We start from the raw sequence: 72,089 nt of genomic DNA on the forward strand, positions 1-72,089 counted from the left end.
ATGCATGCTCTCAGTGAGGGAGCACAAACGAGTACCCCTTCAAAGGCCCCCTGAGATTCTCAGCACTGGCTTTGCAGTGTTTTGAGAGCTGAAAGATTGTAGGGGTGGCAATTAAGCCCCTTCCTGCTTTGGCCTCTAATCTGGGTGTGGCGTCAATGGTGCATTACTGAACGTGCTTTTAACATCAGCAGTTAACCTAAAAGCAGTGTTGGTAAGAGATGTATGCTGTTCTAGGGGAAGGACCATTTGGCCTCCCACCCCTTTGCTGTGGGGTCATAGTTCCAAATGGGCGCTTCTGTTTTGTTTCCAGATGCGACCAGGAAGAGGAAGACACAGAAGGAGCAGGAGACAAGCAGGTAAGTAAAGGGGTTTATTTACATAATCCTGCTGCCAAAAGGGGAGCCGCACCTTCTTCGATTCTCCGGCAACCGTCTCTCAGGTCCCCATGCAGCACATCCCACAGGAGCATTCAAAGGAAGCTCCTGCGTGACCCGTCCAACCGGTACACAACAGGCAGCCACGAGCCCACAGAAGGTCAGGCTCGTTGCTAAAGATCCCACTACACATCTGCCCCCTTGATGAAACAAACTCAATACATGGGGCCTCATTATGACTGTGGCTCTCCGGAAAAAAGCGTGCGGGTAAGCTTACCAGCACCCTTGTTTCCGGACCGCCACACTACGAGTCTGCCTGCAGGGGCCGCTACTCCCGACGGGTCTGACCCTGCCGGATGCAGCTGCCCTAGTAGGCAGACTCATCACAGAAGCACCGGCACCGTTAGTGCCTGTGCTTCTGTGAACCCATTCCCGTGGAGTTTTATATGACACCGCGGGAATGGGTACTAACATTTTGCGGCACTTAGCTACCCGGTCCGCTGGGACTTGTAATGTCCCGGTGGCACCGGGAAGCTAGGTGCCAGTGAAATGCTACAAGTCTGGCGGCAACCCGCCAGAAGCACCAGCAGGGTTACCACCGCACTCGTAATGTAGTCTTTGAATTTGACAGGTGGTCGTTGCACACATGCACAACGTACACAATCTTCCTGTTTGGCTTGCAGCCCACCACTCTTCTGCAGGCTGATCTGAAGCCTATGCCTCGGCAATTCCATCTTCAGAGCTGCTCGCCTCTTCCCCCTCCACGCCATCTACACCTTGAACTGAAACATCACTACCATGCTCACTTCGAACTGGGGGTCACCACTCTCCACACCCAAAACAAGCGGCTTCTCACATCCTTCCTGAGACCCCAGAGATACAGTTCTACCTACACCACCCCAGTCACCATCACTGGGCAAGTACCTTTTGGTGCACAAATTCACTACCATCCCGCACACTGTTCTCCATCTCATGACATTTCACCAACTGGCTTAAACAACACATTGTGCCATCATTCAACACAACAACAGTACCCAGTACCTTGCAAATGTTCCTGGGAGCAGACAAATATGGAGTACCTGTACCTCTCACTCTTGGGTTTCTCACTCTGATGAAACCACAAATCTCGATTGGCTCTGTATTTACACACCTCCGACTATCATACAACTGATTGTACCTTTACTGGCATTTCTCTTCCCTACTGATAAGCTCTTCTCTGTTCACTTTAGCTCGACCAGAGGTCCCCAGCCATTCCAGAGCCAGCTCATCGACCGGTGTTCTGCCCCTCAATGGCACAAAGGGTGTAACTACTGTAGTGGAATGGGTGTGAGGTCCTGTATGCCTACAGCATATCTCAAATCAAACTTACAACATCTAAATTGGATATTTTAGCAAGCAGAAGCGCCCCTTTCACCACCCTGCTGAAATGCTCCACCATTCTATTTCGGAGCAGAAAATATTAGGCCATAGTCTCATGATGACCAGCTGCCCCTATCTGGTCTGGATGTAATAAAATTTGATGGTAAGCACTAGATAAATTAATCGTGGAAACATACTTGGCACCATGCAGGAGAGTGATCATTTCCTGTACAAGGGGTGTCGATTTACCCAAATATTATTGTCTGCGGTCTACGCACATCCTTATATTGACGTCCACCTTTTATGCAATAATAACCACAGGGCATAACCACTCAGCAACTTCAATAGGTGCAATGACATCATTCATACACAACTTGTCAAGCTCAGATTTGAGATTTCCTTCAGTAACGGGAACAGGATGAACCTTATGCACCACAGGCCTTGCTTCCCTTTTCAAAATTATTTTGTGGCAGAACCCGTTCAGACTACTGAGACGGTTGGCAAACACATTGTGATACTGAGCACACAAATAATTTCCCACTAACATAACGGGCTGCGGAGCATTCGGATTTAGAACAATGCACAGCCCCTTCTGATGCTTCCATCTTAGTGAAGGCACACCTTTGTCAGCCACATACAAAACAGCTTTTATAGCTCTGTCCTTAAACACGATCTCAATAGACTTTGGCCCCAATATCTTGATTGGCAAGCCCCCCTATCCCTTGGGACATATGTCGGGGGATCCAAATCGCTCCCTTCAAAATCTAGTGTTTTCAAGGCATCCACTCCCACAACTGTGTATCTGGGTCCCAAATCAGACATCATTCACAGGTTATGCCCATCAACTTTCAGTTCACACCAAGGCAGATCAGCATCCTCACCATCCACACTGGCAAAGAGCAGATCACTCACACCCTCTTGAAACAGATTATCCTCCTCCTCGATGCATCTCACTTCTCTGCTCCTGCACGCTCTCGCCATGTGCCTCTCCTATTGCATTTCTTGTATATAGCATTCTTAGCAGGGCAACTCACACTGGTCGAAATGTTGTCCACCTCTCCACAACCATTGCACATAACATTGACTCTGGAGGCTTGTGTCGGGGGCCATTGAAACAAACCAGACCCAGCTTTGCTGTGTGGAGGAGGGTGTGGCTTAGAAATCTTAGGGGGCGTATTTCCCACATTGTTCAGATCCCCACTGGAAGTATTCAAGGCCATGGCAATAGCCAGGTCGAAAGAAAGGTGTCTCACCATTGCATTGCAGTTTCTTGTCCACAGTACATCTCACTAGCTGGTCAAGTGCCAGACTGTCAACGAGCATTCCTAAACTTAAAAATGTTTGTCACGCCCGAAGAGCAGCCGAAACCATGCTCACTTTTTATCCTGGCTGTTGTGAGAGTGAAAAGAAAAGATGGTGTTCTATAACAACATTCATACAGGGACCAAACTGGGCAAGCATGGCACGCCCAGTAGCTTGATAAACATCTTGAGCGTCACCATGTCCCTCTCTAATCGCAATCACAGGCAGAGTTTCAAAGATTCTTCACCCTTCTACTCCTGAGCAGTTGAGAAGAATAGCTTGTTTCCTTTTTGGGTCAAATCCTTTCCCTCCAATCGCAATGAGATAGATATCAAAAATGGTCTTCCTTTGAATTCATGTAATGGAGGGTTCAGCAAGTGTAGGCTGAAATGCAGGTGGTGCCTGTATGGTTGCTTCCATTCGCACACATCACTTGGTGCGGCTCCTTTTTTTACGAATTCCCTGTAATCCACAACACAAAAGTGACACTCATTGTGATTTGCAGCCAGTGAAGTGATGCTCCCTGTATTCCCAGTAATATACTTGAAATGACTCAGCCCACAAAAGCAAGTTGATCCTTTTCTTACTGTAGCTATCTGCTGTAGTTGTACCAGCAGCCACTAGATGGCATGGAACCCAGGGAAAACTGCTGCCAAGACTAACAGCTACATCACTAGCAGGGGGTGTGAGCAAGATCCTCTCCTCTCCAGTATGTTGTGTTTCCAGATGCGACCAGGAATCAGAAGACAAGGAAGCAGCAGGAGACAAGAGGTAACTAAAGGGGGTTATTTACATAAGCCTGCTCCCAATATGAGAGCTGCACCTTCTTCAATGCTCCAGCAACCATCTCTCAAGTCCCCCGTGCATCGCATCACACAGGAGCATTCAAAGGATGGTCCTGCACGACCCGCTGCACGGGGAATGCGACAGGCAGCCACAAGTTCACAGAAGGACAGACCTGTGGCTGAAGATCCACTACAGCTTCCTTGTGTCCACCTGCTGGTGGCACCAGGTGGCTGCCTAGAATTGTCTTGCTGTAGAAATGACCCTGCCTAGAGAGCATTTGTGGTGTCTATTTTTTATTTATTTATTTGTATTAGTTGAATTAAATCAACCTTTCAAATACAAAATACATAAAATGTATACATAGAAATATAAAAGCATACTATTTACATTTACAGTACATTCCACTGAGCCACAATGAATCACACAAAATAAGCATTATCATATAATTTTTTTATTTTTTTATTTGTATTTAATCAAAAAAGATTTTTACAAAAATGCATTTTATCATAGATGCACATGCAGCAGCAGGTCTCACTAAAAATGTGCCCTCGTTCTATGTCCGTGGCAGATTTATTGCTTCCAATATTTTGTATGTGGCTATTTGCCATTTCATCTTATCTCCTCCCATTAAGCGAGCCCAACAAGTTTCTTCATCTGCAATGACGAAGTCCGAGAAGATCGGTCTTAAATAACGGTCTCTTACTTGTTGGTTAGCGGCACATTTTAGCAGTAGGTGACGAATCGATTCTATTTCTTGTGTATTACAGAATCGGCAAAAGTTAGATGCAGTTTTACCTCTTATTGCCAAGATCTGATTTGTGGGCAAAAGATTGAGGCGAGCACGTAACAGCATGTCTCTCCCCTTCCTACAAGGGAATTTTTTGATGTATTCTTGGAGTTCATTTACTCTTTTGACGTTTGGTGGTAAGTGTCTGGTTAATTTATTTTTTTCTGCAGTTTCTAAAGTCAATATCCAGTCGTACTCTCTGAGTTTTACGAGGATTTTTTTTGGATTGATAATTAACGTTTCTTCATCCTCCTGTATTTGTTCGAGCACTCTGATGTTCTCTTCTTTCCACTTTATCAAACTTCTAGTGCTCGATTGTTCAATTTCCTGGTTTATTAGACTGTAAATTGAAGGTGGCGCTGCCATCCTGCACTTCCTGTACAACATCAGTTTCGCCTGCTCCACAGAGCTTTTGAGAGACGGTAGACTTAGCTCTTTACGAATTAAAGCGCCTGATGTTGAGTTTGGCAGCATAAGAACTTTCCTCCAGAACTTTGCCTCCATTTTGGTCCAGATGTCGAGTGGCAAATTTATCCTAGCATTTCCTCCATATGATAGTGTCGGCATTACCTTTTTCTTGTAAAATTCGCGCACTGGGGTCAGCGAGTATCTGCCAAACTTTCTATCTATGGCCCTGGCTTGACATGCCATTTTATTTACTTTCGCTGTTAGTGATGCTTGCATGGCTTTGTCCTGTTTTGTGCTGTCTAGTGTGACTCCTAGATATTGGAAGTCAAGTACTGTTTCGATCTGCACTCCCTTGAGGTTTAAGCGTGGGTTTTTTCTTTTTCTAGTCGATGTCTCAAATGTCAACAGTTTAGTTTTTTTTACATTTATTTCCAACTTGTTTTCTTGCATGTAAATCTGTAAACTTGCCATTTCCCTCTGTAGTCCGATGGGGGTATAATCCAAAAGGACCAAATCATCCACGTAGAGAAGCCTCGTTACAGGCGTGTTGCCCAATTTAGGGGGGAAAGAACATGTTTCTGTGTCTAAGCTGTTTATGTCTCCAATAAATGCCAGGAACAAGGCCGGGGCCAATGGGCTCCCCTGTTTCACACCTCTTGCTGTTTTAATCGAGGTTGATAGTAGGCCATTTTCGTCCAACCGAATCCGCATGTTGGTATCTGTATACAGAGCCTTGATTGGGTTCAGCAAGGAAGCTGGGCAATCCCACGCTTCCAGTTTTGACCAGAGCCTGGCCCTGTCTATGCGGTCGAAGGGCTGAGTGAGATCGATGAATGCAACATAAATATTTGGACCCCCTTCCAGGACTTTATTTTTCAGCACATTTAGGAGTAGAATATTAGCCGTCGTCCCCATGTTTTTCTTAAATCCTGTTTGAAACGGGTCTTCACATGGGGCCTTTGCTGCCCAGGTTTTGAAGTGGTCTAACAACATTGAACCAAACACTTTCCCTATTACGTCTAACAACGCGATTGGTCTATAGTTCGCTGGGTCCTTTTTATCTCCTTTTTTGAAAATAGGAACCACTGTTGCCGATTTCCATGACGGCGGTATGGTCCTCAAATCCGTGCATTTCCCAAGGATTTTACTCAATAAACTTGCCCACTCATCAGGATTTGTTTTTATGTCCACGTTGTTGACCCCGTCCGGCCCAGGGGCTCTTGAGTTCTTCAGCCTTAAGATCTTCAGTCGGATCTCCTCTCAATCATCCACTTTACCCATTCGCCAGGCTTACAACCCGGGTTTTGAATAGTTGGTGTCGTTGGGGCCACATACATTGCTTCAAAGTGTTTTACCCACATGGCTTCACCAACCTCACTTATTATAGATTTTTCTTGTACATCAAGAGTCGCTCTCAGGGTACTCTAAAATTCCCTTGTATTTCTCTTGCTTATGATTTTTAAGATGTTTTCTGAGTCTTGTTGGTAGAGTTTTAACATATGTCCTCTTACCCAGGATTTATAATGTTTTGCTGCTGCCACTGCTTCTTCCTTTGCCGCCGGTGTATCTTTTGTTTTTGCTCTACGTTGGATTTGTCGAAGGGTGCGACGTTTGTCAACCAGCAGTTTGTCAAACACATGCTTTGGGGGATTTCCACCAAACTTTTTTTCAAGTGTCGTTTTTTTGTACTTCGTTAAGAGAGGAATATAGTTGGTTTTGTTTGCACCCTCTATCTCCGTCATAGAGCTAAATCTGTTGTCTATTTCCACAATGGACTCCTTTGTTAATTTTAATCGATTTCCCTGTCCATTGGTAACAATGTTAGCTTCCATGTAGTCATTCAGCAGGCCAATTGACTCCCAGATGGTCAAAAGAGGATTATGGTCACTAGCACTTGTTCTTGTTATTTCAAAAACTTTCGTTATGGCCAGAATTGGTTCTGTGACGAAAATATGGTCTATTGTTGCTTTAGTGTTGTTTCTTTCCCATGAGGGCGGACGTTTTGGGTCTGGGAAAGCTTCATGCAAGTTATGTACGTTTCTTGATTCCATCAAGCGGGACCATAACTCTCCACGTTGATCTCCCGGTGATCTCTTTGCTTGTTTATTTCCAATTCTTGGAGTTACAGAGCAGGTAGCATTTAGGTCCCCACAGATCAAGAAGTATTTTGTTAAGTGGCCAGCCAAGGCCTCGTCAATTGCTTCCTCGATTTTTTCCAGGAAGGTGGTTGTTTCTATAGCCGCTGGATTCCAATAGACATTTGCTATTATTAAAGTTATTTTTTCATAGCCTTCCTTGTTGTTTGTCTTGCGGCTCCATGAGGCTTTCACCATTAATATCTCTTGGTTACTGACCAGTGTCTCTTCTAATCTAATCCCACATCTGTTTTTGCAGGCGATCAGTAACCCCGATGAGGGTCTTCCTAAACGGCCCTGTTTGGCTGGTGCCAAAATTAAGTCGTAACCCCTCATAGAGGGTGGTTCACACAACCAGGTCTCCTGTAGGCATACCACATCATATGCCCCCAGATTCATGTCGCTCGTAGATAGAAGATGGAGGTGCCCTCTTGTATTCCACGAGCACATTTTTATCACCTGTTTCTGGTGGGTTGTGTTGACTCTTTCCCGTAGAATGTGCTCGGCTCCGATGAACTGCTATTTTTGCTTTTTTTCTGTTAGCGCTCTTGGGAGCCATGACCATATTCCTTTCATCGGTGCGCATTTTAGAAGCCGGTTACTCTCTGTTTTTTTTTGTTGTTGTTCTTGGTTTTGTTCCTTTTGGGAGTTTGTTGTTCTAACTCTGTCAGACTTTCTTTTGTCTTCTTCCTCAGTTGTTCTTCTATGGTAATTAGTTTTTTTGGGGCTCAGCGGCTTTTGCCCTGCTCGTGTTTGAGTTTCCCGTGTCTTTTCTTTTACCACAGGACTTTTGTGACTTTTCTTTATGTGGGAATTGAGGTTTTGGTGTTTACTCAGCTTTGTGTCTGGAATATCTTGCCTCTTCCCATCTTCATTTGCTTGTTTCTGTCCTGTGTGGGTCACCGGATAGACTCTTAGGTCATATCCCATGTTTTCTAGTTCACTTTTATTTTCAATAATGGTATTTTTTAACGTTGTTGACGCAATGTGTAGATAAGTTCTGGCCTTAGTATCTCTGTGGCTAGGCTCTACCACAAGTAACTCTTCTGATTTGATGTGTTTTAAGTTTCGAATGTATTTGAACAGTTTTAGCACCGAATTTCTGTTTAGTGTGATCTTATCATTATTTTCTTCCACTTGCGTCAATTTAATCTGCCATTTCGCTTCCTCCCATTTCCTTGGTTTCTGGCTGTACAATTTAGTCGTAGCTCTACACTGGGGACCCATTTCCCTCAGATCCCTCGATGGGTACGAAGAAATCTTTTCATTTTCTTTATATTTGTCATATTTTGGTTTTGTGTAGAGGCGAGGTTGCATTTGCCGACTAGAGTTTTTTCTTTTGTTCTCCTGCTCCCCTTGGAGGTGCTGGGAGTGAACTCGCTGATACCACTTGACTTGTTCATCCTCACGGGCCCCTTGCCTTGTGCGGGAGTAGTGGTGTATCTTCTCCGAGTGTCTACGGCTCCGTTTTTCCGGTGTTCTTGATCTCGCCCTTTCTCTCTCCTTTTTGGTGTCTTCCATCATTTGTTTTAAAATTTTCTGTCTCGAGGTTTCAGTTGGCCGAGTATTTTTTTTGTTTTGGCTGACGATGTTAGCCTCTATTCGGTTTTGACAATTTTCGCTCCTGTGTGAGTTCACCTCTGTGTTGGGTCAGCTTTGCTAGTTTTCCTAGTTTGTGAGCTCGCTATTTTAAAAGCTTTCTTTGGGCTCATATCTGATGCAGAGTCTTCCGATACATATTGACTCAAATTCATCAATTCCTCATTTGCATGGAAGTCATTTGTCGTCGTAGGTGGTGGTGTCTCGTTTATCTCCAAGCTTTCTTGTCTTTTATTCTTCTCTGTACATGTGCCTACTCGATCTCCCGGACCTGTTTTGTCTTTATGACTTACTGGCCACGTAAAAAACTGGAAGATGGCTTTTGCTGATTGAGAACCCGGCTTAGCCGGACTTGGCGACAAAGGCTTTTTTCCAGTTTTTTGGCTAACTTTTCGATTTTGGGGTTGTCCTCCTGTTACTTCAATTATGATTTCTGGTTTGTTTGGATTCAGAGTTGTGTACGGTAGGCCAGGTTTACAATTCGTCATCCCTGGTTTAATTGGCTTTTCTTTCGATATTTTACTTGCTGTTAGATCGATCATAGTGATTGTTTGGGTTCCTACTGCTTTTCCCACTGTTGTCTGGTCTTCACCTTTCCGACCTACTTGTTTCAGGGTTAATACTGAATCCTGGTTTGCTTCCAGATTGTTAGTTTTTCTTACTTCTAACGCCATAATGTATGCTTCTAAAAATATAACTTTGCTATACATCATTGCTTGAATGCTGGTGTGATCTTTCAAGGAATCTGCGATGTCTTCATAAAGTTTCATAAATGGAGAGAGTGCTATATTTACCGATGACATAATCGAGAGTAGATCGATCTTCTTATTTAAGTGCTCCGCTGGACTTGATGAATGTTGAGGCGTTGAGGAGCGCTTTGTTGGAGAGTCGGTTTGGACAATTTTCAGGTTCCCCCCCCTGACTTTTAGTCGATTTGGCTGTGTCCAATGAGCACCCGCGATTCCCGATCTTGTCTACTCGTGGGCTAGGGTTTTCATTTCCCCCCGAATTTTGATGGTGATTTTGCAAATGTTTCTTTGTTTGAGCCTGAACCATTTTGGTCAAATTTGACGGGCTTAGTAGATCTACTAAATTTGTATTTTTTTCCGCCTTGCTAGAAGACCAATCCCGTCTGGGCCATTCTATTATTTTGGGGTCTGACTCCTGGAATGACTTTGTGGATGTCACGCCATCTAAATCTGACCCATCTTCTTTGCCGATCAGTGGAGATGATGATGCAGGTTCGCCTTTCTGGGGTGTTTTCTTTAATCTTTCCATCTCTATTGGAGTACCACTAGCTGCCTCCACTTCATCTTCAGTGACCGACTTACCCTGTGGATTTTCATTTTCTAGGTGGATTGGAGGATGATCCTGCCCCATTAGGGTCGGGTTAGCCGGTTTTCCCCGCTCTTCTCTTGTATCAAGGTTAGATTGTAGACTCAAATCACAGTTTAGGTTCGCAACTTCTTGTAACGGCGCTGGCAGGGAAGACGGAATTGGTTTCTCCTGCTCTTCCCTTGCTCCTTTTTCGAGATGGTTTGTTGACCCCTCTTTCTCCTCCAGGGTTGAAATATCCCTGGTACTTTGTTTTCCAGTGTTTTCACAGTCCAGTCTTCGTAATTTCACAGGCGGTAAGCATTCATTCAGAGCGTCAAGCATCTCCATATCTGATAGTTCCATATGATGTTGTCTGTTTGTCACTTTTGTACTTACTCGAGTCGTAAAGTAATTTGTCACAAAAAATTTTGCCGACCCTCCGTCTCGTTTGTTGCCATGTTTTTCATTTAGCTCTTCCTGTAATAGTGTAGCTGTAATAGGGGCTGAAGATATTGAATTAGCTAAATGTACTGATTTACTCTTCCAAGCAGGTTTTTTTCTGTTTGCTGTTTGCCCCTTTCTATTAAGATGTTTGCCACCATTTTTGCTTTTAGTGGTAATTGTTATAGTTTGTCTTTGTCTTGTTTTGTAGTTGAGTGTTTTAATGGCCATAAAATCTGGATCCGTGCCTGTTTGTTTAGCCTTGTTCTCGGCGCTTCCCTCCTCCTCCGCATGAATGAACGCCCTCGCCACAACACATGCTGGCGCTGGCGGCAGAGGCGGAGACAGGAGCGGGGCGGGTTTGTTACAGCTTCCTTCGTCCGATTTATGCTTGCGGGAGCCAGCTCCTCTGCGCCCGAAATGGACGCCGTCTCACCCCTCGGACAGTTTCCGGCTCCCCCCCCCCAGCGTCCTGCGCGGACGGGGGCCCTCCTCCGAGAGACCCCACCGTGCGGCACAGCACCCCCTGCTGGTCCGCGCCGGGAGAGGGTCGGCTCAACTCACCACCTGGTCCATGCTGCAAGGATCCCGGAACCTCCTCGCCTTCCCGATCACTCCTCGCTCCATAAGCCATCTGAGTCTGGGCCGAAGGAGCCACGCGCGGGTCGCCCAGGATCGGCTCCTTAACAGGATCGGCAGGATCGGCATCGAAGACAGGCTCAGGTAATGGTAATAGAAACGGTGACTGAAGTTGTTGTTTTTCCTTTCCATTTAGCGTAGGCGCCACTGATGGAAGCTTTGTCAATGTAATAAGATCTAATTGTTCAATTGGCGGGGCCAAAGTTTGGTGTAAAATCCGTTGGTCACCCACCTCAGGCGCATTCGAATCCCTTAGTCTGCCTTTTTCGTTTTCCTTAGGACTATGTATCAAAGTTCCCTCTTGTCCCTTAAGGGTAGTGCCCTGATGTTTTTGTGACAATTTGGCACTTCTCAAGCACCAACCTTCCTCTTCTTCACGGGAGGGTTCATTTATATTGGTTTTCTTGTTCGCTCTGGCAGCCCTGCCAGCCATGACTGCAGGGCTGCCACTCATTGCCACTCCGCTGCCTTTCTTGCCGCAAAACGCGCAAAGCAGCAAACAGCCAACAGCCGGGTAGATAATCACTCGCCCTTAACTAACTCGGGCTTCACGCCACAAGGGCTGCTGGACTCCACTTTTATCCTGCACGTCCTGGAAAAGGGGCGGGGCTTAGCGCCACGTCGCTCGCGGGACTCCAATGCAGTCTTTCCACAGCAGGACAGACGATACAGCCAACAGCCGGGTAGATAATCACTCGCCCTTAACTAACTCGGGCTTATCATATAATCAATAAATGATGAATCAAACAAACTCGTTGTAAACGTTTTTCCAATTGTGGCTTCATAGTTGTTGAAATTTGCCATCTAAACATAAAAATGCAATCATGAAAAGATTAATATAACAAGTGTTGGGTTATAGTTTAAACAACACTGATAACTTTAGGTTTTTGTGGCATCTAAGTTTAAACATGATAGAAAATGTTCAGTTGCAATTTGTAAGGGTAAATAACCAGAACCCAAAATTAATGACCAACACAAACGCTGGTCTGTTAAACACAAGTATTTGCAGTGCCTTGCATAGTGTGTTTCACGTGAGGGCCGTAAAGCACAACACTCTGTAATGAGATGTTCTAATGTTTCTATTCTAGATAGTAAAGCTGTTTGCACAGTGATTGGGGACATAAGAAGGAGTTACACCGTTCCCTCTATGTACTTATGATTGTGGAAATCACTCATACAGGTGAAGTTGGCTTACCAATCATTTTTCCTTAGTTAGTGTTTAAATGCTGATTTAATAGATTTGTAATGACCACAACAATTACGTTCAGTATTCCATTCCATACACCAATGTCTCAATCCATTTAGAATTAAAATGCACCGCCTTTTTACCCAACATTTGTTTATCAATCAGATGCACACATTTTATGTCTGCAATCAATCTAAATTTCAATTTGGGCATCTTTGAAAGTATAACCAATAACCTAGACCGATTCAATGGTACTCCCGTCTCTTTGTTGCGTACTGACTGCAATCAAAGGTCTGGGGTTACCATATGCACCGATTCTACTCTGTTTTTGTGAACCCCTTCATTCTGGTATTACAATGGGTGTTCGTTGTTTTTTCCGGACACCCATACTGATGTTATCGCGCACTTTCAAAGCCTCATTCTGTACTCTTTCTCCACACCTACAAACTCTTTGTATACCTGGTCCTCCCGGTCTGCCCTTGGGCAGACTGTTCCCTTGCAGGTCATGCTGCTTGCCTCTGACTACCACGATGATGCAGCCCGGGGCTAAACTTTGTCGACTCACCCAGTCTGGCTCCTGGTTGAGCCGTAACCTCCACAGGCCGAGCCTCGGTTCTGAGTGCTGATCACCACACAAGCTGGCCCCCGGACAGGGGTTCTCACTTCACCTTTGCTGCTCCCCTCATGCTGCTGTTGGCATATGCAGTCCGGCCAGCTAACTCCTTGACACCCTAGGTGGTTGCTCAAGACCCCCCCCAGGGAATGCTAATCTTCCTCCATCTCTACATCTCTTTGTCTATTGTCCTCTGTTTTTCCCTTCTTTCAACTGTAACTTCCAACTGTCTTTTTCTTCTTTATAATTCCCTTTTAGAGCCCTTTACAGTCCAGTCTATTCTTATTGGCAGGGAAGACCTGTCCATTGTTGTGAGTCTTAGAGTGCTATGTGTACCCCATCGTGAGGACACATGGTACAGTCAAGTAAGTCATTACAGTCAAGCACATACACATTTATATTTAATAAACTATTGAAAACCCTGCTTGTGTCTGTGTCATTTGTTTTTCCTTTTATTAATTCCTGTACTATTCCCCTTACTTATAACCCCCCACTTCTGACCATCATACCTCTTCTTCATGATCGCTTTCTTTCTCGACACCCTTTCTCTCAAAGCACACTGGTCCCATTCCACAAATTTGGACCTCCCCAGCTAAGCTGGACCCATTGCAGTGAAAGATTTTCTTCTCCTCAGTACCTCAAACGGCACTAACCCGGTTGTAGCATGCAGAGCAAATCTGTAGGCGTACATTCTTTTCTCAACCTCTTCCTCCCAAACTCTGCCCTCACTCACTGCCATGCGTACACCCTGCACAATTGTACTGTTCAATCTTTCAAACATCCCATTGTTCTTGGGATGGAAGAGAGATGATTTGTGATGAATTATGACTATGCTAGTCAGAAATTACTTCATTATACGGGTTGTAAACTGCACACCATTATCAGACAGTTGGCCTCATTACGAGTCTGGCGGTAACCGCAGCGGTAAAACCGCCTGGTTACCGCCGGACTCGTATTACCATTCCACCTCCGTGATTCCCGGAATTACCGGGGCATTACAACCCCGGTTTTCCGGGAATCACGGAGGCCGTATGGTGTTAATCCCCATTCCCATCGAGTCCTACGGGACTCGATGGGAATGGGGATCATGGAAACACCGGCAGCATCTCATAATGCTGCCGGTGTTTCCTCGTCCGCCTGCAGGCGGTCGGTGTTAAACCCGCCAGGTCAGACCTGGCGGGAACATCACCTCCCGCCTGCAGGAGTCGGGATGAGGCAGTCCGGGAACAACGGTGGCGGCGGGTTTACCGCCACTGTTATTTCCGGACCGCCTGAGTTATAATGAGGCCCAGTATCTTGCTGGGCAAGCTCCCAATCTGGAATACTTGATCCAGAAATTACAGCACTGCACTAGAGACAGCTCCCTGAACAACACATGTCTCGATCCATTTGGGGTACACATCCATAAAAACAATAAGATATTTCCTCACCCCTTGAACTCCTGTAATGTGTCCTAGAATATCAATGGCTACAAATTCCCAAGGCATTTTGGGAAACTCTACTGACCTCAAAGGCTGAACGTAACATCTCAGCATCTTGTCAGACTCTCCACAAGAGGTACAATCTCTCCCCAATAGTTCCACTTGACTGTCCAGATCCAGGCACCAATAGTCAGCTCCCAAACGCTCTTTGGTCTTAGACATTCGAAGACGGCTTCATGGCCAATTTCCGACAGCTGGTCCATGCCACCCTGCAGAGTAATTCATGGGGCCACATCTCAGTGGAAATCCCCCTTCAACACTGAGCTAATCTTTAACTCTGTGAAAAGCACTAAGGCCATCCTCACTTATCCAGTCAGACCAGTTATTTTGAACAAAGGTCTTCACTTTGCTTAACAGCTCATCCTTTTTCTCAGTATCCTTCCATTCAGATTCCAAAATAGAAGGCCCAGATGCCCAAAATATATCTCCCTCAATATCTTCTTCGACAGTATCTTCATCCTCTACACAGCAACATGTATTCCTGGACAATAATTCTGCAATTACATTGTCCTTGCCAGAGATATGCTCTACTACAAATTGATACCCATCTAATGCTGTAACCCACCTAAGGATCATTTGTGATACTCAATCCAAACCCTTAGCTTTAAATATGCTCACCAGCAGTTTGTGATTGGTAAAAATAGTACATTTTCTGCCCCACAAAAATGCTTTACATTTCTTAATGGACCAAGCGAAAAAACAAGGCTTCTTCTCTTTGACAGAGTATCTCTCCTCTGCCCCTTTCAGGCATCTGGAGGCAAATACTATAATTTTCTCACCTCCATTCTGCTTTTAGAGCAAATCAGCACCAAGACCTGCATTGCTGGCATCAGTCCTCACAAAAGTCTCGCAAGCAGTATCTAAATTGCTCAATATAGGTGCATTTACAATACTCCTTTTTATGTATACAAATTCCTTTTGACATTCTACAGACCATTTAAATGAAACTTCCTTCTTACATCTTCCTCCTATGTGCCTGAATCTGTCTGCAAACACTTTCACAAATTTGGCATAATACTCAACAAACCGCAAGAATGACAAAACCCCTTGTTTGTCCACAGGTCCCTGCATTCCTACAATGGCAGACACTAGCCTATGCTTGGGTGCAACACCTTGTGCATTGAGCTTATGTCCTAGGTCATCAATCTCATCAGACCTGAATCTACACTTGCTTATTTGTAAAGTCAACCCAACGTTGCTCAATCTTTCTGGAACACTCATTAGTCTTTGATTATGTTCTTTCTCAGGACTGCCTGTAAACGAGATATCATCTTTGAAAAACCAAACAGCATTAATGTCCTTAAATAGTTTATGCATCATGCGTTGAAAGAATGCTGCAGCCAATGCTAGACCGAAAGGCATCCGGCTGTATCTGAAAGTACCTTCTTGCGTAATGAATGTGGTCAAGTCCCTGGAAGATGGATGAAAACATATCTGATGGTAGGCCAAGGCAAGATGTAACGTACTAACATACTAAAACATTTGGCACCAGCCATCATTCCTACCATTTTCCCAATATTTGTAGGGGAAATGTGTCCACTACCACACACTTATTCAGAGCTATCAAATCAACAAAAATCCTAACGCCTTACATACCAGGACAACTGGGGAAACCCACTCTGAAGCTTCTACCTCCACTATGATGCCCTAAAACAATAATTTCTTTATCTCCTTGGAAACTTATTCTCTCAATGCAATGGGCACACAGTGATCTTTGGAGGCTACAGGAACAGCATCTTTTTTCAGTGTAATCTTGTGGGAAAACCTCTTTGGACAGCTAATCCTAGATTCAAACACACTTTCAAATATATCTTCTGACTTGACTCAAAGTTCTGAAACAGCAGCTATGAGACCAGGGACCTTGGGGTCTATTACAATTCCTAAATGTGACTGTTCGAACCATCCCAGAAGACTGCCCCCTCTCTTAGACACATACACATCAGCTGCCGTACTTCACCCAAGACAGCTAATATTGGCTTTGAAGTAACCCAAAAACGTAATGCGTGTATCACCATATGCACTTGCTTTTGCCCTTGGAAGCTCTCCTTCCATACATTATAATCCAGAATAGTGTAATAGTGTAATCTGAGCCAGAATAAACCAGCATATTCACAGATTTACCGTTAATGAGAATGGGGTTTTCTCCTTTTCTTATTCTTTCCACCCGCTTCACTGACAGACCAGACAACTTCTTCATCACGGACGTCATCACACTTTTCACCACTGTCACCATCTGGATCAGTCGAAATCTCCTTAACTACACCTTTCACAAACTGTTTGCAACATCTAGCAAAATTACCTTTCTTATTGCATTTCAGACATACCACAAACAATACCGGTCAGGTAAGCTTTTAAAAATACACCTAGCCTCAAATCCAATAACTGTGCATTAGCAGGGCGCTGCACCTCTTTATACTGAGGTTGGGGCCATGTACAGCCATGACATAATCTAAATAATCCTCTTTCCTAACTTCCCATTTAACCAAAGGCTCCCCAGATCTGGGTAAAAACTGTACTGGCAATTCACTCATACTGTCCACAACTAAAAATAAGTGCAAAACATTACTGAAATTCCTAACAGCAAGATACACAAACCACAGGCAGTAATGTTGTGAGCAGAAAAGGTTAAATGCACAAACGTGACCTGAACATTTCAAGTGACAAATACAAGCAATTCATTCCGTCAGAGCTGCCTCTAAAATGTGACTTCAATGTTGCCAGATGTAAAATCGTGTATCAAGCCGAGCAATTGACTTTCTGTCCCCAATTTCCTTTTCTCCTTCACTCCAACTGAAAGCCTTGAAATACATGTGTAGTACCCAATGACTGCACCAGCGCTGTGATGAACAAACGTGGAAAAGGGAGAGCCGCAAAGTCACAACTGCTCCTGTGCACCTGTCCAACTCTACCGGGAAGCCATTGCAATGGACGTTGGCCACTTCCCGGCGTACATGCTGTGTCAAACGCGTGCGTCAGAAAGAAGAGAGGTCCTTTTCTTTTTCTTGTCAGCGGCCCAGCAGAGAGTGGGTACGAGGACACAGGGGACCGTGTGTATATGTTGGTGAAAGACACTAGCCTTGGGACTTCCCAAATGCCGATGCCTCACTGGAGCAGGCGTCCCTCTGGTGCAGCGTGTGAAATAAGGACTCCAGGCAGCCAAGACTCCAAAGGGAGTTTATTGATTAAGATCAGCGTGACAGCAGGCACCTAACCGAGGGGCAGCCCCAACTGAACTGAGACTACCGCACCAGTCAGGCACATCAAAACAAAACATTCTTAGAACCCTATGACTCATAATAGAGTTGCTCTGTACGAAATACACACCACACAGTACTCTTGTGTACCAACATACAAAGGATAAGTGAATACATAATAGTGCTGTGCACTTTGCCCATCACAAAACATCTCACCCCTTACATTTGGATCAGATTTATTTTACATAGTAGTCTTTAAACCAACTGGGTTTGTTCTTGACTCTTCCTGACCTTGTCTCTGTTCCAAGTTTTGTTTTACTGTCATCATCAGAGTCTTCATCCAACAGCTGATTGCATCCCTTATCACAAAACTCAGCAAGATTGTTATTGGCTTCATCACATTTACCGTGTTCGTTGCTTTCAACACCAACTGGACATTTCGTTAATCGGGACATCGACCAACATTCTCCTCCCTCCATAATAACCACATTGCCCCTTACAGCAGATATCTTTTTAGGACCAATATATCTGCTTTCCACACACTTGGACGCAAGTCTGGGATTTTTAATGAGTACCAGATCCCCCACTTTCCAGTTGTTAACCTTGGCCTTCATGTCCTCATCAAAACCTCCCTTTGTACACATCCTGTGCCTCCTTGATAAGCGTCATAATCTTTCCACGGTCAACGTTGGCACTTTTAGCCAAGTCCGGCCAACCTGGACAAAGCTTCGTGCCAGGTTGTCTTCCTTTCAGAGACATGAATGGAGAAATGTTTGTAACTGAGTGTGGCGTAGTACAATAGTTCCATATCATTTCCTTCAAAATACAAGACCATTTCAAACCTGAGGCCATAGCCAGTTGCAAACCACCCTTTATAAACCTATTAGCTCTCTCCACAAGGCCATTAGCCCTGGGGTGATACAAAGCTGTTTTAATGTGCTTGATGCTGAATTCTTTCAAAAAATTTAGCATTCTCTCAGAACGAAATTGCACCCCATTATCAGTGACCAACTCTGCCGGGAAACCCTCTCTGTAAAACACTTCTTCGAAAGATAGCACCATTTCAGCAGTGGTAGCCTCACGCAAAGGCTTTTATTCAATCCATTTGGAATGGTAATCTACTAACACTACAATATATTTGTATTCATCACCAAAATTCTGTATTGGCCCTATCAGATCAACTGCAACTTTTTGCCAGGGCTCACTAGGTACTTTGACAGGCGTAATTGGCATTTGCCTAACAATCCTGGTCTTGTCACTTTTCTCACACTCTCTACAGCCTCTAACACACTTTTCTGCATCACTATCAATCCCCCAAAAAGATTGCTGCAAGTACCTCTTCGTTCCCCCCATACCTAGATGTCCCTGATGCGCTATGTTTACTAAATGAGATCTAACCCCGCTGGGGGGTACTATCCTGCTTCCTTTCCTGAGTTTGCACCCATCCTCAGACAAACTTAACTCATCCCTCACACCAAAATACCTTTCATATTCCTTTCCAATCACATTCTTGTGAGGCCATCCTTCTTTAGCCCACACCTTGACTTGTTTCAATATCGAGTCCTCCTCATCAGCACTTACCCATTTCTCTTTATCAATGGCATCATACTCAATCTCGGCAATACTAACGTTTTGATATTCAGGTATCTCACCACTTTCACCATCTCTTACAGGCAACCTAGACAAACAATCCGCAACCACATTCTCTCTCCCAGGAATGTAGCACACCCTGAAGTTATAGCTCATGAGTTCCACCATCCACCTTGAAATCCTAGGAGACCCTTTGGCCCACTCAGAACTATTCATCAGTTGAACCAAGGGCTTGTGATCTGTTCTGACAAGGAAAGCTCGACCCCACAGAAAGAACCTAAAGTGTGTAATGGCCCATAAGATGGCCAAAGCCTCTCTTTCGATAACAGAATAATTCCTTTCTGCTCCTCTAAGTGGCCTGGACGCAAATGCAATGACATGTTCAACTTTACCTGAATCAAACTGCGTCAAGGTAGCTACTAATCCTAGGGTACTTGCATCAACTGAAAGCAGGGTCTTCCCACCTGATATAAATCCCCCTAATGACGGTGCCTTGGCAATCCCTTCCTTGATCTGCAGAAATGCCTCTTGACACTCTTTGGACCACTCATACCTCACCCCTTTAACAAATCTCTCAAAGGGGATGAGATGGATGCAAATCCACCCACAAATTTATGGTAATATTCTGCTAGTCCCATGAAAGAACGCAATTGGTCCTTGTCCTGAGGCTGGGGAGCATTACTGATACTTTCCACCAGCGACCTATTGGGAGAAATGCCTTCTTTAGAAATCCTATGTCCCAGGTACTCCACTTCCCCAACAGCTATCCTACATTTGCTCCTCTGGACTGTCAAACCCGCTTCCCTTAGTTTACATAAGACAGCCCTACGTGCCTTGTCATGCTCTGACTCATCACTCGCAAATATCAAAATGTCATCTTGAAATACCGTTACATTTTTCAGACCCTTCAACACCTCCTCCATCACCTTTTGGAACACAGACGCAGCTGAAGCTAACCCAAAGGGCATGCGATTGTATTTGAACGTGCCTTCAGGTGTGATAAAGGCAGTAAGGTGTTGTGACTCTCTGGAAAGTGTGACCTGGTGATAGGCAGCAGAGAGGTCAATGACCGAAAACACTTTGGGCTCACCAAGGGTGGAGAGTGTTTCTGAAATATTGGGCAAAGGATGCCTTTCCACTAATATGTTATGATTAAGACTACGTAGGTCTACACACAACCTCAATTTCCCATTGTTTTTAGCCACAAGCACTATAGATGACAACCACTCCGTAGCCGCCACCGGCTCAATCACACCTTTGCAAACCAAATCATCCAGTTCACTGCGCAGCTGCGCTCTCATGTTTAATGGCACATGCCTCACTTTATGAACGATAGGTTGAGCATCCTTCTTCAGTTTTATATGATGCTCAAAATGCCTGAGCCTGCCCAAGTTTTCAGAGAAAACCTCTGGAAACTCCTTGGACCATACATCATCAATCTCAGCAATAGTAACGGGTTCAAGAGCACTGGCCTGCACCCTGACCCTCAGATTTTTCTGTTCCTCCCAACCCAATAGGGAGGCACCCTTCTTTGCGACCAAAATGTTAGCCCTGCATTCCTTCCCTTTGTATGCAACTCTTGCAGAATATTGACCCAGAATTCCAATTGGAGACTCTCCATAATCACAGGGTTGAATGTCAGGTGGGTTCAAAATTGTTTCATCCCTCTTCAGGGTTTTCTTCAAGGTGTCTTTCGATATGATGGTCCAGGGAGACCATGTGTCTACTTTCATAACTATTTCTTGACCATCAATCATGAACACATCCACCGGCCCCTCCTTCTCTCCTCCAATGGCTGATACTTCAAACACATGCCTGGGACTTGAGTCCTGTGCAGTGGACACTTCCTGTATATTGTAACCCAAACGAACACTTTCCTCGTTGTCGTTCCTGGATTCCAGGAGATTTATCGATGAGCCCTTGCAAACATTAGCAAAGTGTCCTCTGCCTCTGCACTTGAAGCATTCAGCAAATTTCACTGGGCAAGAAGGGTAGTTTGATCCATGTCTGAGACTGCCACATCTGGTACATTTCATGCTCGACGCTCCCTTTCGGTTCATGCTGACACTCGGTTTCCTCTTTTGATCAACAGCACACACAGCTTGAGCACTTTGTTTGTCAATTCTCAGTTCCTTAACATATTTTGACGTTTGCTCTATACTCCTGGCTAGATCCACAGCCTCCTCCAGCTTCATGTCCTTGGCTAGCAACTTTTCTTGGATTCTGACAGTGTTCGTACACCTCACCAGCTGGTCCCTGATGAGTGAGTCAGAGAGGTATTCGAATTCGCAAGAATGTCTTAGAGTCCTTAAGGAGGCTATGTATGATTCCACTGACTCTGATGGCTACTGCACGCGCTGGAAGAACCTGTGCCTCTCAAAAGTCACATTCTTTCTCGGTCCAAAGTGATCCTCCAATTGTTTGAGGGCGAATGTATACTCATCCACACCTCCGGCTTCGGCACTAAGACCTCTGCTTAGTCCATCAAACACAGTGCGCCCTTCTATTCCCAGATTATGAAGCAACAATGCCTTCTTACGAGCCGAACTGAACCTCTCTCCACCCATCGCTACCAAGTAGTTCTCGAATATGTTCTTCCACCTGTCCCACCTGATGGAGGGACGGCCAGGCTCGTTCAGAAAAGGCACAGGTGGGGGTATTGTTGCTGCCATGTCGCGGCAGACAACTGTGGCTATATGTGTCAGGCAACAGTGTAGAGAACGGAGCCTTCGATTGATTGCAGTCTTTCAGTAGTTCATTGTGAGTGCGTCACAATGCCCTTCTTAAAGGGCAGGGAGATTCCAATGAAAGGGTGTTGCTCGGCAACCCAATAACAATGTCAGCATGAGAGAGGAGCTCTTTCCACGTCAGAGGGACACACCCACTTCCTCACCAGATGCGCGAGCTCAGGAGACTGCAGGCGCATGAATTAGCTTGCGTTCAGCCTCGAGCAGGGCTGCAACAACGTTGCGAGCGCGCGCTGAATTGGGAAGCGCAGCACAAAGGCACACCAGCCCCCACCCTCCAGGGCACGCCTCCTGCCTGGTCTTGATCCTGCTTCTACCGGGGCTTGCTCCGCTCCGCCTGCTGTCACGCACGGAAGCAGGATGAACAGGCGTTGATCCGACGCGGCCCCGGCAGGGGGAAGAAAACGAGCCAGCAGCACGACAATCCTCGTCGCCAATGTGAAATAAGGACTCCAGGCAGAAAAAGACTCCAAAGGGAGTTTATTAATTAAGATCAGCGTGACAGCAGGCACCTAAACGAGCGGCACCCCAACTGAACTGAGACTACCGCACCAGTCAGGCACATCAAAACAAAACATTCTTAGAACCCTATGACTCATAATAGAGTTGCTCTGTACGAAATACACACCACACAGTACTCTCGTGTACCAACATACAAAGGATATGTGAATACATAATAGTGCTGTGCACTTTGCCCATCACAACACAGCACTGGCTCGCTGCACTGACTCCGTCACAGCAGAGTGAGCCCTATTATTCCAAAGCAAAAGCACTGTGCCTGATATGTGAATTCCCCCTTCACTTAAGTTAATCAAATTAAAAAGGACATTGCTCAACCTACCCCTGCCGTTGACCCAAATGTTGAAGCACATACTTCATCTATGTCCCATTTTAGCCTCAGTTCATCAGTTGTTGAGCTAATCAGCTGATGTTGCAACAGGGGAAATGAGGTGAGCACACCACTGCTGTAAAACAGAATGCTTTATTCTTCAGGTTTATCCAAATGCCTTGAGCCGAAAAACAAAGGATGCTAGCAGCAAATGGCAAGGTCAGGATACACCTGCAGAGGGATCGCAACACAGCACAGGTGCGGTCCCAACCAGAGTGTGGCGCTTTGGCAATTTACAGCCTACAGATGACAGGGACCAACAACAGCGCAGGGAGAGGGCCAAGCTCCAGCTCGTCAACAACTGTTATATTGGGGAAATTAGATGAGACAACAATGCTGTAAGACAGAATGCTTTATTCTTCAGGTCCATCCAAATGCTCCTCTCCACCATCAGGCTGCAACTGCTTGAGCTACATGAAGTAAGCTCTATATATACATACATGACATTCTAATATGTCACAATGCAACAGGCTGGGCAGGAGCCCCAGTCTGAAGTTAAACAAACAGCTCTGAAAGAATATTAACTCAAACTTGTCAAGCAAATGCAGCCTGAATACAAAATTAAAAGTAAACAATGTAACAGATGATCTAGCAAATCCCCTCAATGAGAAAAAAGTCACATGCTCACTAGATTATCTCTGCCCACCAGCACGTGAGGCATATGTTCCTGAGGATATTAGAAATATAATTAATGCCTCACTGCTCTTGGGTAAGTTGTTGGTATCTTGGAAGCATGCAGTGGTTTTGTCCCCTTTGAAAAAGGCTATTCTTGATCCTAAAGAGCTCTGCAAATATCTCGCAATCTCTCAATTGCTTTCAAAAGTCTAACATTTTTGGATCCTTCCCAGACAGATATTAGACCTGGCTGAGGCACCAGGTCCTTCCTGTTCACAGAGCTTGATGACTTAATGTGGATGGTGGACATCAGCTGTGCGGGATCAATGAATGTATTATACCTGCTGGCATTGTTTGACATGCTGCGGGCCGCCTCCATGGATTCGGTATTCAGCATTTGGCGCTTGGAAGAATTAAATCATTCTTAAAGTATTTCAATCTGTTGCTCTTCTTCCCTTTAACTCTATGTAAAAGTGTGTGCCCTGTGGAGTAACCCCAGGCTCAAAATGGTCCTGATTATTGTTTCATTTCTATCTCCACTTGGTACCAGCACTGATTTGTTCATAGGCTTTATCCTTTTACGTGTACAGTGACGATGCCCAGATCCTTCTCAGACTTGAGAAAGGTGTGGGTAGGCGTGCATCTGCTTTTGTGTCTGTGCATGGAAAATAACAAGGAATGGATATTCACTAACTGATTTTAATGTATTCCTTCCAAGACCAATGCTATAATTTTTTGGCCCTATCTCTGAGCTTTGGAATACATCCTTGTGGCTTGATGTGCTCTGACCCTGCCCTTCTCCTGTGTCTCGGGTTTCTAACCTTCGTATGATTCTTGACTCAGAGCTGTCTTCTGGGTCTCAGATAAACATCACACTAAGACAACGGTTTCTTTCCGGAGTTTTCTCTTTGACAGTGCCTGAACCCCTTTCTGGTGGCCCAACAAATTGTTATAGTAAATGGCCTTGTGTCGTCAGATTGGGATTATTGTAACTCTATATATTTGGGGATGCTGAAACATCAAATTGTCCATTTGCAGTGCATTCAAAATGCAGCCACCCGTTTAATCTTGTCCTTGCGTAAAGATGATCATATTTCACAGCTCTTGCGGCGTATCCACTGGCTCCTCTCGGCTAACTGTATCAAGTTAAGGACACTTTGCATAGGTCACTACTGTATTCGTAGAACTTGGCCTACCATTTCTAAGGCCAAATGTGTTAGATATCTCCCCAAAAGAAAATTCAGATGCTCTACTTTGAGCTTAATGCCGTTCTTTGGAAGCAATGTTCTGCTTGGGAGGTTGCAGTTTTCCCTATCTGGAAGAATGATTAAGAATATTACTCCACCCTTGTGACTAGAAACTGCAGTGACCTTAAGGTATTTCAGAAACATGTGACTACCCAATATCACAAGAGGAGATAAGACCTGAAAGCCACAGTGCTTAATATGATTCAAATTCGACAGTTAATATAGAGGGACCATCTGCAAGCGATTGTATCCGGTAGTGGAGCCTCGGCTCAAGTCTCCAATAATCAAATACGTGAACAACTAAATGACGCAGTCACACAGCACAGTCCTGGGAGTTGATTTGATACTTGTAGACAAAATTAATTGAATTGAACTATAACTAGCCAATACTACAGCACATGGTAAGTTTTATTTTGACAAGCTGACACGTGTTTCGAGCTCTGCTCTTCTTCGAGGGCTTTGCTGACTGTCCTGGATATGCAGGGTCTCAACTAATTAATTTTCTTAGGTGCGTGTACTGACCCCACATATGATATATTAATATCCACTAGCCCCAACTCATACAGGGTACCAACCACCAACTGACATTCATGGAACATTCAGGGGCACTCACACCACAACATTCCACAGTGAGCATTCCAGCAGACATTCCATCTCACTAGCATTCATGCAGGCCCATGGCCAGGGAGACACAAGACACAAGCAGCACAGAGCTACTTGCTACAAACAACATAGCACAATACCAGCGCTCAATGCTCTGGTACTGCTGGCCCACGCTTATCAACACCACGTTTAGTACTTGCACCACCCACTCTTTGGTTTTAGCAAAACCATGCATCACAGTGCCATCAGAGATGCACTACACAAGACCATGTCATATTACATTACATTGCTATTAATTTGGATAATTATAACACTTATCACAGCACTTGGGTGAGGGAGGTATCTACAATGAAGCACTAGATAAAACAGTGTTTATTATTATTGTAAACTTGAAATAATAACGAATGGTTGGATTGTGCAATGTTATGATTTATCTGTTTAAAGCACCCGGTGGACACTTTAAGAAAGACAGTTGAACTGTCATGTTGGTGTTGAAATATACACGTTTGGCTGGGGTGCCATTCAAGGTGGTATAGGTTGGACCTTGAAGGTACCTGATGAAAGGGAAGAGTGGGGATGATTGCAGGGTGTTAATTTGTTATGTCATTTTTCATTCATTTGTTTTAAAGCTAGAGCAAAACATGATGTTAAAATGTGTTTGTTCAATGAAAAACACTCAGTAAAAAACTTGTAGGACTAAATGCCTTTGGATGTTTTTTAGGGCCTTTTTGCAACTGTTGAACATGAGTTAACTTTTTAGGGTGTATATTGCCTTGATTGAAAACTTTTATTATCGTAAACATACTCTGAACTTGCAAATGTAACCTTTTTTAACCAGTGTGTTCAAATAAATATTCACTTAAACAAGTTTGGCCTCTTATACCCTAATTTGATGGGCCACTCTGCCCTCCTTGTTTTATTTGTGCCCCCGGTTTGCCCCCATTAATATTACTTTCTAGAGGCGCCAGTGCGCCACTGACTGCGAGAATTTTACATGGCATCTAGGGGCATGCCTGGGTCAGGTCCTGGGCTTCCCATGTAAGAACACATTGCTTGGTGGTGAATGAGGCAGTATGCCCCAAGGTGGCGGGCCAACCCTGTAAGTAATGGCCCACCGCCCATGTTAAGGGTTTGAGAGCAGCAAGGGTCCCTTAACGAGGGTGGCGGTACCGTTACCAAAAGGGTCGGCCTGTCACCGAGGGGCATATCACCATTAGCACCCATGTAATTCCCTGCACGGAGCTAATGTTTTTTTTTTTTAATACAAAAAATAGAAACCTACCTTTCCTGCCCAGCCCTGACCGGGTCGCGCAGTGCTGCTGAAAGCCTTAGTCCTTTTTCCATGTTGAAGACTTTGACGTCATGGCGTGGAAAACGGACTGAGGGGACAGCAGCACTGGTGCACACAAGGTCAGTTTTTTGTTGTTGTTGTGGAAGACACCATTAGCACCTGTGTAGAAAACTACACGGTTCTATGGTGAGGTGGAAGAGGGAGCCGGGATGGGAGGGGGTGATGGCTGCCCAGGCAGCTCGAACGTGGGCTTGTGCCATACAGGACAGCCTGCTCTCCGAGCCTCCTGATTGGCTGGCGCCCCTTCAGGGTGCTAATGTTCTATATATCCATCATAAAGAGCCACGCAGTGGAAGCAGTAGCAGTCAGGCTCTATGATTTCCCGTCGTTATCAAAATGAGAGGCAGGATAAGAAGCCCGAATCTCACCAGGGGAATAGAGGAGAATGCAAAAACAAACAGATACACATTAAAGGGGCGTGAACAAAACACGCGGGTGATAATGCAAAATGAAACCCATGCAAAGGAAATTGGAACGATCAAAACACGTGGATGAGGAGACGGGAAAGAGAAAGGACGAGAAATTGCACGCAGGAAAGGTCTGGGTGCCGAGAACAGAGCCTGATTCCCAGCGTGCGAGAGATATATCACAAGGAGGTTAGGCGCAGAAAAGAAATCTGATCGCCCCCTCTGGGATAACCGGAAAACAAGAGAACCTTAATGGTCCCGGCGGGAGGAATCCCAGCAAAGTGAAGGAAATCCCGGCTACAGCTGAACTGCGGATAGCGATAATTGCCTAGATGGCAAAAGATGGCTGCCTTGGCCATGCCGATCTCATTACTGCATTCCACCATCTTCCGGTATCCGCAGGTGTCCAACTCAGGCACGGCCCGCGCGGGGAAGAAGCACTAGAGGGGGCAGGAACCTTCCGAAGTGCCGCAGGTGCTGTCCTGAATGCACATCAGTTTCACATTTCACTGGAAGGCTCGGAAGCGGCGCGCATTATGGTCGATGTAATATTTATGCCCTGTACGAGTCCGACGCTAGCTTTCCCAACAATGCCTCTCTGCTCCTGCGAATCAGCGTTCTCCCGACTCCCGGGCGGATTCTAATTGTACTTAGAATAATTATCCGCCAGCAGGAAACCTCTTGGAAAGAGTTACTTACAAGGAATGAAAAATTGATTCCAGGGCACTGCAAGGAGCACTTCCTACTACATGATGGGAAACGCGCTACACCCCAGAGACCAGGAGGTCATAGCGAGATGCATCCATGAAGCAAAAAAAAAAAAAAAGTGCAGCCTCAGAGCTTTCTGGGAGATCCTGTTCCCAAACCAAACGATGCACACGCGAGTGAGTGACTGGAAGCTATAGCACGCCATTGGCACTAAGGTCTTTTCTTACGTGGCATGCTGCATTTTTCAACTCACACTCTTTTTATATAATGTGTATTTGTATAGGTCTTTTTATATTTAAACTCTAAATCTCTGCACATCGAACGTTTCAGTTCTCGGGTGCTGCCTGGCTGAAGGGGAGTAAACCCCTTCACAGTCTTATTTCTTTCTTCTTTTTATATTTGCCTGCACATGCAAAGGCGCCAATACTGTGCACAGAGTACGCAGGGGCCCTGGACATGCACTTCTCTTGTCCTGTTCGAGTTGCTCTCATTTTGAAGAAAACAAAAAAAAGCCCACTCCCCACCCATCCCCCCCTTCGCCCAGTTCTTCACCCAGTTCTTCACCCATCCCCCCCTTCGCCCAGTTCTTCACTGGAATACCCTGCAATGAAAGCTAAGTAAATGCAGAGGGCACAAGAGAAACCTCTCAGTAAAATGCCAGTCCGCAGGACTACAGCATCATCAAGATTTTGGTGGGTTTGAAAAAAGAAGGAAAGAACCCTTCTACCTGCGATGCAGGGGTGTTGCTAGGTCTGGAAAAGAGCTGGGGCTACGCTAATTTTGGAACTGTCGGACTGGGGGCTGGCTAGCCTTTTGCTTGTAGCTCCTGAGATTCTATCCGGGGCTACAACCAAAAGACCAGGGGCTATAGCCCCCTTAGCCCCCCCTAGCAACGCCTCTGCTGCGATGGGATAGTAGAATAGGCCATTTCAGCTGAAGAGCCAGACCTGCACGGCACCGCCTATTAGCCATAAGCAGAAGTTTACCCCTGGGTCAGCGCCAAGCAACAATGCACTATGGGTATGCAAATTAACTGAACAGCTCGGCTTTTTGTCTTCGAGGAGGAAATTGTCTGAGGGGCAGTGCTATTTTATACATATACCTTCTTAGACTCATAGCACCAAGCCCGGACGGTGTTCCAAATATAGTTCTTGAAGACCGTCCTGTATTATGGGGTAAGTTACTAAGTGACTTTTTTTACATATAGAGCGGACTCAAAGTATTCCGGGGAGTCGGCAGAGATCTATATTGGATCCAATGTTTAAAAAAGGTAACTGACTGGAGCCATCTAATTATTCCCTGCTGGCAATATGATATGTTAGATTATTTATAACACGCTTAATACCCAGAGATTACCCAGAGGTGCCTAAACTCAGACCCGGGGATCGAACCAGTGTTGCTCTGTGTCGTCTTGCTTCCAAGGCGAGCACGTTGCCACTGAGCTATCCTCCCGAGACAGCTATCCTTCTGAGACGGACTCCAGCCAAAAGATCTTTTCAAACCTCATCTTAAAGATACTTACATTTTGGCTTGAGGAACGAAACCATCTTAGACTTTTCCAAACGGGTTTTAGAAAATCTTATAGCACAATTACAAACATCGGTGCATTCCAATTTCTTAACACAGAATACGTAAATAAGAAGGGACAAAACTTATTCTGTTGTTTTGTGGACCTCTCAAAGGCCTTTGACTATGTTTCAAGACCTAAACTCTGGGCAAAGCTCAAAGAATGGGGAATCAATGCCTCCCTGCTATATTGCATCAAGCAATTATATTCGAACACCTCCATATCTATACGGCTCAGCTCAGAAGGCCATTACTTAGACTTTTGCCAAATAAATGGGGGCCTGAAGCAGGGCTGTGTTTTAGGCCCCATTTTGTATAATGTCACTCTCAATTTTCCTCTGCAGATAAATGGCATTGAAGCCATTAGTTTGTTGCATGCCGATGACATAATCATTTATGACCAAACTTTGACTGGCCTGCAACGTCCGTGGGTGGCATTAGGAGATTATCTAAGAGAAAATGATTTGAGAATAAATACCCTAAAAACAAAGAAGATGTGCCTTGCTAAGGTCCCTAAAACTAATAAACATTTTAAATGGAGACTCGATAATATGGTGCTGGAAGAAACACAGGAAATCATACATCTGGGTATTTATGATAAAAAAATATCCATCATCTATCTATTATGAATCTTCCATAACAGAACAAATGTGGAAAACATGGCTAGTGATTACAAATTATGTTGAGCATAGTGGGGGATATAAAATTGAAGGATATGTGGAGGTCTATAGATTGAGTTTTGTTCCATCAATTTTATACTCATTGGAAGTATTTTGTGGATTACAAGTAGGTTGGCTAGGAAAGCTAGAGGCAAGACTATTATGCTCTATAATTAACCTTGATAAAGTGGTACCAGTCGAGGCATTATGGCTCGAATAAGGCCTGTCTTCACTGTATTCCATATGGTGCATACGTAGAGTTTTGCTCTTTGCAAAACTGCGCAAACTCGACCGAAATTCTAATCTGCTCTTACAATTTATGGGAGAACGACTGGGCCTAGAGGGAAATAATCCTTTCATAGAGGACTTGGAACTTTTTACTGTAAATCATCTGACCAATTTGGGTCTTGAATTAAGTATTTTCGATGAAAAAGTCCAGATTATGAAAGAATAATTAAACGTCGAACACAGCAGTGGCATCTTGCCTCACATATCGAAAAGCTACATGGCCTGAAAAGATACAGATAATTTTCCTATCAGAGCTTTCGGGGGAACAAAATGAGCAGCTATTTAACTAAAGCTTGTAACATTGAATTGAAGCAATTCACTTTGGACCTCCGGCTTAATATTCTCCCTACTAATGAATACCTCTGTACATGGCATGACGCATTGCCACAAGATCTTCAATGCAGGCTTTGCCAATCAGATATTGAAACGAGTCGATACGTCCTCACTGCCTGTCCTGTTTTGGCAGAGAATTATCTGAGGGACTATGGGGGCTATGTTAGTAGAATTAATAACATCTCTAAGGACCAATTCTGGTCATCATTGTTTGGTGCCCAATCAGTTGTGATTACTGCTGCTGCTTTTTCAATTTGGAAAATTGCAATCAAGAAAATGGAGTCGATGAGACAATAACATTTTATATTTTATGTGGTTATGCGGGTTAAGTCTGTTTTCATTAATTCTTGTTTTTATGGAGAAACCATGTTTAAATGTTTTATCTGTTGTTGTTATTGTGATTAAAAATATGTGCTTAATGTCATATAAGTAAACTAAATGCACAATAAAAAAAATTTATACATAGCGTTATCAATGCAAGGCTGGCAGCTCACACTCACAAGGGCCCGACAACCAAGCACACAGCATGCCATCTCAAGGATGCAAGAGAACTACTGCATGGCATCAAGGATGTGCAGGTGATAATCTTACATGACCAGCGAGATTAAGGGCCAGGCTAGCTACACTGCGCCAGTGCTGGGCCATTTTACACCAGGTAATTAGGTGCCCTTATTTGCACAGACAGACTGGTGCAAAAGGTCAGCCAGTGCAGAAATCATTTGTTGAACTGATCAGTTGGTGCAAACATTGCTGCAATACTTCCCCACACAGGTGCAAAATTGCCCCACATTGGTGTAGTTTGTGTAAACTGTCCCCATGACTCCACAAATGTAACTCAGTTGGTATGGTGTGACACTACTGGAGACTACATCCCAGGCCTTTCACCAAGGCCAGCTTAAGGATTCAAGCCACACCAGGCTACGAGCAGGGTCAGACTGGATGTAAATTTTGTCCAGGGCACCAATGAAAAAGTGGCCCTCGAAAAACAAATTGCAATGAACTATTTTTCCTGAAGGCAATGCTCAAGGGATAGTTGTTGGTAATATATAATGCAAATAGTGAATTTTAAAGTATATTTGGTTAGTAGCATTTTCTAAAACTAGTGCAGTAGCGCAAACTGGCCCACTTTGGCCAAAAAATGAGGTCCACTTTCACCCCAAAAACTGCCCCAAACTAAAATGTTGGGCTAGCCCCTCGGTCATTGTCCTATGGGAAAGTCCGAGCCCGTCTACGAGATACTTCGGCGTCCGATCTGTACAATGGTCTCAGATGGCATGGCCTATATGCCCTCTACTGGCGGAACTGTTGGTTGCTCCTGTCATATTTTAACACTAGCCCTGCCTTTCGGTTGCATAAACGTTTAGCACCAAGGGCCGTCCTAGGGAAGAGTACTAAGGACCCTGGTGCCCCCTGCCATACTGGCCTTCAGGCACAGAGCTTTGGCCGGTCCCAGAGAAGATGTTTTCACCATGCTGGTTGGTTCATTCCTTTATATTTTTGGGACATTATTTCAATTCAAGAGGTGAACATTCATATCCTTTTTTTTTTAAAGTAAACCCATTTGCACATGTGCTCCTATTAGCCTGGCATACACGCACTGTGTGCATTTGACGATAATGCTCTGAGATCGATATGACACACATGCTGCATAACTCCTAGGACCTGGCAGGCTGGTCTTTGTGTTCGAAATACCAGGTCTTAGCTATATGACAGCGAAAGGCAGGACGCACAGACATGTCCTAAACCATCTATTTTTCTCTCTGCTGTTATTGAAGTGAAATCGGAAGTACCGTATTGGTGAATGCAACATGCAAATCCCGGTAAGATAGCACAGTAGGTCAACATTATGGGCCTCATTACGAGGTGGGCGGAATGGGTCTAATGGCACCGGTAATGGTGCCGGTAAACCCATTCAGCCCTATTACGAGGTTCTCTTGCGGGACCCGCTCAGATCGTCAGGTCAGACCAGACGTCCTTTGCAGGTCCCGCAAGGGGACCAGGGAGCTAATAACGGGCCCGTTATTAGCTCCCTCCCCATTCCCATTGAGCCCTATGGGGCACGAATGGGAATGGGGAATGTTTCTCAGAATGGGGACTTAGCGGGTCCTCCAAGGTTGGAATGACCCGGTAATTCTTTTTTCAAGGAACTCAGAACCGGACACGATTTTGGAGGCAGCCATGGCGCTAAAGCACCATGGCTACCTCCAAACTCAATGGGCTTCATTACGAGGTGGGCGGAATGGGTTTAACAGCACCGGTAAACCCATTCTGCCCTATTACAAGGTTCCCTTGCGGGACCCGCTCAGAACGTCTGGTCAGACCAGACGTCCTTTGCAGGTCCCGCAAGGGGACCAGGGAGCTAATAACGGGCCCATTATTAGCTCCCTCCCCATCCCCATTGAGCCCTATGGGGGCTCAAATGGGGATGGGGATGGGTTTTTTGAATGAGGAATTACCGGGTCCTCCAAGGTTGGAATGAGCCGGTAATTCCTCATTCAAGGAACTCGGACCCGGACACGATTGCAACCGCCAAACTCAATGGGCCTCATTCCGAGTTCGCAGGTAACCACGCCGCTATTTGCGGCATGGCTGCCTCCAAACTCGTCCAAACTCCGGCCTGGTGAATGGAGTAATTACCGGTCCATTCCAAGGTCGGAGGTACCGGTAATTCCCCATTCACCAGGGCCATTCCTCATTCCCATTTGAGCCCCCATAGGGCTCAATGGGAAGGGGGAAGGCGGCAATAACGGTACCGCAAATTGCGGTACCGTTATTGACCCCGGAGTCTCTTTGCGGGGCCCGTGCTAAAAGCAGGCGTTAAGGAAGGACCCGCAAAGGGAACTCGTAGTAGGGCGGTAAGGGTTTAACGGCACCAGTCTCGTTACTGATGACCGTTAACCCTTACCGCCCTCCTCGGAATGAGGCCCAATGTGTCATAGAGCACATGCAAGCCACCTGTATGGGCTCTTGCCAATAATAATGCAGTTAACCCTACACAGCAGAAAGTGGCCCTGCTACACCTCCCTCCCAACAAACTATCCAGCCCACCCCAATAGTGAAATAGCCATGGTTTAAAGTATTGTTTGTGTGTATACAGTGGAGTAACTTTGCTGAGAATGTTGGGCGAAGGAGGGCACACCATCTGCAGGAACGAGGCTCCTGCCAAATGAGGGACACAATGGTATGCCACAAAATGGTGCCCTACCCCCTAAAATTACGTCCATGTGTTTATGTGCCCATATTTTGGGTTGAGTGGCACTTAGAAAAAGCAGGCCTAATACAATTACCTTCTGCAAATAACATCTGTCCATAGAGAGTTGAATATAGAAAGTTTGCTAAGTATTGACTATTAGTTGTATGGCCTATTGGTGAACGCAAAATTACTGCCGCAGATGCGTTAATACAATCGTCATGTGAACTCCCTCGAATTAGCCTAAGAAAATCAGCACTCCCTAAAAACCAAGAGGTAATCACCAGATCACCCTCATAAAGGCAGCTTGAGCCTTACTATGCTTGCACAGCAAAATGCAGGCAACAGAACACATGCTATCGAAGCCCTGAAGCAAAAAGCAAAGCCAACAGTTTTGGCTTTTGTGTAGGCACGCATTCAGTATTTTTCAGGCACTGCCATAATCATACTACCTAGCTATATGATGGTAACGTCTGGCAAATAATGGTGTAAGCACCTAGACATAGTATGGCAGTGCCAGACAAATGCCCATCTAATGCCCATACAAGAGTGACAACAGTTGTCTTTGTCAGTGCTTGTTTTCAACACCAATTCAGTACAAGGAACAGATACAAGCACACACATATTACATATGTATCAAATGTCCGAAGGCACTAATAGCAAAGACATTTTTTATCACACGAGTTGGCTTATAGCTGCAATTAAGCCATTACCTTTTGGAAGATTGCTTACAACTAACATTGGCACCAAAGAAGGGAGGGACAAGTAGTGGTTGGGAATGTCCATAGGGAGTTCCATGGACATGGGTGGGCAATGGAAGTCAAAACATTCCCAAAGACTGTGTGTCTTTAATTATATGCCATTTCTCTGCTTTCTTCACTTCGCATGCCAAAGCTTTCGGCTTGTCGACAGCATATACAGAACCACCTAAAAGCTAAAACTAAAAACCACCCATAGTGAAAAATGACTGACAGTTGGAGAAGGATGTGTGAAAGGGGGAGAGTGTGGCGGAGTGGCAATAGCAAATGAAACAGTGTTTAATGAAAACCACTTTTATTTTGTTATGTTATGTTGATTTATAACGCGCACCGCTAACACCCACAGGGAGTCTCCAGGGTCTCACATGGCTCTGCAAGAGAGGTGAGTAGGGGTGATAGTGGGGATAGTATGAATGGATAGGTTTAGAACCAGGAAGAAACTGGCATATGTGAGCATTGTTTTGCATGTGCAGAGGAGGCATGGTCCTATGGGACTTTAGGGTGGTTGCACCTGATGGAATGCGTGACCAACTGATTGAGCTGGCACATGAGGGCCATTTTGGGATTCTAAAGTCCAGGGGGCTCTTTCGCTGTGGCTACTGGTGGCAGGGGCTTGAAAGTGATATGGAACATATTGTGAGATTGTGCTTGTGTTGTTGGAATAGTTTTGGAGTGGTGCAGGTAAAGAAATTACCCATGGGGTCTCATGAGGTTCCTAGGATGGCCTGGGACAAGGTGGCATTTTACTTTGTTCAACCAATTAATGTGACGTGCAAGTAAGACATGCCATTGATATTTTCTAAGTGGCTAGAAGTGCTGGTCACTAATCAGGTCTCCATCCAAACTGTGATATGGTTCTTGGAGCAGGTCTTTGTGCGAGGCGAGAGGGGTCCTTCCAAATTCATAATGGACAAGGGAGTGCAAATCACTTTGAGAGATGAAACGAATCCTTACAGAGAACAGGACTAAAGTATTACCATTGTGCACTGTATCATCCCCAGTCTAATGGAAATGTGGAAAGATTTAATTGGACTTTGCTTCGTAGCGTGAAGATGACTATTGGGGCAGGGAGGGACAGTGTGTGATAATCAGCACAGGATTGCTATATATTGGGCCTCATTACAAGGTTGGAGGTAGCCATGGTGCTATTACTTCCATGGCTACCCCCATACCGCATACTGGGTCCGGGTTCCCTGAATGGGGAAATACCGGGCCATTCCAACCTTGGAGGGCCCAGTATTTCCCCATTCAGGGAACACGGACCCGGTACTTCCCCATTACCATTTGAGCCCCCATAGAGCCCAATGGAAATGGGGAACATGCTAACAACGGGCCCGTTAATAACGGGCCCGTTGTTAGAATACTGGTCCTTTAGCGGCTCCCACTAAGGGCGCATGGAAAAACCAGCCGCCTTAGGGGGACCCGCTAAAGGACCTCGTAATGTGGCGGTAAGGGGTTAACGGCACCGGCACCATTACCGGCGCCGTTAACCCCTTACCGCCAACCTCGGAATGAGGCCCATCGTCTTGCACCTCATGCCTTCGCAGGCATCACTCCCCTTGAGATTCTCCAAAGAACAACGCCCAATACCAGCTTTTACCTTGGGTGAAAGCAGCAATCAAGGTTGTGTGACTGGGATTATTAAAACATGAGAGCACAAGGGGGACAGTGACAATGGTTGACCAAACTATCTTGTGTTTTGAAATATAGGTGTAGAGAACATACTGTTAAGCAGGACATAGTCAACGTACAAATTCCTTGTCATGTGCCAAAGAAGCAATCCCAATTCCGTAATCCCCTCCTGTTGGTCGGTCTGTTTAATCATTCAGTCAATTTAGAGGTTGGAAGGTTTTTGGAGCATGTCACAAGTGGTAAAATTATGTTATTTTCTTTCTCTTCCATAAAGGTGAAAGTGTGTTGGATGTTGTCCTTATTCATCGTAAGCTTTGTTCTTCCCTGCTCACAGAGACCTCTTGGTGTTTCTGCATTTACTGTTGTGCCCCCATTTTAGGCGTTTCTCCCTCTAACCAAGTATCCCAAAGCTAGGTGTTTCTGCATTTACTGTTGTGCCCCCCATTTTAGACATTTCTCCCTCTATCCATGTATCTCAAATCTAGGTGTTCTTACATTTACTGTTGTGCTCCCATTTTAGGTGGTTCTCCCTCTATCGAGCTATCACATATCTAGGTGATTCTACCTCGACGGATGCCGGCATCATTCGCAGCAACAAACCGTGATAAATTCAGTCCACAGTTCACCCCCAGATGACCGTGCATCACTCCCCTGTCTCTCCCAGTGCTCAGACTCAATCTAGGGAGACCACAACTGTGAAGACCAGCCAATCGCATTGGACCTAGGAGCAGACCTCGAAGACAAACTCTATCTGAGTTTAAGGTATGTATACCTTGCACCACCTTCTGTGGACAAAGGCCGCAGGCACAGACACACATTCATATACTATAGAATGCAGCTATGGCTATGCATTTCTGGTCTAGCAGCTCGCATATCCGTCCACACTAAAACCCCTCATGTACCTCAACACTTCTGCCATTAGAATACAGCAACAACCTATGAAAAATATTTGGTATAGCTGGGCACACATCGAGTCTCCAGCACTAGCATTCTATCCTAAACCACCAACAGCACCCGCCCACGTGCCTGACATCCGGGCTGCTTACCAGAGCCTAGCAAGCCTACCTAAGTCCTAACCTGGCAAAATGCACACACGCATCTTAAAAATAACACTTACAATTAAAAATCTCCCACACATGGACTTTGGTCCCCGAGGGCGTTGCAACCACTCAGCACATTGAGGCCATACAAATGGGGAAAGGGCGCTATTTAAAAGACAAATACAATACAATACAATACAGTGTGTTAGTCAGTGGTCGAAGTGAGTGGGAGCGGTAGGCAGCGGTGCTCCTCTACTTTTTTAAATGACCTTTTACAGCTCCTATACTTTTATTTTAAAACAAAATCATTCCGGAATGGTTTCGTTTTAAAATAAAAGTGTTGGAAGAAGTTGAAACTTGCCCTTTCAGTGCACTGCACAGAACTTTCCCTTAAACAGCAGGTGCAAGTGTTTGGTGGTGTGTATTCTGTGTGGGAGGGGACGTGATGGTGGGGTTTGTGGGGAGTGGGTGCAGGCCAGCAGGGAACATAGTTCCACTACTTCTTTTCGTACACTTCGACCACTGGTGTTAGTTGGTTCTGGGGCCCTTGTGCATTGTAACCATATGGGTAACACCAGTCCTTCAGATCTGTGTTATTGTTTGTGTTGGTGTCTGTGTCATTTGATGTTGGGTGGTTTGTGGTTGAGCGCCCCAGTTAGTTATATCCATAAGGGTCCAGAGTCGCGGGTGGCTGTTGGTGCATGACTGACTTTTGTGTTGGGGTTTAATTGTGTAATTAAGGTTTTTAAGGACTATGGGCCTCATTTCGAGATTGGTGGTAGTCATGGCGCTATTTGCGCCATGACTGCCTCCAATAACAGGTCTGGCACCGGTGTTGTTCAATGGGGACTTACTGGTGTAGTCCGACTATGGCGGGACCGGTAAGTCCCCATTGAACAAACCATTCCCCATTCCCATGTCAGCCCCCATAGGGCTCAATGGGAATGGGGAGGGCGCTAATAACGGGCTTGCAACTTGCAAGCCCGTTATTAGCACCCTGGTCCCTTAGTGGGACCCGTAAGGGACGTGTGGTCAGACCACATGTTCAATACGGTCCCTGCCAAGGGACCTTGGAATAGGGCGGTAAGGGATTACCAGCACCGGTCTCCTTACCGGTGCCCGGTATCCCTTACCGCCCACCTTGTAATGATGCCCTGTGTGTCAGGGGAGTTACCTTTGATGTGCTTCCAGAATCTTAAGTTGATTCATGGTGTGTTTATGCGTAGTGTGACCATCCTATAGTCTAATGTAGAGGCATAGGTCATGTTGGAGGAGCATGAAGGGGGATGGGTTAGTAAGTTGATTGGTTTGATGGGGCCTCTGGAGTGACATTTTGGGTTGCAGCCTAACGGTATCTACCAAGCTTGTTGGCTGCGATTCGTCAGCCCATCTTGCCTCCTCACTTGGACTGGGCTGACGACCCCTGTGGTTATCGTCGCAGGTGGCTGATCGAACCTAGTGTGTTCCTTGTTGTTCATCCAGGTCAGTTGTGCCATTGGGTGCGGACCTGTTGTCTGGTCGGTTTGCAAGAGGGTGCACAGCAGGGGTTCCAAATATAGTGAGGAAGGTGCTCTGTTGGGTGGCCCTGGTTATGGGTTGGCAGGTTACGGTGGCCCTATTTGTGGGTGGGATGGTTGGGGATGCAAGGACTTTTGTGGTTTACCTGCCTATTTTTTCTTGATGAATAATTGGGCATGGTGCTACCCCTAAAAATCTGTCCGTTATTTGGGCGGCCTTCTTTCGTAGCTCAGTCTAGTAGTCTGCATGGTTGGGGTGCGGGCAGGAGGTGGAGGTGGTGAATTGTTCTGGTCCTCTAAGCTATTGCCGCTGTTATCTTTGACCGTGTCCCTTAGTTTATTTCCTTTGGTCTGTGATGTTGTTGCTGCCGATGTTCCTTTGCGGTTGTCATTGTCTGTTGAATAACCAGGTTTTGAGTCATTTCCCGAAGGTGGCGTGGTCTTCTGTGGTTCTAATTTCTTTGGACATGGGGTTCCAGAGGTTTGCAATTAGACGCAAGAACACTGTTCCTACTAATTTCCTTTTTTCTTGTTGATTTTCCTCTATTTGTAGGTCGCCCTTGATCTTAGGTCCCTTCTTGGGTGGTAGCAGCTGATCTTGTCTTGGAGGAATGCAGTTCTTTGTCTTGCAAGGCGTTGTGGGCTATGCAGAGTGCTTTGAATTTAATGCGTTTTCTTACTGGTAACCAGTGTAGGCTGTTCTGGGGTGATGTGGTCTCTTCTGTTTAATATTAATTGAATCATGGCTGCTGTTTTCTAAAGTCGATTCATGTAAGTATCAGGGATATGATCGTGAGAGTTCTGTGCAGGAAGGAGATGTATGGGAGTAGTACTCTGAGAAGTCTTAGGAGGAAGAAGAATTTTTTGGTGATTGCATTGACTTGCAGTTCCAGGCATAGTCCGTTGTCCATGAGTATTCTTAGCTTATTTACTACATTGGAAGTCTCTAGTTGAGTTCCCATGCTAGCCGGCCAGTTCAGTTTTGGGTTGCCTACGTTGATTTTTGTGGGTGAGAGTATTATTTCTGTTTTTGCCAGGTTCAGTTTGAGGTTGTTTGTTGTAATCCAATTGTAGATACCTTTGAGTTAGTAGTTGAGGCAATTATTTTGTTCATGGGCTGTGCTCATCTTCACAATCAGTTGTGCATCATCTGCGTAGTTGTAGGAGGTTGGTCTGTGAGTTTGAATGATTTTCATCAGTTGGCACATGTAGATGTTGAAAAGCAGGGGAGAGGCTGGATCCCTGTGGTAATCCGCAGGAGATATTTTTAGTGATAGGTAGGTCCTTTTGGTTCAGTTTGTGAGGAATGAGTTAAGTGACTTTAGTGCAGATTCCTGTATGCCACGTTCCATCACTTATTAATGTTGCATGACTGATTGTGTCGGAAGCCGCAGATATGTCCAGTAGTATGAGGACCAATTGCACATCGTCATCTGCATTTATTTTCCGGCCGTCCCATATTGATAGGAGCACCGATTCTGTTCCTCTGATTGGTCTGAAGCCAACTGTTGACCGATCGAGTATTCTGTTTGTTTCGACGTGTTTAAGTAGGATCTTGTACACATGGCCTTTCAGGATCTTCACTTGGTAGGGCAGTTTGGATATCGGTCTGTAGTTGCTCAGGTCTTCAGCGCTTTCTGATTCCTTTTTTATCAGTGGTTTGATGTATGCTGATTTGAAGGCGGATGGGACGATTCCTGTTTTGAGTGATAGGTTCATTAGGTTCCAGAACTGTGTCGCTGGGGTTCTGTGGTTGAGAATTTCTTTGAAGATGTCAGGGGACACGGGCCCTTGGGGATCCTGCAAGGTTGGTGTCCTTGATCAGTGTGGTGAAGGTTTCTTCCTTGATTGGTTCTAGGCATGTGTGTTTTGCTGTAGTCTGGGTTTCGCCCCTTGTCTGTGGTGCAGTGGTTTTGGTTGTGTTAGCCCGGGCTGTATTGATGGTCTGCTGGATTGTTTCTATTGTTGATCTCAGGTGGTTGGTGATTTTGTCACAAAGTGCTTGTGTTAGGGTGATGGATTTCTGACAGGGGGAGGGAGGTTTTTATCTCTTTGTGATGATTTTGAAGAGTTCTTTCTGTGGATTGTTTGCTGACTCATTTGTGAGGCGTAGTAATTTGTTTTTGCTTTGAGAACTGTTCATTTATTTAGTCTGAGCTGTCTTTGGCATTTTATTTTGCCCCGTCAGTTGTATTGTTCTCTCCGTGTTTTTTCCATTTTGTATTTTTTAAAAAAAAAAATTCAGTTATTCTGTGAACCATTTTGCAAGCAGTTTTTTGGTGTGGCTTTGAAAGGTTGTACTGGTGCCAGGTGGTCTAGGGCTTCGGTGATCGAGGTGTTGAGTGTCTTTTGTGCTGCATCTAGGGTTGTTTTCAAATATTCATTTTCACCTTTGGTTGGGTTCTGGGTTCCCACAAATGTCTTTTTATATAGAGTCTATTGCTCAGGATCCTGTCCACATGAACCACTTCTTGCTTGCTTGGATTTTCTTCATTTTACATGTCCATCCCAGTACTCTTCTTCCCTCTGCTCCTCTCGGGTTTGGGTTGTCTGGGTACAGCATCACCCGATTGATCTTCTCCTTGTCCTAGAGTTGCCAGCATAGTGCTTACATGCAGGGTCAGACTGGGACAAGAAATAGGCCCGGACACCCAAAATAATGTGGTCTACCCCTTGCCTCCAAAAAGTGGCCCAACCCTCGCCTCACGACCCTTGACCTCTAATGACATCAACAGAAGTGATGTCATTTGACCCCACCCCAAAGTGACATCCTGGGAAGCGATGAAACACGACCTTTCACCCCTTGACAAAACAGGAAGTGGCATCAAATAGCATTGTTCCTAAGTACACTACGAAAAATATGGAAAAATATTGTTTGGCAAAAAAATTCACAATTTTATTTTCAAAACCGGCACAGGCATGGGCAGAAACCCGCCCCCACTCCCCAGGGACGATTTTGGCCCAGCCACGGCCGAGTGCCCAAACCGACCCTGCTTACATGTTTTCTTTTCTTCTGGTACTTGCTTCTTGTGGAACATGCTGTAGCTGTGGAATTTCCTTCTCTGTTGGGGTGTCTCTCTGGACTACCCAGGTTTGTTTGAGAGTCCTAGACTTTCACACATAGAACGCCCATTGACTCATAGGGCCTCATTCTGAGGTGGGCGCAAAGGGATACCGGGCACCGGTAATGACACTGGTGCCGGTAATCCTTTTGCGCCCTATTCCGATGTCCCTTAGTGGGTCCCTCCCTTAACACCTGGTTTTACCAGTCATTATGGACGGGACCCGTTCAGGGATACCGGGGTCAATAACGGTACCGCAAATTGACTCCTTCCCCCTCCCCATTGAGCCCTTTGGGGGCTCAAATGGGAATGGGGAATGGCTTTTACAATGGGGACTTACCGGTCCCGCCAAGGTCGGACTGGACCGGTAAGTCCCCATTGAACGAGGGCGGACACAGTCCAGTTATTGGTGCTAGTCATGGCGCTAATAGCGCCATGACTAGCATCAACCTCGTAATGAGGCCCATAGTCTACAAAGTGTTCCATATTCACAGAACACTGTGGACCCTTGTTCTATAGTTACATGCCATCTGTTTATCATTCATAGACCACTTTAAGACTTTGCTGTCATTTCCTAGACTGCTGTGTTTTATTCTTGTATGCACTTTATAAGCTGGGAATTTGGCTTCAGTTCACAGCATAAAGCGTTGTAGTCTTGCATACAATCTCTTTCTTATTCATGGAATGCTTTGACACTTTGCCTTCACTTCCCAGAACGCTGTGTTGTATACAATCTTTTTCTCATTCATGAAATGCAATGTCTTGGGCTGTTGCTTTGAGTTCTTCGAATGTAACTTTGCATTCTTGCATCCAAACTCTTTCTCATTCAAAGAAAGTTATGGACATTGGCTTCAGTCCCAGAAAGCAGCACTGTATCCTCATAACTGTTCTCTTTCATAGAATAATTTGGGGTTTTTACCAACAATTCTCAATATACAAAGTATTCATATTTCGTGCACTCTTTCATTTGCAGAATGCAGAATTACATTATTTTATGCAACCTCTTTCTCAGCAAAGACTCTTTGGGATGTTCCCTTTAATTCCCAGAATGCAGCCTTGTATTCATGTATCCAATCTCTATTTCATTCACAGCTTTGGAGGGGGGCGCTGTTGCACACAACAGCATTGGCCGCCTGATTGTAGAGCTCCCGCTCCACTGAAAAATGCTGGACATTAACATCCGTCCCAGAACTGCCTGGTGAACCTCAAACATAGGCACCGATAGCCCAACTACCCGTGGCCAACCCTGAAAACTCCTGAACTCCGGCAGCCGAAGGAGCCGAAGTTGCGGCGTCCCAAACATCGGCCAGCCCACGCGGCAGACGAGACCCGAATTGAGTACCAGGACAGCCCACTTGAGTGCCGTGGCTTCAACTTGGCGGAAGGCCCGGATGGGAGGAGCCTGAATCTTTGACCCATGCACATTCTCCAGACCTGGGCCGTGCAACTGGTTTCCCTGGCCAGCCTGGGAGGGTGAGCCGAATAATCTGACACATCACCGGTGGTGAGCCTAGCCCGGAGCGATCCTGGACTCCTGTGCGCCGGAAAGGCCCCCCAAGCCATCTTCATACGTAGACAAGAGGCGAGTGAGTGGACTGCACCGCAGTGATACGCGGCTCCATCGGAACACTCGGATCACGCTGCACCGCCAAGTAAGTGGGGCCGGAGCCACGGCAGGGGGGGAAAAGGAACATAACGCGCATTGAAAACGGCAGGGATTCCCCGGGGACTGGAAAAAAACGTTCTTCGGGGGTGAGGTGGACCTGACGAAACACGTGTGGGCCCTAGAGGATTGGGGCGTGTCCACTGTCCGGGGAGCAGCCCCAGTGCTACTACAAATCCTCAACGGATCCCCATAAACCTCCCTCCTTGTGAGATAATACTTGGCGGGCTGTGTTGGACTCCCTCCCCGGCGCAATCGGCAGGCACGAATCAGGGGCGCGCTGTGACCCCCTGGAGTAGACCAAACACCCTAAATTGCACCACGCTCGGGGGGCAGAGGTGGGGAGGCACACATAAGCCAACTACAGAACCAGGTGGCCTGGAACTTCCAAATAACCTGCCACGAAGTGACATCCCCACAACATAATACGTGGGGTGACACAGTCCACTCGTGTAAACCGGTGGCGGACATATAGAACGCCTATATCCCCGCAGCCCGCTCTCGCCCCAAGGCTGTGCAATCGTTACAAGGAGGTGCGGCAAGCGGAATACTGCATTACTACAGAAACTACAGAGGGCAATAAAATGGGGGAAACATCCAAAGCAGACAAAGGCTCCAAAACTCCAGGGAACAAAATGAAAGGCCCGATGGACGCCTACACGGGCAGCCAAAACCAAACCAATGTGGCGGATATCCACACCGACGCCGATGAGGCCTCTAACCCTGAACCTGGTGATCAAGTGGACAAGCTAACAGCAATAGTGCAAAGTGGGTTTCTCTCTATCAATACAAAGCTGGATGACATTGTGTCCACCATAGGTTCCCTTAAGGCTAGAGTGAAAAAGGAGAGTGCACGTGTCACAGAGATTGAAAATAGAATAAGCACCAACCAAGACACCATTGCACACCATACCCACGACATTACCCAGATCGAAGAAAATATGGCCAAACTACAAAATAAATGCGAGGATATTGAATCGAGATCAAGGAGGAACAACATCTGTGTGGTAGGAGTATCAGAATCCTTTGGGAAAGGTCAGATGGAAAGACAACTGGAGGAACTACTCAAAACCTTGTTTGGACAAGAAACATTCTCTGAGCACTTTTTGATTGAAAGATCGCATTGTACACTGGCCCCAACTCCTAAACCAGGTGCTCCACCACACACTATAATTGCAAGACTCCTGAACTACAGGGACAGGGACACAATCCTGCGAAAGGCAAGAGAGGTGGGAACACTCCAATTTGAAGAAAATTGCATACCCATCTATCCTGACTTCTCTGCGGGGTACAGGCAAGCGGAAGATCCTATGAGCCAGTTAAGAAGCTCCTACGGGAGCATCAAACCCCATACGCCCTTATTTTCCCAGCCAAAATGAGGGTGTAGGATCCAAAATGAGGATCCAACATGCAGGCCGAGCACATTTTTTTGAATCCCCAGCTGAAGCTACACAATACATTAAAACTTCCATACCCCTACCTCCCAGAGGGGGCAGACCAGCACAAAACAACAGGCCCAGACCGGCGGACTAAGGAAATACTCACAAGGCAAAGATATGTAAAATTCTACAGTGCATTGAAGGCCGTAGTCGAAAAGACGTGAAATACTAAATGGCCCAGGCAATGTGTTTAAGTGGAGACTGGGACCCAGTCGGCAGCCATGTGAAGCAACATGGCTACCCTTGAAATATTCCACGAGTTTGGTTTGGTACATCGTCAAGTTGGGGGAGACGATGAGGGTGGGGGAGAGGGTAGAGGAGTTGGGATCAGACGTTACACTTCTAAAATGGACTTATCGTGGTACAAAGTTGGTGAGTGGGGTTTGAAAAGTAAACATGTGGTTACATTTGGACTGGCACTGATGAAGCTGCACGAACACTATACATTTGCTATACGAGACAATGTCAAATATTTACTTAAAATGCACGGGCGATGGATTGAATATTAAACTGTTAACCTGGAATGTGCGGGGGCTAAATAATCAGATGAAAGTCAAGAAAATTGGGAACTACATAACCAGACTCAGGTACTTATGCTACAAGAAACTCACATGGTGGGGGCGAGCAACATGCATATATTGCCCAAGTGGGGTTCACTAAGGTTTTACACAGAATACTCATCTGAGTCTAGGGGGGTCATCACGCTTATTCACCCAGGGTTGGGGTTCGGGCCAGAGGGCCACAAGGTTGATACTCTGGGAAGATACGTCATGGTATGGGGAAAGATCGCTTCCCAACACCTCCTCCTAGTCAACACCTGTGGGCCTAATATAGATGAGCCCGCTTTCTACATAGATCTGTATCAGATAATTGTCTCACTTGATATATCAATGGTCTTCTGGGGTGGAGACTTCATTCTGGACGTCGACCCGGTGCTTGATAGAGCCTCGAAGGTTGTCAGAGCCCCCAGTAAGTCAGCCCTAAGCCTGTCACATGTCCTATCTCAACTTCTGTTAGTGGATTCCTGGAGGGAGCTGCATCCCGATAGTAGAAGATACACATTTTACTCTTCAGTTTATGACTCTGAATCCAGAATTGATTACTGGTTTGTCTCCTCTTCCATGATGACTGCATTGAGAGGGTGTGAAATTTTGCCACGTACAATGTCAGACCACACCCCAGTGCTGTTGGATATATCACTCCGGAATGCACCCAGACCTTCTAGAAGGTGGAGGATGCCTGGAGGCATGCTTGCGGACCCTGGGGTGGTGGAAATATTGCATGTTGATATTATGGAGTTTTTTTTACTAATAACGTGGGATTGGTCGACAAAGTCTCAACAGTATGGGAATCCTTTAAGGTTTGGATAAGAGGTGTATTGATATCCAGGTCTGTTGGTATGTTGAAGGGGGTGAGAACCCAATTATCAGATGTCGAAAACAAACTAGACGCATTAGAGATAGACTACACGTGCACCCAAAATAAAGACATATTGGCTGACATGACAGGTTCAATATATGGCGGCCCCTATACGGGCACGTAGATATGGTGAAGGAAACAAGGCAGGTAGAACATTATCCAATTTACTTAAACACGATAAACAACCCACCCAGATCACAAGCAGACACACAGCACAAGGGGACATATGCCTCACTGATGAAGATATCAACTGGGAATTTGTAAACTTCTATAAAAAACTCTATTTGAATAAAGATACGAAATCTCTCCTAGAAATTAAGGCATATCTTGGGGCACTCTCTCTCCCTAAGCACTGCGATGGAGACCGCCTGGCCATGGATCAACCGATAACCCCGGATGAGATCACTGAGGCAATCAAGGCACTGGCGTCGGGCAGGGCACCAGGGTGATGGGATAGGGGCCGAATTCTACAAAGAGTTCCGGGATGAACTTGTCCAGATACTGATGAAGGTATGGGAGGAGGCTCTCGAGAGTAACATAATACCCCCAACCATGAGGGAGGCTGATTCTGTCTCATGGGTCTACCTCTTGGCGGTTCTTGAGGCGTTCGGGGTGGGTCCCAATTTTGTAAAATATGTAAGGTTGCTATACACAAAACCTGGTGCACGAGTACTAACCAACAGGACCATCTCTGAAATGTTCCTGTTGGGCAGGGGGACTAGGCAGGGATGTCCATTTTCGCCCCTACTGTTCGCATTCACCATTGAACCAATGGAGGCCGCGGTTAGATTAAGACACTCAAATAGAGGGATTAAGATGAAGGGGTCCACCCAGGTGATCTCACCCTATGCAGATGACACACTACGGTATGTTCGGGAGCCCGATATAAACATAACACCCATAATAGAAGAGATACAGGAATTTGCACAATATTCTGGCTATACTATAAATAGAGCCAAATCTGAAATGTTTCCACTCACCCCGGCCACCAAATGCCCTGCTGTCACGGGAGGGCTCAAATGGTCGGAGCACCACATCAGATACTTAGGTGTTCTGGTATCCAGAGACAAACTCACGTTGTACTCAGATAATTACGAAAATGCATTAAATACTTTAAACACGAAACTCCAGATGTGGGGACGCCTCCCAATCTCGTTAGCCGGTAGTGTCGCTGTCCTCAAGATGGTAATCCTGACGAAGCTATTATATTTCTTCGTCAACATCCCCATATGGCCGGGCAGAACCTTTTTCGCCAAACTCCGATCCATAGTGGTAACATTTCTCTGGAGTGGGAAGACGGCGAGAATAAGCTGGGAAAAAATGACAGAACCTTATTCCACAGGAGGCATCGCGACCCCCGACTTCAAGCTTTATTATTATTTCTCCCAGGCACAGTTTGCAAAGTACTGGTATGAAGCAGATAGTACACCCCACGCATGGATAGAGGAATACACTACGCACCCCACAAACATACAATCTGTTCTTTTTGATTCAAAGTACAGGGACACTTGTGAATACAACCCTGTGAGTTGCACAGTTAGGGCATGGGAAGCGATATTCAAAAGGCTGAAGCTTGAGATACCCTACAACCCGGAGATACCTCTCTGGAACTTCCCGGGCTTGCCCCCCACGCATGACGCAAGCATACAGGAATCCTGGGACCCTAATGACGAAATGAAATTGGGGGATATGTTTGTTGATGGGAAATTTGTGTTTCCTGTTACTTTGAAGAAGCGCTTTACTTACCGAACTAACGCTCCTGCAGTCTGCCTCATCACAGCAGCACTGCGAGCTGAGTTCGTGCTGCTACACTCGCTTCCTGGAGGGGCGGAGACCTTGCCGAGCACGTGATGGACCACGTGACTTCCAGCCTGCACAAATTGCGAGCCCAACCGCCCTTGCGACGTGTTTCCTGTTACTTTGAAGGAGCGCTTTACTTACCGAACTAACGTTCCTGCCTGCAGTTTTCCTCATCACAGCAGCACTGCGAGCTGAGCTCTTGGTGCTACACTCGCTTCCTGGAGGGGTGGAGCCCTTGCCGAGCATGTGACGGACCACGTGGCTTCCAGCCTGCCCAAATTGCTGGCCCAGCCACCCTTGCAGCGTTAAGCCCTGGAGGCAGTAAGGGCTGGAGCTTCTCTTTTGCTGTTTGGCTGTGACCTGTGTCTGTGCAACGGCTCTGTGAGTAATCCAGCTTGAGGTCATATGCTGCCACCTTACTTGCAACATTTTAACCAGTCTCAAGGGTAAGGGGGGGAGTCGGACTCTGGCAGCTCCTCAAGCTGTCGGGCGTTCCTTACCTGAGACTAGGTGCTCCTTCAGTTCTATGCTGATTTATGGGACTATTACTCAGTTAATGAGTTCTTCGTCGAAATAATTAAAGGACATACCTGATGATACATTTATAACTTATCCTCTCGATTATAGAAAGAGATCCATATCTATTGTATTTTATTCTAAAGTGTACCTGGGGTAGTGTTTGTTGTGTTTTAGCTACTCCTTGTATTCAGTGCATTTTTAAATTACAGTCTGCTATTCCATGGGTCTTATCATTTGTGATTTTTCCTGCTTATGATATCTATTTTAACATTAACTCTAGGAGTTTCCACACTCTATCGTCCATAGAGCTACTCTGCTGTTACCCCTCCTGTTACCTGCCTTTCGCCCCTGTCGGTTTTCCACTTGTTTGGATGACACGTAAGGGTCTTAGGAGCCAGGCAGCTATGGAGGTTTCTTTTGATTCTACTTTTCCTGCTGTGGTGGCTCCTTCTCCTCCTTTGATAGATTGTATCCCACCAGTAAATCCCATCCCTGTTTCTCTGGGCAAGCCACAACAGACACTAGTAGACAGCTCCCAGGATTCTTCTCTTCAAAAACCTTTGGTCCATGCCCAAATCCACTCACAAGATAGGACTGATCTATTTAATATGATGGGTCGTATCCCAGGCACACCAGCTAATAACAGCTGCATCTTCATTTGAAAACAAGATATATCCATAGATGCGCAGGAAGCATGCCTAGCAGCTACTATAGCTTTGAATTTGGAGGAAGGGGGTAGTTTACCAAGGGCAAGGGTGCGCATTGATCACCCGAATAACAGTACGGTGAACTCTGCACACCCAACCCCATCCCATTACAACCTAGACTGCCTTTACCTGTCTCAGTGCTGGGTGACTCTGTTGCGAGCGCTACAGAATCTTCTGTCTGTCTAAAGAGGTTATTGTTCAACAACTACCCCCATCAGAGGGCAACAGAAACTATGGTATTCCTCCCATCAAACTATCACCGGAGGTATCTTCCTCTGGTAAGGGGGTTAACCATACTTCTTCTATTCATGTTAATCTCTCTGCTACTTCTGATGGTATTGCCAATACTTCCACAGTGAAATCCATAGTGTTTAAAACTCCACTCACAAAACCCCCAACTTATACTCCTAAAACAAAATCTAACATGGGTACTCAGGGTAAACCTATCCAAGGGAAAACATGTCTAACTTCTTTGGTAAAAGGACTGCCACTAGTACCCTCATCAAACCTCCGCTTTCAGTTTTTACAGTGGCTACCCTGGACAATACGCATCTGGCGGATGTAGCAAAGAAGTCGGAGACTGAAGATCCTGTAGATAATGATATTGATGACATTAGTATTATAGAATGTGCAGATAAGGCAATAGCTGGGAGTCAGTTGGATCCTACTTCTACTAACACAAACAATGTAACCTAGCACACTTGTGATGCCTCTTACGTGTGTTCTCCTTCTGAACTCACTAATTTTATTGATGAGTATACAGAGAATCAAAATTGGCTTAGAGAAAGGGGTTTACTCCCAGATATAAAAAAGGTTCATGCCAGGGAGTCTATTCTGCATCATACCCTTAAAGAAGCGGACCACAGAATAAAACGAACTCAACCTACACTCTCTGCATTGAATATGGTTCTTAGTTCCTTTGTGAGTCTCTATGACAGTATATGGTCAGAGGTTAGATCACACTCCCTCTTACTCTCTGAAATCTATAATAGGCTAGAAGGACTAGACAGATTTGAAGAGTTGGTTAAAATTATTAAGGAAGACCATCCCTCAATAATAAAACAGTCTCCAGACTCTGTCCTCCAAAGCCAATCCATTATGGAAGGGCCTCTGGTTAAAAAAGCCACTAATGTGGAAAAGGATAGTTTCCTGGGGGACGTTCCTAATATGGTCCCAGGTACTACTGACCCTCATTGTTCGGACAGGGGTACTTGTGATCAATCTTCTCTGATTCCCCCCATAAACGCTGAGGGCGTCCAAGCGGACCACGCCCCAGATGTAAAACTCCCTATCACTTCCATAAAAGCGATTACTAAACTCCTAGTGGAGAAAGCCCGAGAGGGGTTGATCGTCAATTCTCCTTCCTCCACTTCCCAGGGATTATCTGGTGAACCTACTACTTTAGAAATGGTTGAATCACTTAAGGGAGACAATGTTGCCTCCTCTCTTGTTTCTAAATCTGATCTTACTTTGGAGAAGCCGCCTGACTTCATTGACCTCACAAAAGAAGCGGTACACTTAAAGGGCTTTGCTCACATAGTCAAAAGAAAACATAATCAACAAATAAAGAAAACTAAAAATCAGAAGAATATGAAAAGAATAAACTCTTTTTCCAATCAATTCTTAAAAAATCTTTTTCTAGCAAGTGCTCCTGTGTGTGCAACAACTGTTACCCCTTCTAAGGAGATTAAGATTTTGGTGGAACCAGCGCTACCTGTGACCGCTATCCCTAACGTGGCTGCTGTTTCTGTCGCTTTAACCTCTCTACATATTACTCCAGCTGTACCCAGTCAGTCCGATCCTTCGGCAGTCAGTTCTATGCCAAAGGATAATATTCCTCCTGCGGTAGTGGGCAATATTGGGTGGGCTGAGGAAATTCTTGTCACCTGTCATCCAAAAATAGTCTCAACTCAACTGGAGCCTATAAACAACTCTGCTCCAACTATATTGGACACCCAAACCGTATGTAAGTCGATGGAATCCTCTTTGGACGCAGAACCCTCAACTATTCCATGCCATTCCTTATCCAGTTTAGATCCTACCTACCCTGAGTCTACTACCACTCTGATTCCGGCAAATATGGTTAACCTCGACATGGTGAAACAACTATTTCAGGAGCTCCTTAGCACAAATTCACTTACTGGGGTGGTTCTTAACCCAACTACAGGCTCATCTCAGGATAGGACCCCCACTATTTCTTCTTCCTCTATATATGATCATCCTTCCTGCCATCTTGATGGTCACATGACCAACATAGAGTCTATAACGGGGGAGCGTGTTACGGGATTTAGACCAGTGGGGGGTCTCTATGTTCCCAACTCTCTTAATTCAGCTCACCCTAAATTGCCAAATGGAGGCTCATTCAATGGTCATGAAGGCCCTACCACCGGGCCCGAACCTTTCCAAAATAGGAATTCTCCTAATCTGTATGAAAGATTTCCTGTGGGACCACATGTAATTCAAAATAGGACCATATTAAGGGGTGCAAGGAGTACTGATCTGGAAGTTGATTCCTTAACTCAATTTACAAAAAGTATAACTGATTCATTACCTCACCCAGTGGAGGCTAAAGATCCCTTGGACACCCTGCAGCTTATTAGCCTTTGGGGTCAAGACATGCCTATCTGTCTCAACAGTGGAAATATATTAAAAATCTTCCACCAACTTCCTTCTCTTTCACTCATTTCTAGTTACGATATGGAAAGGATTTTCTTTCCCACTCAAGGACGTGTAGATATGAGCAATATTATTCTGAAATCAAGAGTGGTATTAGAACTAATAATGGGCCAAAGCGAAAGTTTAATGCAGCTTGGTTTTGAAGCAAATCTGCTACAATCTAATCAGCCTCCCGGTAAATATGGAGGGTGTGAAGAGTATAGTAGAAACCTTACAATGGTGTATCACCCGGAAAGAGCTCCACAGCACCAACGGAGGCAATTTATGCCCAGATTCAATGGAAATGCAAGAAACTGGGCCCAGGTTACCTCAGGTCTGTGGAAATGAGCACTCCTCTAAGTGCTCTGCTACACCCATTAATGTCTTGGTCCCGAATAAATGTACTTTTCTTTCCTGGAATTCATCTCTTCACGAACACTGACACAGTACTTATGATCAGTGCTTCACACTGTTTTTTCCTACAGGAAATCTGGTTGCTCTCTCCTCCTGTTGTAGATGGATTTGATATCCATTCTCAAAATGATAAATCTAGCTCGGGAGGGAGGGCCTCTGGGGGCCTTCTCATTGGAATTAGAGCTTCCTTTGGCTTCAGGAACAAGGTCCTTGTGGACACGCCATTTGGGATTTTGGCTCTGGAGGTCAGTTCCCTTGATCGACTGGCTAACCTTCTTTTGATTAATGTATATTGGCACAAGGGCATTGCCACCCTCGAGCCATTCTTGGAAAGTCTAACGGATATGGTACTTGCATGGAGATCTGTATATCCCAGGGGGAAATTGATTTTGGCTGGTGATTTTAACTCCGACTGTTCTATTTCGTCCAAGGCCAACTATGACGACCTGGGTTTGGCTTTGGGGGATGACAATCGGTGAGGCCAGAAATATGTATGGGGAATAATGTGGAATCTCGCTTTGGATTCAGTTGGTCTAACATGTCTTAATGGCTCTTATGATAGTACTCTCCCACCTTGCCCTACATGGCATAGAGGTCTGTCAACGTCTACTTTAGACTATGTCTATGTAGATCACTCTCTGTCCGCTCTTTCGTCAGAGGTTGAGGTTTCTTTCAACCCATGGAGTGACCATGGGTCACTATTGGTTACATTTCTTTCTCCTTTTCCCATGAAGCTTTTGCCCGCTGGAGGGCCACGTAATCTTAAAACTGTGGGACAAGGGACACGGGTACGTTGGTCACCTGCCAATATCAATCTCCTCAACTGTAAACTGATTTCTTTGTTTAATCATACCTCTTTTTCCTGGAAACTTGCAGTATTCAACACCCTGTATTTTGATAGCTTTCTCAATGCTCTGCACAGCAGTATCTCTGACTCTCTTAGGAAGGGTATATCTAAAAAATCTCAAGCTCATAGGTTTGATCAGGAGTTGGCCAATGAAAAGGCCTACACTCGGAAACTTATCAGAGAGGCTCTATTTCTCAATACTGACTGGGATAACAAAAAAACAAAAATTAAAGCTATCCGCCAAAAATATAAAAACTACTGCAGAAAATCTAGTTTGCTACAAAATGATGTAGAGCTTATTCTTAGAGTACTTGTCAAAAGAGATCTTAGGGCATTCTGGGCTAATTTTTCCAGCCAAGATAATGTGGCGGTGGTTGACCAGTTGAATGCTGTCCCAGAGGTTCAATGGGTAGAGAACTACACCAAACTTTTTGGTACAGGGGAGAGGGGCTAGAACCCTGTATAATGGGGGAGAATACTCTAAATGATACCTGGGAGCCCGTCATTGACTATGAGACAATACTTGGCCTTATTGCCAAAGCTAAGAACTCAAGGGCCCCCGGGCCTAATGGCCTAACAAATAATACATTGAAAGCGGAACCAGAAATCTGGGCTAAACTCGTGTCTGCTATTCCAAGATGTTGTTAATTCTGGTAATGTCCCAACCAGTTGGTAGACCGCACACATTGTTCCATCTTTAAGAGAGGCCAACGAACTCTGGTCAAGAACTATAGACCAATCTCTCTTATCAATGCGGACTGTAAGCTTTTTGCCTCCATGCTTCTCTCCCACCTTAATGTCTGGATTAAGGAAAATCATATCCTCCCAAAGCAACAAACAGGCTTCAGGGTTGGCCATTCAACCAATCTCAATCGCATCATTTTAACTACCCTACAAAGTTCAACCTGGGGAAAATACAGTGGTTCTCTCTATGTTGCTTCAATCGATCTGTCGAATGCATTTGAGCTGGTAATTAGGTCGAGACTGTGGGAAAAACTATCTAAGTGGGGGATCCCGGCAGGTCTTCTGTCTTTAATCATGGCAATGTATGAGAACTCGGGGGTCCATATTAGGATAGATCTTGAAGGAACGCTCTCTAGAAGGATAAGGACTCGAATAGGAGTCAGACAGGGCTGTTCATTAGCCCCATGCCTTTTTATCCTCTATCTGGCAGATGTAGGGGAATTTCTTGGAAATACAGGCATGGTGAATGCAAAATTGGGGGATCTCAGGCTCTCATGGTTGGCATATGCCGACGATTTTCTTCTCTTTGACCACACTAAAGTTGGCCTGCAGAGGCTTATCTGCAAATTTGAAGAATATGCCACTCTTAACGGGTTAAAAATCAACTAAACCCGAACGATGGTCTTCTCCAGGGGGAGAAAGGGGAACAAAAATGTGTGGAAAATTGGTGGTGAAAATATCATCAGAGCACATAAAATTGCCTATTTGGGATTCCTTATTCTGGCCCAACCTTCGGCCATTGAATTAAGATGTTCCTTTAGACACAAAATACTTCTGCTTATCTCTCAATCTATTAAGCTAGACAATAAATATGGCATGTTTTCCATTAAACCTATTGTAGATTTCTTCAAGGGAAAGATGATCCCAAAACTAATATATGGAATGGAACTGCACTACTTATACCTCCTGACCTTTTGGGACACCCTTGAGGGTATCTATTGGAGAAAAGTTATGAAACTGCTAATTGTGTCCCAATAGTGGCCATGAGATATGAACTGGGGTTAGTTTCTCTGCGAGCTAGAATTCTTTGGAGAGTTCGTACACTTTTTACTGCCCTGCTCTCTCCTAAACATGATACCCTCTATGTTGATATGGGTAAAACGCTCTTCTCACAGGGATCCTTAGACCAAAATCTATATCTTTCAAGATTCTGTGACCTCTGCGACAAGACGCTATTAGATCTCTCCACTGATAGGGATACCCTGTTAAATAACCCTAATAAAGTTAAGGAATGTCTTTTTAGCTGTGATTGGAGTAACACGCTTGAAAAATTGCATGCTTATCCATCCCTCAGTGACCTACAATTTGAACATAAGAAGAGAGGCTGCCTGTCTTTTATACTGCCTCAATTCCCTAACCGCCACTACCGCTCACTTCTCCTCAAGCTTAGATGGAATCTCCTCCCTACTAGGGAAGTCCTCCAACGAAGGAAGGAGATTAGTGATTTGGACCTTTCATGCCGTTTCTGTCACACTCCTGCGGTAATTGAATCTACAAGCCATTTCTTCTTAGATTGCGATGCTCTGAAAGGTCCTAGGGGCATCTATTTAGGTAGATTCAACACTTTGGGTCTACTGGGGCAGAAAACCTTATTTGGTCTAAGTGTCTTGCCATCTCTAAAATCAAAGATGGGCTTGCTGTGGCAGGATTTATCAAATTATTGGATCTGTATGTCTCTTCCCTTTGATTAACTTGTATGATGAATTTTAACTTCTTATATCACCAACTATATTATGTATGTATTTAATAATTTGAAATCTTTTATGACATTCTTGCTAAAATTTGTCTATACGTAATGGGAAGCTGCTTTTTAATCACTAAACACCGTTTTGAATTTGAACTTGCACTGACATTTTTAAATTGATTTGCGCTATGTCTCTTATTCTTAGAAAAAGGATATTTGGGTCTTCATGTATCTTTTACCATATGTGTAATGAAATCTATTTGTAATGTATGTTTTTTTTCTTCTTATTCAATGTATTTGTAAAGGCTTCTATTGTAAACCATATACAATAAAAATAAAAAAAATAAAAAAGATAGAAAATTTGTGGACTTGAGGTTATTCTTAAGGGCACTGGGAGATGGACCACTTAAAACACTCCAATACTATCTTATGAGATCCGCATTCCAGAAAAAGTGGCCACTGTTTCCGGACGAGCCTACGTCTCATCCGTGTATACAGTTAATAACGGCTAAAGAAGGTCTGGGAATCTCCAAGCTGTACTCCGCGGTTCAGGCCCATACTCCCACGTTGAACCATATTAAGGAGAAATGGGAAGTAGATTTTCGGATACCCATCGCAGAGGAGAAATGGGCTAGGTATTGCATGCTTACTAAGAATGTTTCACTGAATTCTGGGCTGAGGTTGATTCAATTTAAAATCCTAAATAGGCTTCATTATATGCCGGCCAGGGTGGCAAAATTTGCACCGGATACCTCAGACACCTGCCCCAAATGTAATTCACCTCAGGCTGATGCTTTTCATATGTACTGGAAATGTCCGGTGGTGGCAGGATTTTGGAGGGAGGTGGCAGAATTGCTGGAAGAGATAACACAGGTTCCCCCCGAATTGACCCCCAGAAATACTTATTTGGCGACATCGGCAAATGCTCTGAAAAAATTAGAAGACTATTCAACATTTCTTGTGCCGTAGCCAAAAAATGAATCCTACAGAAATGGAAGAAAGCGGCGCTCCGCCAAACATGAATCAATTCCTGCAAGAACTAACACATATTAACGAGGCAGAAGAACAGTTTGTTTCGACCCAACCTGTATCATGCAGGCCCAAGGACATCTGGGGCCCCTTCAGAGTTTATTTATGTAACATGATTGCTGATGATGACATGTCTTCGTAACACTGGAAGTAGAATTATACTAATGATGTATTTTTGTTGTACATGCGAGATAAGATGTGCTATGGTGCCACAGATCTTTTTGTAACCACTAATAAAGAGAGTTTAAAAAATAAAATAAAGAATGCTTTGGGACTTTGCCTTAAAAGATTAAGCTTTGTATTCTTTTATTAATTAATGAATCTTTTATAATGCACTTCAGGGACCATGATTTGAACCAGCTCTAAGTTGTCTCTCTTCCAAGACAGTCGCGTTGCCCCTTTTGGCATACTTTTTCAGAAAGCAGTGCTGTATTGTTGCATACAATCTTTTGCTCGTTCATAGAAGGCTTTGGGGTTTAATCTTCAATTCCCAGAAAAGAGCATTGTACTGTTGTTTCTGATCTCGTTCTCATTCGTAGAACACTTATAGGACTGTGCCTTCAATTCTCAGAATACAGTTTTGTTTTTGCGTGCACTTGTTCATTCCCAGAATGTAGTGTTACATTCTGGGAATTAATATAATCTCTTTCTCATTCACAGAATCAGGGGCCGTTTGTCCATAATGGGCAAGGGGGCGCTGATAGGCCAAAATCCCCAGTTATGGGGGATCTACGCTAAAACTTTCAATGAAAACTTAGTTTTGCATTGACAGTTTCAGTTTCCCAATGTGCCCGTCCAATGTACCATGTATGGCTGGCTGCATTTGGTCTCCCCAGCCTTGGGTGGTGCATTGGGAAACAGGCTGGGGAACTGCATGTTTGAATGTGCAAGGGAGCGCTCATGCACACCCTCTCACATTCACATTGTTGTACCCAATCTCTTCTCATTCATCCAATGCTTTGGAATTTAACATTTTGTATTGTGTTCCATCTCTTGCTCATCCAAGGAGCATTTTGGCACTTCAGTTTCCAGAATACAGTGGTTTAGTACTTAGTTTACTTATTTCCTAATTCCTTGAATTGAGAACCTGTGGGTCAACCTTTAAACAAATGTGAAAGAGAGGTATTGACGTGCACACCTGGAGTATATGTAATTCAAATTAAATGTAACACTTTGCTAAATTGGGGGTGCTGGGGAGGAAAAATTTCCCTGCCACAGAGCCACAATAACATACAAGCAGAGAAAAAAGAGGAGCCAGACGGAACCCTCCCGTCCCCTGCACAACTTCAAATCCCGTCAGCAGGCAGTTAAGTAATTATTCAATTTATAATTCACATGAAAATATTCAATTGATTGTCTTCACGTAATGGAATACTGACAACACTTTGTGCTTTTAATACAAATGGTTTAATCAAAGAACACAAACAATGGCAAGGTTCAGTTCAAAAGGTGGGTGGCTGGCGCGTTGTCTGAGACACTTGTACCGGCGTGGTGGGCTTCGTCTGCTGGCCTGCCGTACAGCTTGCTGCTGGATACAGTTGCTAGGGAGGCGATGCTGAACACTCGGCGCGGGACCGTAACTATCGGAATAACATCGTCCTCGTGGTCAGTAGAGATCAATGATGGACTACCAAGCGAGGCAGTTGTGGATCGCTAGGAAACAATGCACAACTGCAGGCCAGCAGACGAAGCCCACCACGCCGCTACGAGTGCCTCAGACATCTCGGATCACGCTAGAAAAAGAGCGAGTAGATGCGACTGTAGCCTCTCGCCTTGATATGATTATACTGACTCCTAGTCCACTCACTTTATCCTGACATACATCGTCAACATTTTTTGTCTCCTATTTGGATAGGTTTAAACTATTGGTCTATCCTTCTCCTACTGCCCTTCCATGGTCTGTAAGCGCTCGCTATCTATATCAAGCACTCAGCCTGCATCTCTCCTACAAGGGTGCGTCTCTCACAACCATGACTTGTGTTTATAATTGTATACCCTGAGACTCCATATAAGTTAACTCTAGACATTTTATTACAGAGCTTGACTTTGGCATCATTCATTCATGTACAGATCACTGCAAGTAAATTACCTGATGGGCAGCCGCAGCTACGGATTTTCCATTTTTAAACCACAAACACCACAGATGGGTGTTCTCTATTAAGTGAGGATTCTCCGGTGAGTTCAACACACCTTGATTTCGGCATTTTTGCTAAACTCAATTTGCTTAATAGGTCCTCCTACAGTGGGGCTTGACTCTTTACCAATATATTTCTAAATTAGTTCTCTAAGACCTACATAGTATGAGCCTCATCCTCAGGCTGTCTAATATCCACAGGACTACCCCCTTTGCTTACCAATATTGTGTTCTCCAGTGGCTCAGGATAACTATATACATAAGGAGAAGTGTCTTTTAATTGGACAGATATTGCCTAACGTATGTACTATTGTCTTACATTGGCTCTACTATGACTATGCTGACAGAGCTTTTTCTTCTCTCCTTTATTATATTTTTTAATGTTTTTTTTATGTCTCTATCTATAGTTCAAAATTAACTATTCGGCTCATGAAGAACAGAGTTTTCTCGAAACGTGTTAGCCACCCACCTTTTGAACTGAACCTTGCCATTATTTGTGTTCTTTAATTAAACCATTTGTATAAAATGCACAAAGTCTTGTCAGTGTTCCATTACGTGAAGACAACAATCAATTGAATATTTTCATGTGAATTATAAATTGAATAATTACTTAACCGTCTACTGACGGGATTTGAAGGTGTGCAGGGGACGGAAGGGTTCCATCTTGGATCCTCTTTTTTCTGTGCTTCAACCTTTAAACAACTCAGGGTTGCCAGTATTCCATCTCTTTAGCCCTTTCTGAGTTCTGTCTCGAGTTCTCCATTCTGTAGCGGTTCTATGGCTCCCGCAGTCTTGGATTGGTTCCCAGCAGTGAGTCAGTCTGGCAGCGGCCCTCTTTATACTTCGCCAAGGTGCTCATGGAGTAGGCCTTGCAGCATCCAACTTGAACCCTTCATGGTGTCCATGGCTCACGGGCCTTGCGCTTCTCTCTCGAATCTCCTGTGGCAAGTCAGGGTTCTCTGCTGATTCTCCTACCAGAGTATCAGATGCTTCAATCTTTCAGACTCTTTCTCTTTTACTCACCGGATTCTTGCAGTGTCTCACCTTGCGTGCCCTCTTCTGTTTCCTCTAACTTCAGTGCTTTAGGCGGGATGCAAAATTGAGGGGGGACTCTAACGGGTGGTCTGGGCTAAAGGGGGCGTGGCTCAACAAGTGGCAGGTGGCTTTTGTAAGGGCCACCTCACGCCTTCCCTTTGCACCTTAATTGTGGCCCTGCCCCCTGCCAGGCATCACTTTGCAGTAATCATCACCATCTCACCCGGGGCGCGAGGGTGATGATGCCTGCATCTTAGTTAAAGAGATGCCTGATGAGTGTCTGCGCTGCATTTATGGAAGATAAGGAATGACAACTATAAGTGAAGGCTTTTTTTCCCTTAAAGCCTGAGTTTCTCACACATAGGACGCAAGAGGCTTCAGGCAGTGGAATAAAATGCCTTTGATTCTAGCGTCCTAGTAGGGAACTTTAAGTAGTCCCGACAGGGCCCTGACTCAGAAACACTTTTCAGAGACTGCCACGGCCCTGCTGCAGATAACTGCAGGCCACTTAAAGCCCTGTGTTGTGGCCTTAAGGGACGACATGACGCTGTAGTGAGGTTTACCCAACTTTATTAAATGACAGCTGGTGTGGGCCCTTATGTGTCCAAGTTCAAATCAAGCACATACTTACAGTTCAGTTAAGTTCAGGACTTCCCCAGTTGAATCACTGAGGGAAGTGTGTGCACTATGATGGCACGCTGTAAGCTTCTAGGGCCCCCAGGTAGCCTCCTGTGGCTGTGGTGTTACACCCTAGAAGCTGTGCTGTACGGCTGCTGCAAGTTCTCACTTTCTTGGCTCCTCATCAGGAGCAGCGCTGTGGTGCGACCGCTTCATCTGGCGGGCTGCCAGTTCTCAGGCGGGAAACGTTTTCCCGCAGAGCGTGGGCTCTCGAGATCACGTTATGTGCGATCTCGCGAGAACACGCTCCCGCGATCGTGTGATATCCCCACACACCTCCTTTGCTGGGAAAAAGGATGGGTGGTCATTCCATGACGAAGTCTGCAAACTTGCTGGGTTTTCTTCTCTCTCTCTGAGGTCTGCTTAGATCTGTACATGGGGCAGGATTGCTGGAGTACCCTAGAGGAGATGCGGGTGATTCGAGTTCTCCTTCCCTTGTTCTTCGCTGTGACTCCCTGGGTGTAGTTGGAGAGTTGGGGCTTGATAACTCGTTGCCGTGGTGTGGCTCCAAGACACCTCTTTCTGAGCGGCGAGGGTTTTCAGATGTCCCCTGGCGGTCTTGATCTTCTCCGGTATCCCAGTGTGGTTGTTCCATGTCTTCCTTCCTGCGGTACATGGCCACTCTCTCTAGATTCCATTTCCTTCCGTCGCTGGTGCAAATGTGGTTTGAACCTCTCTCCAGGACTTCTATGGGACTGCTGTACTTGGAGCCGGTCAAAGTGTCTTTGTGGGGAAGGCGTATTTTCACCAGGTCACCTCTGTTAACTGCTGTGTGTCGAGCGGCTCGACGCAAGTCCCCTTGGGCCTTCATGGTTTCTTTGTTGCGCCGCATGCGAAACGCTACGTCGTCCATGTTCACGTCTTCGTCAGCCCTCACTTGCTGGAGCCAGGGTGGTACCAGTGAGGATGCTGCCCTTCTCCCCCTCAGCAGATGGAATGGGGAGACACCAGTGACGGCGTTGGGTGTGAGGCGGTGGGCCGCTACTGCTTCCTTGACTGTCTTGTACGGGTCTGAGCCCGAGGCATGAGCCAGTTGTAGTGCCCCTTTGATGAAGCGGTTTGCTCGCTCAACCAGGCCATTGGCCTGTGGGTGGTATAGGCTTGCTCTCTGTTGTCGAATGTTGTTGAGCTTGAGAAACTTCTCTATTTCTCGGGAGACTAGCTGGACTCCGTTGTCTGTGACGAGTTCTTCTGGTAGACCTTCCCGCTGGAATACGGCGGTGAGTGCTTCAATGACTGTGCTTGTGGTGATGTCTGAAATGAAGTCAGCTTCCACCCATTTGGAGAAGTAGTCGACCATGACTATCCCTTATTTGTGCTTTGGGGGCATGTTGTCCAGGGGCCCAATGAAATCCAAACCTAGTTTTTGCCACATCCCTTTGGGGACTTCGGTGGGCAGCATGGGGGCTTGCCTCACGGCTAGGCGCTTGTCACTGTTGGTGCACTCATGGTACCTTTTGACCATTTGTCTTATGTCCTGGTCCATGCCTGGCCACCAGTAGGCGTCGCGTATCCTGCGTCTGGTCATGTTGCATCCCAGGTGGCCCGAGTGTGCCCTGCACATTATCACTTTGTGGATGCCGCTGGGCGGGATGATTTGATCGCCTCTGAGGATGAGACCGTTGATGGTGGTGATTTCCTCGTTCACTTTCCAGTAGGGACGAAGGCCTTCGGGGATCGCTCTCGTTGGGCCATCCTTCGCGGACCCAGGTACTAACGTGCCGCAGGGCATCGTCCTGTTCGAACTCCTCCTGCCAGTGGCGCTCACACAGGTCCATGTACTCGCCGTTCCTTAAGTCACTGATGGAGGCTACGACACACTCATCTTCCAAGAAAGGGGTACCGGGGGCGCTTTGGCTCAGGAGTCTGGACATGCAGTCCGCTTGTGCGTTTTTCCAACCCGCAATGTGTGCTATCTCGTATGTGTATTCTTGAAGCTTTGCGGCGATCCTGGCCAGCTTCGGGGTGGCCGTCTTGGTGCCGCCCGGGCTCAACATGTGGATGAGGGGTTTGTGGTCGGTGATCAGCTTGAATCTCGTCCCCCATACATACGATCTGAAGTTGTCGACGGCCCATGCGCATGCCAACATTTCCTTCTCAACCGTGGAGTAATTCTTCTCCGATGATGATAGCGCTTTGGATGCAAACGCCACAATATTCTCAGTGTCTTCCTTCTTCTGGGTCAGGGTGGCCCCCAGGCCATACGCGCTGGCCTCTGTGGTAATGCAGGTGTCCCATTCAGGGTTGTATGTTTTCAGGCACGGCGCGTATAGGATTCTCTTTTTGATTTCACAGAACGCTTCGTTCTGTGCCGGACCCCAGGAGTAGGCTGCCCCCTTCTTCAGAAGCTCCCTCATGGGAGACATGGTCTTGGAGAATCTGGGGACGAATTTGGCATAGTACTCCGCTAGGCCCAGGAATGAGCGTAGCTCCTCTTTGGACATCGGAGCCGGGGCTTCTGTAATGGCCTGCATGAGGTCCTTCTTGGGACTGACGCCGTCACTTGAGATGCAGTACCCAAGGTATTCTACCTTGTTCACTCCGAAGATGCATTTTTCATGGCGTAGGTGAATGCCCTCCTCTTGAAGCCTGCTCAAAACCGCCCTGAGTGCCTTGTCATGGGTCTCCTTGTCTTTGGCATACACAAGGATATCATCTTGAAAGAAGGAAACATTTGTGAGTCCTTTGAGTAAGGAGTGCATCATCCTCTGAAATGCGGATGCCGCCGGCGACAACCCAAATGGCATGCGGGTATATTGAAAGGTGCCGAAGGGCGTGATGAACGCTGTAAGGGGGCGAGAGGCTTTGTGCAGGGGAATCTGGTGATAGGCATCACGCATGTCCAGCTTAGAGAAGATTGCCGCCTCTTTCATCATGAGGACGATTTTGTTGATGCTGGGGAGCGGAAAGCTATCTGTGATTACCTCTAGATTGAGGCTTCTTAGGTCGATGCAGATCCTAAGGTCGTTGCTGGATTTCTTTTTGACTAAAACCACTGGACTCAACCACTCCGAGGATTCCACGGTCTCGATGGTTCCTTCTTCGACCATCTTCCGAAGGTGGGCATCCAATGCGGGTCTCGCTGTGGCAGGTACTGCCCTGACTTTGTGTTTCACCGGTATCGCGTTGGGTTTCAGGCGAATCTTGTGAACAAAGTTTCTCACCTTCCCTGGGTTCTCAGAAAACAGGTCCGGGAACATCTCCTTGAAGTTCAGCGCTGCTCCTGAGGAGACCATGAGTACCTGTTCCGGAGTGCTGGGATCTAGCTTCATGCTGAGTTTGTGCTGATCGTCCCATCCCAGTACAGCTGGGCCTTTGGGTGAGAAATACACTTTGGTGGTGGTAGACCTCCCTTTGAAATCGATCCGGGCTTTAATGTAGCCTAAAAGGTCGACAGTTGCGCCACCGAACACCGTCGGCTTTTGCCTGGTCGATCTGATCTCCACTTTTGCTTGTCCCATCATCTCCTTATACGTGTTGATGGGGAGGATAGTGAGGTTGGACCCCGAGTCTGCCATGACGCGCGTTTCCATTCCGTCAACCTTAATGGTGCAGTGGGGCTTTTCCCTCCTGGCATGGGGGGAGTTGACCATGACGACCATGGGTCTATCCTGCTGATCGTCATCATCGCTTGAAACGCAGTCACCATCGACACGGGAAACCGTCTTCTCCCGCCACGTGCATGCCGGAGCCACGTGGCCAATGCGTCCGCACTTAGAGCACTCTTTATTCCTGGCGGCGCAGTCGCGATCATTTGCCATGTGATTGGTGCTAGCGCATCTATAGCATTTGGGTGCCTCCTTTTGCCTGGGACCTTTGTCTCTGGGGCCGTCGCGGGACTGCTTGTCTCTGCGCCCTCTCCATTGTTGTGCTGCAAGTTCGGGCACGGGCAGGTGACTTCCCGCCTCTGCGTCTGCTGGAGGTTTCCTCCTCCACCCTGGCAATTTGGATGGCCTTGTCAAGGGTGACCTCCTTTTCTTGTATGAACTTGTCCTGCACTTTCCTAGAGTTAGTGTGAACGACGAGCATGTCGCAGATGACTTGTTCTGCGTTTTCACCAAAGGCGCAAAGAGAAGCCAGCTCCCTCATCCTGGTGATGTAGTCATCCACGGGTTCGCTCCCTTCTTGTTTGCGGGTGTAGAACCTCAGCCTGTGCAGTACAACGTTCTCCTTGTTGGTGAACCTCTTCACAATGCGACGGGTCCCTTCCTTGTAGACGTCGTCGTCGTCGTCATCATCGGCCGCAGGTATTTCCTTCAAACCAGCAAAAATGCGCTGTCCTTCAACCCCCAACGCATTTAGCAGCATCGCCCTCTTCCTCACGGGGGCATACCGCGTGCCGCCCATTGCTTCCAGATAGGTGGAGAACAGGGGCTCCCACTGCATCCATGGAATCGCGGGTGTCCCTGGTGACGGGAGAAAGGCAGGGGGCGGTGTGGCGCCTTGCATGATGGGGCTGTGGGGTTTTCGGTATCCTCGTCGCCAATTATGTTGTGGCCTTAAGGGACGACAGGACGCTGTAGTGAGGTTTACCCAACTTTATTAAATGACAGCTGGTGTGGACCCTTATGTGTCCAAGTTCAAATCAAGCACGTACTTACAGTTCAGTTAAGTTCAGGACTTCCCCAGTTGAATGACTGAGGGAAGTGTGTGCACTATGATGGCACGCTGTAAGCTTCTAGGGCCCCCAGGTAGCCTCCTGTGGCTGTGGTGTTACACCCTAGAGGCTGTGCTGTACGGCTGCTGCAAGTTCTCACTTTCTTGGCTCCTCATCAGGAGCAGCGCTGTGGTGCGACCGCTTCATCTGGCGGGCTGCCAGTTCTCAGGCAGGAAACGTTTTCCCGCGGAGCGTGGGCTCGCGAGATCACGTTATGTGCGTTCTCGCGAGAACACGCTCCCGCGATCGTGTGATATCCCCACACCCTGCTTACCATAATGTCAGCGCTCTGCCTTGCTGGCCTGCCTTTCACTCACTGTCTTCTCTCCTTTCACTTTATTCCCATTTGCACAAGTGTAAGTCTTTCTTTTATTAGGCCTTGGTATGTCCACAACAGTGAATCCATGAACATCAAAGACAGACTTACGTATTTTTGGTGTGTTTTGCGGGTGATCATTTCCGGAGAGTTGACTTGTCACAAGAGACAGAATAGCAAATAATCGTAAGAGAGGGACCACGACGGTACATCATATCAGAATCACACTAATAAACATAACAGGCCACCATATATTATCCATATGCTGTCTGCACACCTCAAGCCATAAGTGAATACATCGAACAGGACATTTAACTAAACATCAACATTTGTGCTATGATATCCATGTTGCTTGAGTTTCAGACTGTCCTGGACACACACACACTGCCCTCCCCCGCGTCCCCCACCCCGCCCCACCTCCACTAATCGTTTCAAGGCCAGGAAGCACGCATTCCTGAACAGCAAAATGCCGCACTAACACTATCCAAATTACATGTGATGCAAGAGACGTCATGCATTGTTTCACAAAACCAGAAATTGATGGCTGGAAGGTTTTGAATAAATCATAACCACGGGCTCCATTGGTGGCAGTACCTGACTGATTTGCATATGACTGGATTCCTTTTGCAATGATTCAGACAGGGACGTCAATTCACCAAAATGCCTGGGGTAGCGGAAGTGACATCGCATGACCTTTGACCTCTGATGATATCACAGGAAGTGATGTAACTTGACCCCACCACAAAGTGACATCATGGGAAGTGATGGAACACGACCTTTCACCCCTTGACAAAACAGAAAGTGGCATTACATAGCATTGTTTCTAGGTACACTACGAAAAATATGGTTACGATATATCACTTTAAAGTGATAAACATTTCATACAAGAATGGATCACCATATGTATCGTTAATATCAGTGCGTATAGGCCCATATTCACAAATTACTGTGAATGCAAGCAGACGTCCAAGGCCAAACGATACTGATGTGTTATTATATAGTACTTACGCTTAAGCGCTTCATATAGAACAAATATACATACAATGTCACCCAACCTGTGTTGGTACTCATTTATCAACCTCAGCAGGATGAAAGCTGAGCTGATCTTCCCGGGAGTTGGACCGGCAACCTGCAGATCACTCATACACATTGCAGCAGCGAACGCATAACCCACTGAGCCATCTTACCGGCTATAGCTATCAGAAAACCAGCCACTCCAGAAACAAAGAACCACATGCTGCTGTCCAAAGCCCAGGTGCCTCAATCAAAAAAATAAATATCTTTTTTAGGGTTAGCAATGTGTAGTAAATAGCTTGTGGCTCACAACATACGATCACTTCTCTCTACCAGTGTGTTACTTGTCATTAAACAATGGTGACCTCAGGTGTCGTAGGTGTGACCCCTGGCCACCCCTAAATGACATTCCTGGATGCAGACGGGCTAAAAAACAGTGGTGTGCAAGGTTGCCTAGAGCAGTGCCAGTGGTTCAGATATATTCAAAACATTCCACCCATTACTTTTTTGGTTGTCGTTTGTCTCCCTGTGTGAGAGGGGGTATGCTCAGACATGGGTCCTTTGCTCGCTGCGCCATAAGGGACCCTCCAGGCTATTGTCTGAAACATGTCTGGGATTGCTTGTATTTCGGTGTTTTCTTCACCTGCCACACCTTAAAAATGGGGAAAGACCATATGCAAATCACGCTTGGTCCCACCCCAAAAGGAGCAGGCCAGCCCGAGCTCCTAGGTCACATCCCAGTTGTACAAGACCACAAGCATCGCCAAAAATGTTTCGGCCTTGTTGGGCCTCATCAGTGGTGGCAGTACCTGACTGATTTGCATATGGCTGGACACCTTTGGCAATGGCGCAGCCAGGCTAAAAAACAGTGGTGTGGAAAGGTGCCCAGAGCAGTGCCAGTGGTTCAGATTTATTCAAACGTTCCACGCATCACCTTTTGGGTTGTAGTTATGCATTGTTTGGCCCCATTTACCGTATCCACAATGGTAGTGCACATTCTCCCCCAGGGTCAGACTGGGTCGTGTGCCTCAACCAACCACCACGGGCACCCTTCTGTGCTTTCTTCCTTACTTTTCGACTGCTACTTCCGGTGGTTTCAGTGCTTTTGAATTTCATCCATGCTCTGCGTATGCAGTACCAAAGCATTCACGTAGGAGTGCACATTATCCCATTTGATGGCGCTAGAAAGATTTAGTTTTGGCCATTAGGTAGTCTAACAACCAAACGTTTCTTTACTATTCATTTTACCATCTCCCCGCCTTTCAGACCTCACTCTTGAATGTCGCTGTTCCCTGCCCCCTGCCACCGGGGTTGGGGCGCGCTGCAGAGGAGCAGTTGGCAAATAGATCCCAGGGGCTCCTTTGTAGCCTATTGCATGGGTTGTGGTAAATCCGCAGTGAGTAGCAGATTCTGGGTCACTGTTCCCAGGAGTAAAGGTCACAGTAGTGCACTTGGCAGAGGCACTGCTGGCAGCAGGTTGTTACATGCGTAGGTGGCAGTGCGACCATGCACAGGTCCCAGATTTGGGCCGCTGTCAGCTCAGGTCGTACTGCAGCATAGTGATTTCTGGACTCTGTGCATATTCACAGTGTTAGTGCAATTAACAGTGATCAAGAGGTATTCTCACAATAGTGTGTCGTTTGCCGCTTTTTGCGCCTTGACATTTTGGATTGGAGGGTTCCGTTTGGCTGTCAACCCCTCTCCTCCTTCATCTGAAACCAGGAGGCTGACTTTCTATTACAGCTTCCTTCGGCCATTAGATGAATTTTTCATCCCAATTCAGAGAATGTTTACTATCACAAAGAGAAGCTAAAGAAATCATAAGAGACATGGACCAATTAAAAGCTGTGCCCAGGAGTTAAGCCTTTGGCTTCATCATAGGCCGTATATTGCAGGATTCTGTCCTTTTCTATTGTAGGTTTGCTGCTGCTGCCATGTTAATGTTTGTGTAATCGTAAATACTTTGCTCTCCCAGGTGAGACATTTGGTAGGCTCTTGCTGTACCGTCCCCTTCCGATCGGTGTCCTGGGCTGGGAAGCACGGCAAAGTGTTGTGGTCTGCCTGCAACCTCCTCAATGTGGGAGGGCCTAAGCCCTCCCAATCCAGGGGCTGGCGCTGCTCCTGCATTTGGGCAATTTAAATGTCAATTGCTAAACGAGGCACATCATTAAACAATTGATGGGCACGGCACTCAATGCGTTCCTAAGCATCCTAACTGTCTCCCTCCCAGAAGGGTAATTCCCGGACACCCTCAAGTGACACACAACCTCTTTTGAAAAGACCCAGATGACCTGGCTGGCTACCGGCCCATTATGAACCTCTCGTTTATTGGAAAAAGTAGTCGTTACACAAATACTCACCAGAATTGAACAAATTCACCACTTAAATGACTATCAGTCAGAATTCCGCCCTAAGTGTAGCATCAGACAGCCACAATCCAGGTGCTGGATGCCCTTCAAATCATGGATAAGGATGACTCATGCCTCCACATTCTCCTTAACCTCTCAGCTGCATACAATACCATTGGCCACTGCTTGCTCCTCTCCTTCCTTGCCAACAGGATGGGATTCTCTGGCACTGCCCTGGATTATTTTGGGCTAGCTGAGCTTTGCATTTCAACCCATTTGTAGGAATGTATGGATAGCTGAGCTCGACATTGCAACCTTTTTGTAGTGATACTAATTGATTCATTGTATCTTCCTCTAGCATGCTGGAAATGGGCAACATGGCGGAATTATATCTTTCTAGTTTTATGCACTGTTGCAAAACTATTATAGTAGCTTCCACTTTATAGGCACGGTTTTAGAATATTTTATTGCCCAATTTGTTATCTTAATGTGTTTATATAATGGCAGCTAGCTGAGCTTTTTATTTAAGGAAGGCTTCATATATCTTCACATGTTGCCCTACAAGTTGTTGCTGAATTGAGGTCCCTTTCTTCTGCACATGTCACTATCATTTGAGGGGCTCGGTATTTGCACTTTATTTAAATAATTGCGGCTAGCATTATAACCTGTATTTGTACCTTATTCACCTGAGAGTATGCTTCTAAAGAATCCGTTTTCATATGTAAGAAAAAGTTTTATTATATTTTAGTTTGTTGTTTGAAGAGTTGTTGTGGAACGGAGGTTCTCTTCCATATCCATCATGATAGTAATATATGATAGGCCTAGCATTTGCACTTTACTGAAACAACTGTTGTTACAGCAACAATTTGTAATTGTGTTTTATATGATCCTTGCATTTGCACTTTATTGAAACTACTGCTGCTATGGTAACAATTTGTAATTGTATTTTATATGAGCCTAAGCTGCTAAAGATTTGGCAGAGCTCTCATAGAGTTTAATGTTGTGTATTTGCTTATGTGTAAACTTGTATTGCAGTAAGTTGAAATAAAGATTTATGAATTGAAATGAAATGAATTGGTTTACCTCCTACCTCTCGAGCAAACACAAAGCAGACCAGAGGAACATGTTGCCTTCTAACCAACTCTCAGTCTCCTGCAGAGTCCCCCAAGCCCTCATCGTCTCACCAATCCTTTTTTACCTTTACACAGAGCCTCTGAGAACACTCCTGGAAGATCCTGATATAGCATCCACCAATTTGCAGACGATACTCAGTTGTACATGAGAGAAAAAAAGTCCAAAAGACATCAGAGGTCTCTAATTACTTCGCCAATCTCCAGTCCTGGATGTCGACTGCCTACCTCAAACTTAACCCATGCAAGACAATTCGTCCTCAATTGTCCCCCTCTAAGCAAGAACTGTCCAACAATCGATCAAAGATTTGCACCCAGAAGGCACCCAGAAGTATATGATCCACAACTCTCTGATAGATCAATAATTAGGCTTCACCCTCAACAGCAGCCGGTCCTTACAGAAACACAAAGCTAAGAAGGTTCAAACGGCCTGCCTCCAAATCTCCACTCTTTGCAAAATCAAACTTGCAGGGCTTCCCTTCATAGTGCTGGCCCTTGGGGTCTTGCACATCGATGGGGGAAATTTACCTCCTGACATGGCTCCCAGCTGCTCACTTGGCCCTCATTAATGCAGTCCACCAACCATGCAGCATGTCTTATTACAGGCATTCTGAAATTTGACTGAATGACCTCCATCCTACTCGAACTTCATTAGCTTGCTTCCAGGCCAGGATACTGTTCAAGAATGCATGGATCATTTACAAAAGTAGTCATGAGTAGCACACCAGCGTATGTGACAGTACATCGCCACGTGTCTGGTGGCAGATGCTTCTCATGTAGCAAAACGACCAGCCAGCTTGAATCACCACTCGTCCGCAAAGAGAGGATCTGCAAACATTCCTTCTCTTGTCACATATCCACCCTCTGGAACTCGATCCCGGTATCGCCTCAGAATGACCCCACAATTCTACAATTTTGCAAATGTCTCAAAACATGGCTTTTTCAGCAACACCTGACCAAGGACTAATCCCAATACCAATAGATGCACATACCAATGCACAGAGCTCAACTCACAGTACTGCGAGACTGTTAAAAGATGCCAGCCCAAATGGCTGGCTAACCACACTCTGTACTGAGCCCTGCTGCTCTTGAGCTGGATCCACGCTTTAAACAATAAAATACAAAAGTAAAAATAGTAATCGTCTACACTATTTACATAAAAAGGTGGCACGTTTTGGAGCCAAAAGGCCTGCTTGCTAAAAGTTCGCCCAACCTCTGTGATGAACTTGGACACACACAGTGTAATGAATGTACAGCTCAAGTCTGTGTGCAAGCTGGTGCTCACAGGCTACAAGACCAGTGGGGCCAGTCAGTCTTTCGTGTTTCTAAGGTAGATAAAACAAGTCCTACTCCAGTGGCTCGTAATAACACCTGCTATCAGAGTCTAGGAAGAATTCAGTTTGTAAATGATACTATGGGCCTCATTACGACCCTGGCGCTAATGGGTTAACGGCGCCGTAAAAGGCTGCGGCGCCGTTAACCCATTATCAAGTAATTACGAGGTCCCTTTGCGGGACCTGACCTTAACGGCTGGTCTAGACCAGCCGTTAAAGTAGGGACCCGCAAAGGCACCTTCGCGGTAAGTATGGTACCGCAATTTGCGGTACCGTACTTAGCGCCTTCGCCATTCCCATTATGCCCTATGGGGCAAAAATGGGAATGGCGAAGGGCCATGGGGAAATGGGGAAATACTGCCCCGCCAACCTTGGAATGGGGCGGTATTTCCCCATTTCACCATGGCGGACACGTTACGATACCGGCACCAACCATGGTGCTAATAGCGCCATGGTTTAGCGCCGGTATCGTAACGAGTGCCTATGTGACTGTACATTTTTTAATTCATCATAGCAATAGCGGCAGGAGCAACAGCGGGAACCTTATTTTTTGTCACTGTAACGGCAGTATTTGTAGAGGTAGTCGCAACTGCATTAGTAATGGCAGAGGTTTTGTCATTAATAGTAGTACTGGTAATAGTGGCACTATAATAATAATAACCACAGGATGAATCAGATTTCTAGTAGTGGTAGTAGTATT

At 45.7% G+C, this 72,089-nt stretch overlaps 2 protein-coding genes across 2 annotated transcripts; one reads left to right on the forward strand and one right to left on the reverse strand.

The window, feature by feature from the left end:
- Positions 1–7,670: 7,670 nt before the first annotated feature.
- LOC138447952 (arginine and glutamate-rich protein 1-like) lies at positions 7,671–8,672 on the reverse strand. The gene has a single exon (XM_069604480.1). It carries the CDS (start codon positions 8,670–8,672, stop codon positions 7,671–7,673), a length of 1,002 nt encoding a protein of 333 aa, XP_069460581.1.
- An 18,006-nt stretch (positions 8,673–26,678) lies between these two features.
- Positions 26,679–56,999, forward strand: LOC138582276 (uncharacterized). The gene is made up of 3 exons (XM_069653419.1): positions 26,679–26,722; positions 36,725–36,966; positions 42,916–56,999. The coding sequence occupies exon 3, from the start codon at positions 50,274–50,276 to the stop codon at positions 52,371–52,373; it is 2,100 nt and encodes a 699-aa protein (XP_069509520.1). The 5' UTR covers positions 26,679–26,722; positions 36,725–36,966; positions 42,916–50,273; the 3' UTR covers positions 52,374–56,999.
- The last annotated feature ends 15,090 nt before the right edge of the window (positions 57,000–72,089 follow it).

Source organism: Ambystoma mexicanum, chromosome 3q (genome assembly GCF_040938575.1).
Source record: "Ambystoma mexicanum isolate Mex_15411 chromosome 3q, UKY_AmexF1_1, whole genome shotgun sequence".
NCBI classification, from domain to species: Eukaryota; Metazoa; Chordata; class Amphibia; order Caudata; family Ambystomatidae; genus Ambystoma; species Ambystoma mexicanum.

Bases quoted from the DNA above. Each gene is read 5' to 3' on its own strand.
- LOC138447952 (XM_069604480.1), bottom strand. From the start codon at position 8,672: ATGGAAGACACCAAAAAGGAGAGAGAAAGGGCGAGATCAAGAACACCG.
- LOC138582276 (XM_069653419.1), top strand. From the start codon at position 50,274: ATGGTTCTTAGTTCCTTTGTGAGTCTCTATGACAGTATATGGTCAGAG.